The 72,089-nt window shown below is 33.1% G+C and overlaps 5 protein-coding genes across 12 annotated transcripts; 4 read left to right on the top strand and 1 right to left on the bottom strand.

Moving 5' to 3' along the window:
- Nucleotides 1–32,151: 32,151 nt before the first annotated feature.
- LOC112772248 (large ribosomal subunit protein bL19cz) lies at nt 32,152–34,530 on the top strand. The gene is made up of 5 exons (XM_025817148.3): nt 32,152–32,375; nt 32,939–33,190; nt 33,286–33,372; nt 33,475–33,608; nt 34,178–34,530. The coding sequence occupies exons 1-5, from the start codon at nt 32,256–32,258 to the stop codon at nt 34,281–34,283; spliced, it is 699 nt and encodes a 232-aa protein (XP_025672933.1). The 5' UTR covers nt 32,152–32,255; the 3' UTR covers nt 34,284–34,530.
- An 8,179-nt stretch (nt 34,531–42,709) lies between these two features.
- Nucleotides 42,710–46,369, top strand: LOC112769043 (G-type lectin S-receptor-like serine/threonine-protein kinase At4g27290). Of its 2 annotated transcripts, none has more exons than XM_025813439.3 (7): nt 42,710–44,135; nt 44,450–44,590; nt 44,684–44,838; nt 44,923–45,133; nt 45,223–45,460; nt 45,554–45,704; nt 45,865–46,369. In XM_025813439.3, the coding sequence occupies exons 1-7, from the start codon at nt 42,731–42,733 to the stop codon at nt 46,168–46,170; spliced, it is 2,607 nt and encodes an 868-aa protein (XP_025669224.2). In that variant the 5' UTR covers nt 42,710–42,730; the 3' UTR covers nt 46,171–46,369. The 2 variants fall into 2 exon arrangements, with proteins under 2 accessions (XP_025669224.2, XP_025669225.2); XM_025813440.3 differs by having other exon boundaries at nt 42,713–44,135; nt 44,690–44,838.
- A 10,229-nt stretch (nt 46,370–56,598) lies between these two features.
- Nucleotides 56,599–57,171, bottom strand: LOC112769729 (uncharacterized). The gene is made up of 2 exons (XM_025814204.1): nt 56,907–57,171; nt 56,599–56,855 (listed from the first exon to the last, which is right to left on the bottom strand). Exons 1-2 carry the CDS (start codon nt 57,169–57,171, stop codon nt 56,599–56,601), a joined length of 522 nt encoding a protein of 173 aa, XP_025669989.1.
- Nucleotides 57,172–60,578: 3,407 nt separating this feature from the next.
- On the top strand, nt 60,579–65,590 carry LOC140173013 (G-type lectin S-receptor-like serine/threonine-protein kinase At4g27290). 7 transcript variants are annotated; one of them, XM_072226315.1, is made up of 8 exons: nt 60,579–61,981; nt 62,089–62,211; nt 62,300–62,457; nt 62,539–62,749; nt 62,842–63,079; nt 63,169–63,319; nt 63,613–63,962; nt 65,034–65,590. In XM_072226315.1, exons 1-7 carry the CDS (start codon nt 60,724–60,726, stop codon nt 63,931–63,933), a joined length of 2,460 nt encoding a protein of 819 aa, XP_072082416.1. In that variant the 5' UTR covers nt 60,579–60,723; the 3' UTR covers nt 63,934–63,962; nt 65,034–65,590. The 7 variants fall into 7 exon arrangements, 6 of the variants coding, with proteins under 6 accessions (XP_072082416.1, XP_072082419.1, XP_072082415.1 ...); XM_072226318.1 differs by having other exon boundaries at nt 60,583–61,981; nt 62,297–62,457; nt 63,613–63,859; XM_072226314.1 differs by having other exon boundaries at nt 60,583–61,981; nt 62,297–62,457.
- Nucleotides 65,591–65,706: 116 nt separating this feature from the next.
- Nucleotides 65,707–69,116, top strand: LOC112769728 (G-type lectin S-receptor-like serine/threonine-protein kinase At4g27290). Its single transcript, XM_029294893.2, has 7 exons — nt 65,707–67,041; nt 67,173–67,301; nt 67,448–67,596; nt 67,677–67,887; nt 67,984–68,221; nt 68,319–68,469; nt 68,747–69,116. Exons 1-7 carry the CDS (start codon nt 65,772–65,774, stop codon nt 69,041–69,043), a joined length of 2,445 nt encoding a protein of 814 aa, XP_029150726.2. The 5' UTR covers nt 65,707–65,771; the 3' UTR covers nt 69,044–69,116.
- Nucleotides 69,117–72,089: the final 2,973 nt, after the last annotated feature.

Genomic DNA, 72,089 nt, shown 5'->3' with positions numbered 1-72,089 from the left:
CTGAAAACCACAAAATCTGCATGGGTGAGAACCAGAGATTATCAGTATGGTAACAGTACCCACATATCTAACATGTAATGTCCTGGAAAAGTCGAAGGCAATCCTAGAACTTCTACCAGATAAATCAAAGCTTATAAATCGACTAAACCATAAATGGCAACTGACTAAAGATCTTTAGTCTAGCTAACATTCCCCTTTCTAAATCCTGCAGACCTCCCAACCACCAGCAGTAATATAATATGGCAACCACAATTATATCAGACAAAGAGATATACAAATAGAAAGCAGATACGGCATTTAGACAATTAGCAAGTAATATGAAGTCAATTAGGCAATTCCAAATAATTCACATAATATGCATATGATGTATGCATGTTCTAATAAATGATGAGTCTCATCTGTCGGGTATAAAGCCAACCCGATAAGTCCTGGTAGCTAACCATTGGACTGTCCCTCTGTCGTACATTCCCAACTCGAGTTATAGTCAATCATAAATCATAATTCATATCCAACACCCTCACTGGTGTATATTCACGAATGCGAGCTCATCCGGAATTTTTACAGTGTCCGGCCACACTTACGACATAGGGTCAGCAGAATATCGAGTCTCCATCTGGAGAACATGGTGGCTAGCCACTGCTTTCTCTCAAGGAAACTCGTATCCCAGATAGTGGAAGTGCAACATTCACATTTCATTCAATACGCATATATGCAATCATACTCGGCCATAATTCAGAATAGCTCAGCCATAATTTGGAAATATCTCAGCCATTCGACTCATAATACAATCCATAACCAACCAATTCTGTAACAATTATAGCCCTTCGCCTCATGGTATATAATGCACTTCCACAATCATCCTCCGTATCTCATACCATTCTCTTTGATCATCATTGATCATTAATTCACCCCTTTCTTTATTCACAAGTTACCATATTTGCTAGCTTTTCCCATTGCTAGGCATATCACAAGGATTTAAGACATAAGGGGTGAGATCGGAGGCTTAGAAGTCTGAAATTTGGCTTTGAAAACTCAAAAATCAACTTTGGGATGAAAACAGGGTCACGCGTGCGCGTCGCCCACACGCACGCGTGGAAGGCAGCAAGATACAGTGACGCGTACGCGTCCCCACGCGTACGCGTGGATGGGAGAAAAGCCAAGTGACGCTTGCGCGTCAACCACGCGCACGCGTGGGTGCGTTTTGTGACCCAGGCACAAAACCAGCACAACTCCGGCACAACTCTCGGGAATTTTGGCTGGGCAACTGATTTAGCCCATCGACACGTACGCGTTGGCCAGGCACACGCGTGGATGGCAAATACTTAAAAATGATGCGTGCGCGTCGGCTTCGCATGCACGTGGGTGTGCATTCTGCCAAAAATTTTACTAAGTTAAAAAAGCTGCAGAATTCTCAATTTCAAACCCCAATCTTCTGACGGGCATAACTTATCCGTTTTAAATCATTTTTTACCCGTTCTTTGAACGGCATAAACATCCCAGATCTAATTTCATTTCTAAACAAGTTTGGCACAAATCGGGGATCCAGAGCCCAAGTTATGCTCTGTCAAAGTATGCCCAAAAACCACATTTCATACAAAATCACAAAGTGCCATTTCAAAACAAACCAATTCCAACCCTTTTCAAAATCAACCAAAACATACCAAAAATCAACCTCAAGTCTCCTCAACTCATACATTAATATTTTTATCAATTTCACAAACCATCAACCCACCATGTTAACCAATCTCATCAAATAATTCAATTTCAAACACAATATGATGTCATATGTATTTCCCCTCATTCCAATTTCCAATAACACAATTTCCATTCAACCATCAATATATATACAATCATTACCATCCTCACTCTCAACATGATTTCACCCACAGTTCAACCTCAACCAATCATTAATCATATATAAAAATTTGCATATCTCTCATGCATCACACCATCAAAACATCAATATTCATAATCACATATATGACTACACAATTTATTTCAACCATTCAACAACATCAACCATTCAAGTTCTATCTTAGGGCCTCTAGCCTAAGTTTTCATACCACATTACATTTTAGATACAGAAAACCAAGACCATACCTTAGCCGCTTTTCCGCTTAACCCGGAATACCTCCAAATCACTTTTTTCCACAAGCTCTCAAGGCTTCAACACCTCCAAGAACAGATTTTTAGTACCCAAAAGTTTATTCCAAGCTCTCCAAGAACTCAATCAAGCTTCAATATTCACATACACACTACCTAAGCCACAATTATCACATCCAAGCACAACAACTTAATACCCAAACATCATGAACCAACAAATTTCATTAGGGTTGAGAATCTTACCATACCCAAGAATCAAAAAGACAAGGTTACCCTTCTCCTTTAAGCTAGTTGGATCCTATAACATTAAGGAGCCCAAAATCTCAACACTTTTTTCCATTAAATTCGAATTTAAGGGCTGAGGAACTGAACTAAAATCATAGATTACCTCAAGAACAAAATAGTGGGTTTTGTAGGGCTCGTCGCAGTGAACGCGTGGCCGTAAACGGTGCGGCAATCGGAACTCCGGATCAAAAGTTATGGTGGTTTGAAGATCAAACAAGGGTAGAACCTTGGAAGAGTGTTCTTCCCCTTTCTCCTTCCATTTCCAGCGTGTTTGAGGGTTTAGTGAGCAGAGAGAATGCTGTTTTTAGGGTTTTAGGTTTTGTTTGGTTGGGCCAAGGGTCCAATATGTGTCCGATTGGCTCGATTTGGCTCGTTCGGTCAAATCCTGGGCCAATTTCTTTAAAATTGGTATCGGAATTCTCGTTTTAATCTCCTCTATCATATTAAGTCATAAAAATCACGTTTTTGACTTTCTAAAATAAATTCTAATTTATGAATTAATTAGCCGTGAATTAACCGGATTTTACAATTTATATTTGCAAAAAATATTTCACTCTTTAATTATTTATCGCAAAATAATCATGTTAAATTCTATTGAAAATAATGTTATCAATATAATGTTATTTATTTTTTACTATACTTTTATTTTTATTATTTATTTATCTTAAATTCTAGATGCTAAATCATAAATCTTTAATTTTAAACATTAAATATCAAATTTTCCAAACAATAAAAATTTAAAAAGAATAAAAATTTTAATTCATTCTCTTAATTATCCTCTTAATTTTTAAATAACATATATTTCAATTATTTATTATATAAAAGGATGATTAAGACTCCCAACTATTGCTCTTTTTAGAATATATGTGTATGTCTTAACTCGTTTTCTTAATTATTCTCTTAATTTTTAAATAACATATATTTCAATTCTTTATTATATAAAAGAATGATTAAGACTCCAACTATTGCTCTTTTTAGAATATGTGTGTGTGAACAATATAATATAATATAATATAATATAATAATATAATGTGGCATTTATATTGACAATAAATAAAGCTACACAGACAAGTAATTTTATCGACCAAATTCCAACTAAATTAGATGTACGTGTGTTATTTTTTTTTGAATGTAGTCATAGTCTTCTTTTTCTTTTTCTTTTTCAACAACATAATCATCGTCTTTAACCTTTTTTTCTTCTCTTATTTGATTTTGCTCTTCTTTTTTCTTTTTTGTTTCATCCTCTTTCGTTATTATTATCATCGTCTTTTTCATTTTCTTTTTTTTTATATATATATTCAAAAAATTAAAACATAAAAATTTTAATTTACAACACAAAAATTTTGTATATATATAACACAAAATTTTAAAGGACCATATTCTTAAAATATTGACTCTCAAAAACAATAAAATATACAATACAAAAATTTTAATATACAACACAAAAAATTTAATATACAGTACAAAATTTTTTAAAGACTATATATATAAAATATTAACACTTAACCAATAAAATATAAATAAAACATAAATTTTGGTATATATATATTATAAAAATTTTGATACACAATACATAATTTGTTATAGACAATATAAAAAAAATTAAAGGACCATAAAATATATTCACATTAAAAATTTATGTGTTATGTACAAAATTTTTTATAATATAAACAAAAATATCTATGTTATATACAAATTTTTATATTATATTAATAAATTTATGTTATGTGTAAAAATTTAATTTGCATTATATATAAAAATTTATGTGCTGTGTTTATAAATTTTTATAACAAAAATTTTTATGCTAAAAGAATGTAGAAAAAGAAAAATAATAACACATACACATATTTTTTTTGTTGGACTGGTGTTAACATAATTAAATTTAATTTAAAAAATATTTATATATATATATATATAGTATCACTGTTGACAATATACTGCGTGTATGCTATGAAGTATGGACACTTTGCTGAGTTGCCGTGTCTGCGTGTCGGAGACATTTTGAACACGACATTCGCCGTCGACACTCGTCCGACACGCGTGTCTGTTGTGTCCAACCGTATCTTAATAAAAAATAAAAAATTCTTTTCCGGACACGCTTAGATATACCTAAATACCATCACGTGTCAGCGTATCCAATCTTATTCTTAACATATATTCTTAAAATAAATTTAGATATAGTATATATTATTATTTATTAAAACAAAAAAATATTTTAAATACTTGATATAATTAAAATAAGACATTAAAAATAATTAAAAAAATTAATTTATATTTTAATATCAATAAAATATTAAAATATTATTACGATTTATCTAAAAAATACTTTATATTTTATATGTATACGTATTTTCGTGTCATATAAAATTTTAAAATTCGCGTGTCGGCGTATCCCGTATCGTGTCGTGTTCCGTATCCGTATCGGTCGTACATGGTATCTACAATAATTTTAGTAATGGACACCGCCTGTCCGTCAAAAAGTTAGTTAGAAAAATTATGCACAATCAAACAAAGTGAAGAAAAGAAATAATATTACTTTTTACGGATAGTTGTTATTACACTACTCTTAAAAATTAAATGACTTAATTTTTTTATATATTAATAGTATAAAAAACATTTGTAATTTTATTCAATTTGTTTTTTTATTGTTTAGAATAATTAATTTTATTAATATGATAATATTATCTGCATAGTTATATATTTTTATATAAAATTATTTTATATTATTGTATATATCTGACAATTTAATTTTTTAATATGATATTAAAATTTTATAATTAAAAAATTTAAATTTAATTCTAAATGTCAATTTATTATTTTTTAATTTTTTATTAATAATTAACGGTTTGAAAATTAACTATAAAAGATAAATTAAAATTAATTTTTTAACGTTAGAAAAAAAGTTAAGTCAAATTAAAAATATTTTAAAAATATTTTAAAAAATTAAAAATAAAAATATATTTTATCCTAAAATTATATATATAATCATGTATCCCTACTTACCTGAATTATCATTCTCATGTAATCAATTGGAACTTCTTCATGACAATTCATGAATATCGGCGTCTAATAAATTTATTCTTGTTTGATCATAATTAAGTTGTTTGGATTTCAATATTGAAGATGAGTGCGCTAGCTCAAATTATGAATGTATGTGACAGGTTTGAATACATATCCATATTTCGAAATGGTAATGATGAATTTATTGATGAAAATCTATCTCTATCGATGTCAGTGGTCCTGCATCAAATTAAAATATGAGAAAGTATATGGAGTTAATGGAATATCTGTATAATGTGTACAATGAAAGTTTAGGGAAGTATTAGAGATATAACTTTTAGTGTTATCTTTTTTCATCAACTGAAATTTTTGGGATTAGTGGTATCATGACATGATTTTAGAGCTCTAGATCCGAAAGGTCAAAAATTTGATTCTTGATGAATCTCAAAATCAGTTTTAACTTTTGGAAGGATATATTCCTGCTAGGGAGTCAATGGAATATTTATACAATGTGTACAAGGATACTAGAGATAACAATACCATGTCATGATACCACTCATCCCAAAAGTTTATGCTAATGAAAATCTAGTACCTAGATCGTTATTCTATATATTATGAGTGATGTTTATTTTGTAACTCATATAACTCATTGTACACATTGTACAAATATTCTATTGACTTTCTAGCAGGACTCATTGCCAACGGATTATATTTCAAATAGCACAATCTCCTATTCTCTTTATACTCACTTAGAAATCGCAAATTTGAATCTCACCCTAATTTTATGAAAGAAAATTGGAAGATATATATCATCAGATAAAGTTTGCAAGAATGATATGATGAGGGAAGAGTGGTCACTATTCTACAACATAACTGAATCACCCGGAATCCATGGGAAAAGTATAGCTAGTCAAATCATTCATGCATGGACAGCTAAGATCAGAAGCTACTCATCAAAGAATAATCAATGGCGGCTTGATTATTCCGCCGACAGAGACGTATATATATGAACTGATCCATCGTGTGAATTGATCAATACTATTATTACTATACGTGAAATTTTATTTACCTAGTTTATTAATTGCTTAATTATATATTCACATTTTGACTTTATCAATAATAATTCAACACGTTTTACAAATGTGTGAAATAATGGTGGTTGGTTGTAGTTCATCGCATCCGTCCCCATGACATTATATGATGGTCAGTATAAAAATCCGTAGGAGTTGGGAGCAGAAGAGTTGGCGCATTCCTTAATTAATAGAATATCATACATTTAAATTAGAGTAAATTAACAAATAAATTTCTGAGAATTTATATTTTGGATAGGTTAATTCTTAAAAAAAGATACTAATAAAATTTTTTAAAATAATAAATATAGATAAGTTAGTTTAAATTAATACCTTCTATCTTAAAATTATAAAGACTGTTAATTAAAAGTAGTATGTCTACATATATTATTCTAGATGAATTTATTGATATTTTTTTAGGAACTAATATGTTTGAACGGTAAATTTTTAAAAGTTTATTTGTCACTTTAATCTTTAAATTATATTTTTTTACAAATTCTTTTATTTTTAAGTTATAATTCTTTTGTATTTTTACTGTGTTAACTAAAAATAATCAATAAAAATATTGTTTGATAGAACAATACGTGAGCATAAATTAAAATTATTTATGATAAATAAATAATCACTCCTTTGTCTTTTATTTTCTCTCTTGCTTTTCCTTTAATTTCTTTGGATTTTCTCTCTTATATGCTTGTGAGTGAATTAGGGTTCGTGTGTACTCATCTAAAAGTAGTACATGTAACAGGTGTTTTTTTTTTTTTTTTGTAATTTTTTAAGATTTGTATCAATTTATACTTAATTTTAAAAACTTGGGTTATTCAATTTAAAAAATTATGAATATATTTTATAGTACATTATTACGTTTCAAATTTTATGACTTGAATAATGCATTTGAATGCACTTATAATGTTTATATGAAACAAAATGTTATTTTAATTTATCGAATATAAGTTTAAGACTAAAACCTTATTTGTGCTGTTGAGATATTTTTTAGCCAGTTGCGTGTATTTTTCTGGTTAGCAGCAACCTTTACATGGCTTCTATATTGGGTTGTGATGAGGTTCTGTGGCTAAGCTTTGATGTTACTAGGGGTGTACATGGTTCGGTCCAGCCTAAAGATTTGGTCTGGTTTCGAATATTTTAAGGGTTAATTTGGTGTGATTTTATCGAGTCTAGGGCCGGATAAGAGTCTTAAAAATAGACCCGGTCATTATTTTGAGTTGGGTCCAGGTCATAGCTCAGGTCTCCCGAATTCGGCCTGGTAGCCCAGTCATCATACACAATTAATATTTTGTGTTATTAGTAATGCATGATGGCTATTCTTATGTGAAATTTAAATATTGTAAACCTTAATATTTTGTGTTATTAGTATTATAAGATTATAAGTTAATGTTTTATGTTTAAAATGCATAAGACTTTAGACTAATGGCATAATATTGTGTTATTTGTATTGATTTAAATATTTGGTGTTATTAGACAATATTAGTATTGGAGCAATTTACCGAATTAAATAAACTGACCTTCAAATTTACTAGAATACACATTTTGCAAAATGGATACCGAAATGCATTTTTTCCATAAACTATGTAAACCGCTATAGGGGTCTCGCAGTTTATGAATGCACGTAATCTGCTACAGGATGTCGCGGATTACGTTCGAAGAAAATCATCACATAATCCGCGGTAGGGGTGTCGCGGTTTATGTGTGATTTGCAGACGTGCATAAACCGCTACAGGGATCTAGCGGTTTATGCTTTGTCAAATTTGCCTATATATACCACTCAAGATAGGGAGTTGGGCATTTGAGAAGAGTCATTTTCACACTTTCAAAAATGGATAGTGAGGAGAGCTTGTTGGTTCTAGTCCACTACTTTGGTAAAATAAAAAAAGTAATAGGCATGGTATTAAGTTCACTGATAAAGAACCGTTGAGCGTTTTTATCCGTTCGACTGATACTTTGTCGGATCTGAAGAGGAATATATTGCAGAAGGCGGGGTTGTGTGGTGCCAAGTTGGTGAAGAAGGTGTTCTACAATATTCAGATGGCGGTTGTGTCAAGTGGTGTCTAGTATGAAATATTTGTGATAAGGTCGAATGAAGACATGGAGGTCTTGTTTCATTGTCGGTAAAATTTTCCGGAGGTGAGAATACACGAGTTGTTTACCAAGTTGGAAGACCGTGTCGACAGTTTCGGGGCTTCAGCGCCAAATCCTCAGTCGACGATGGTGGGGGTGCTTCTACTTCGATGCCTGTCGTTGCACCTGGTTGTCTCTTAGCTACACCTTCACTTGTTCTAGCACCGGCAACTAGGTCACCTGGTTTGATTACTGGTCTTGTTGGTGGTGGTGAGCCAGATCACGTTGAGGACGCGATGCGGAAAGATGATTCGGACGATGAGTCTGATCACATATCGGGGGATAGTGAGGAGGAGACTCCAGTGGCTCCACCTGCACCTCAGGGGCCATCCAGTTCTGGGTCCCACCAACAACCACCGCATTTCTCGATATTGAACCTGGAAGCAGTGAGTCAACAACCGGATGAGGCACACACCTTCGGAGGCCAAGGATTACACGAGGACAATACTTCTGAGGAATTTCAGATTGGGCAATCTTTCCAGACTAAGGAGGAAGCTGTGATGAGTGTTAAGGATTATAGCATTCGTCGTGGAGTTCAGAATCGGGTTATGGAATCAGATCATCTGAAGTATGTTGGGAGATCCAGGGAGTTTGGAAACGGCTGCACGTGGATGATTCGCGTGGCACTTTGGCACCGCAAGGGTAACTAGGAGGTTAGAAGGTACAACAGAGCCCACACTTGCTTGGCCACTTCGATTTCAAGCGACCACCGACAGCTCGATTACCACGTAATTTGTGCGAGGATCTATCCGTTGGTTAGGGTGGATACAGCGGTTACGATAAAGGTGTTGCAAGAAGCTACTAAGTCAACCTACGGATTCAGGCCTAGTTATAGGAAGGTGTGGAAGGCAAAGCAGAAGGCAGTCGCACAGATTTACGGTGATTGGGAAGAGTCGTATGCGAAGTTGCCCCAGTGGATCCTTGGGATGCAAGCAACGATGGATGGAACCGTAGCTTTGTTGAAGACATCTCTAGTGCGTGTAGGTGATCGGGTTGATGAGTCTACAGAGTACTTTCAGCGACTTTTCTGGACATCCCCTCCATGCGTTAAGGCTTTTAAATATTGCAAGCCACTAATCAGCATTGACGGTACGCATCTATATGGGAAGTATGGCGGGACTTTGCTTCTGGCTATTGCGCAAGACAGAAACTCGAATATATTGCCAGTTGCATTTGCACTTGTTGAGGGGGAGAATGGTGAGTCGTGGGCTTTTATCTTATCCCACTTGCGTCAACATGTGACCCCACAAGAAGGGATTTTGGTGATCTCTAACAGACACAATGACACTAAGGCTGCACTGGAGGCACCAGATAGTGGTTGGCAACCGCCTCATGCATACCGAGCGTATTGCATTCGACACGTTGCAGCTAATTTTGCTCTCAGTTTCAAGGGTCAAGATGCAAGGCAGATGCTCGCAAATGCGGCGTATGCCAAGACTGAGGCCGAGTTTGACTACTGATTTGATATTATTAGGACTAAGAATCTGGCCATGTGTGATTGGGCCAACCGACTGGAGTACGATAAGTGGACCCAACACGAGGATGGAGGCAGACGATTCGGCCATATGACGACGAACATATCCGAGTGTGTTAACTCTGTATTGAAAGGGACACAGAATCTACCGGTTACTGCACTTGTGAAATCCACATATGGGAGGTTAGCAGAGCTTTTTGTTATCCGAGGGTAGACAGCAGAGGCGCAGTTAGGATCAGGCCAACGGTTTTGCTAGGCACTGGTCAAGGCGATAAAGCGCAACTTGAAAGATTTGAGGTGCTTCATGGTTACTCTATTTGACAGACATAAGCCTGAGTATACCGTGGCTGAGACGACTCCTACCGGTAACTTTTCGCCCTTGGGACGTATCGGGTTTCCCTCAGAGATCGCACTTGTGACTGTGGGTACTTTCAAGCTCTCCATTACTCGTGCTGCCATGCGATTGCATGTTGTGCTCAGTCCCAGTTAGACTGGGCTACGTACGTCCATGAAGTTTATACCATCAGTAAGGTGTTCAGTGTTTACCGAATGGGATTTTTGCCCCCTATTCCAGAGGGTCTGTGGCCACCGTACACCGGTTCTACTATCATTCCTGATCCTAACATGAGACGTGCCAAAGAAGGGTGACCAAGGTCAACAAGAATCCGTAACACCATGGATGAGGCCGATACTAGTCAGCCGAAGCGATGTGGGCTATGCAGACAGACAGGACACACTTGCAGGACTTGCCCTCAATGAGGATCCGCCCCCAGTGTCGAGGCATAGGTGTCATTAGGTCGTCATGATTAGCTTTCATTTTTCTTTTCTTATTTGTGTTCATGTCCTGTTTTAGTTGTACTTACTGTTAAGTAAAGTTGTACTTACTGTTTGTTTTACGGTGACGTGGTTATTGTTAGCGATTCTCTATGTAGTTGTGATTCTCTTGAGTAAAGGTGTTCTAATTTTGTTGGTAATTCTATAAGTTCAAGAGACTAATTTCAATTAAATCAAAGCACCAACCTATGTTGCGCCATACATAAAAAATGCAAACCAAAGTTTCATCCAAAAACTCATCCTCCATGAAAAATAAACTAAGTCCACACTAAAGCATAAACCGCTAGACCCCTGTAGCGGTTTATGCACGTTTGCAAATCACACATAAACCGCGACACCCCTACCGCGGATTATATGATGATTTGCTTCGAACGTAATCCGCAACACATCTGTAGCAGATTACGTGCATTCGTAAACCGCGGAACCCCTGTCGCCACATAGTTTATAGAAAAAATGTATTTCAGTATCCATTTTGCAAAATGTGTATTCTGATAAATTTGAAGGCCATTTTATTTAATTCAGTAAATTGCCCTTAGTATTGATTATGGTTATGCTTTAATTTAAGAGAAGGGTTGGTTCTTGTTATATTTTTCTAAGTGGATTTTACCATGTCAAATAATGGTTGGAGTCTTGAAAATTTGGATATTTTCACATGCTAGCTTACAAGAAGGTATCAAGATAATGTAATGTTAACGGCCCGATTTTTACCCAGTTTTTATCCGTTATAATCGTGGCCCGAAAGTGTATAGATTTCATTGGATCTAGGATTGGGTTTGAGTCTAACAAATAAGCCCGATATATATTTTGGATCGGATATGAGTCACATCAAACCCGATTTCACCCGACCCATGAACACCCCTAGATACTACTTTGATTTCTATATGTACTAGACTTCTTATCAGGACTTGTCCCCCTTTGGTTTGGGCATGTCATATTATATGTATAACTAAAACTATATCCTAATCATTCAAAACAATTTTTCATTTTATAATGGAATTAAAAATTGGTGTAATTCAAGTTATTGTAGAAATAATCAAATAATATGATTTTTTTAATAGTGTTAAAAATATAATTATTCATGAGTTTTTTTTATTAGCTTAAATTTTTTAGATATGTAATTTCATGACATATTATCAGAGTTTTTATAACCGAAAAGTCTAGAGTTTAATTTAATCTAAAAAAATTTTTTAACATACAATAAATAAAAAAATCTTTTAAATATTTATATAAATCCAAAAAGAGGTTCTTATATGAAGATACGTGTTAGAAATATATATAATTATTCACGTATCTTTTTCTATTAGCTTACATTTTTTTAAAAAATTATTTTATGATAGAATACCCACATTTTATTGGGGACAAAATGTCTAAACACTAACATGTGTCCAGGATACTAATAAGTGCATATGTTTTTTTTTTCAAAAACACAATGCAAAATGTATTTTAACAATGTATGTCTATTCATGGTTTAGGAGAAAAAGCATAGCACATTAAGGTTATTTGTGCTCCGTTAGGATTTTAGTGCCTACTAGGGTTTCTTCTACTTTTATTTTTAGATCTGAGTATCTCTAATCTATACATTGTGACTAGTAGACGTTGGTAATTTAGCATGGATGAAAGACATGAGAATCACCATGTGTTTGAACAACAACCAGAGGAGCATGATGAGGGAGTTATCTATCTTGGAGAAGAGGATATATTTGAGAAAGTACAATCTTGTGCCAATAGCTTAAGAGGGAGAGTATTTGCAGACAGATCCTTTTCAGTAGGCACCATGGAGAATGCTTTAAGGGCTATATGAAGAAAACCAATTGGGTTTCACGTGATTGGAATTAGCCATAATCAATTTCAGTTCTTTTTTTATTTGAAAGTCGAATTGATGAGAATTGAAAAAGGCTCTCCATGAATATTTAAGAACTATGTTTTACACGTTAAAATGTGGAGATATTCATAGGAATTGAAGGGAGTGATTATCACAAAGTTTTCAGTTTGGACACAATTTTGGGGTTTGCCAGAGAGGTTCAAAACTTTGGAAGTAGGGAGAAAAATTGGTGAACAATTGGGGAGTCTACGACATGGGATGTTTTGAGGTTCGGGGCAAGAAAACAAGGATTTTCAAAGAAAAAATTTTCATTGACGGAGAGAAGGAGATCCAAGATAGTGTTAAAGTTGCTGGCCTTTATAAGAAACTAATTGAAGTATAAATGATTAGGCACTTGTTGCATCTATTGCGCCAGGTTAGGACATGAAGCTAAGACATGCCCAATTTGAATTGTTGATTCGGCAGATAATCAGATACTGCAGAACAAAATTAGAGATTGAGTAAAGGCAGATCAAGTAGGAAAGAAGATTGAAGGAAAATAAAATGTGAATTCCTCCAAATTTAGGTCAGCACATGAGAATGTTCCTCAACCAAAAAAGAAACCTACACCTTCTTGGCTTTTAGATGGCTTTTCAAAACTAAGTATGGGAGATGAGAGAAATTCCAGAGCAAACACAAGGAGCAAAACATATTCCAACATAGAAGGTAATAAGAGTGATGCTACCAAAACTGACTCAGCTACTTCAGAAGCTTCTTTTCCAACTCTCTTGGACAAGTTTAGACTACCATTAAAAGAGATCGCCTCGAAAAATACCATTACTCCTATCACTATAAAACAGACTAGAGCTCCAAACATGAAACATTTAGCGCGACAGGAAAGTTCTTCAGTCAAGAAGTATGTAGGAGATAAATGTGTTGAAGAAAGATGACAAACAAAGAGAATGAAGGTATTCAAAATAAATTATGTCTAGATGAGAAATGTGTTGCTAACTTTGAGGTGAAGGGTGCCATCCGTCAAATGACACCCTAGGAGACATGAAGCTACCGATATGGAACTGTCGGAGTTTGGAGAGACTCCTGATAGCCCGTAATCTTAAAGGGATGATGTGATCCCACTCTCCTAAGCTTGATTTTTTTTGCGAGATAAAAAACCAAGCTCGCCAGATGGAAACTAAAATGCGGTTTGTGGGTTTTAAAAACTGGTTCTTGGTGGACCTGAATGGTATGGCTGGTGGTTGGTATTAGCATGGAAAGAAGACATCAAGATCAAAATTTTACAATCTGACCAGTTTTACACTGTAGCTAGAATAGAGGATCCAATTCTGGCAGAGAGTTGGGAGCTAATAGGAGTTTATTTGAGCACAAATGAGTAGATTTGTTACTCTCAATTCATGCATTTACAAACTATAATTCAGCAATTTAATTCTAAAGTTGTGGTTGCAGGTGACTTCAATGCCATCTTTTCCCAAGCTGAAAAACAGGGTGATAATGATAAATTTGAATCTTCTATCACTAATTTTCAGGATTTCATTAATGATACCTCTCTCTTGAATTTAGGCATGTTGGGGAGGCCATTTACATGATCTAATAAATGTAGAGGGGCCGATCTTAGCCAAGAAAGATTAGACAGGTTCTTGATAATGCTGATTAGATGAATCTTTATCCTTCTTCAGTGACGCTTAGATTATCAGAAACGGATTCGGATCATGTGCCTCTTCTTATGAATTCCAAACCGAATGTTGAAAGATCTAAAAGAAGATTTAAATTCCAAAAAAGATGGTGCTCTATGCTAGACGTTAGGAGGATTGTTTGTGATGTTTGGAGGGAGAGAATAGAAGGATCAGTTATATTTGTTCTAGTGTAGAAGATTAAAGGGTGCAGACATAAATTAGTACAATGGTAATAATCAGGCAACCAGAACTCAAGAAAGGCAATAGAGCAACTCACTAATCGTATAAAGGAACTGAGATCAGCTGGGATTTTTGGTGACACCGAACTGACCAAATTGGAGAGAAAACTTGAGGTAGCTTATCATGATGAAGAAATGTATTGGAAAGCCAAATCCAGAGTCAAGGGGCTCAAAGAGGGGGATCAAAACACAAAATTCTTTCATCAAAAGCTTAAAATCAGAATGAGGGGTAATAAAATTTGGAGGCTTGTGAGTCCTGAAGGCGAGGTAACTACTTCGAATACGGATATTGCAGTAGTGGCTGAAAACTACTTCCGAGGAATTTTCACCTCAACTTCCCAAGCTGATCCAGATTTGTTTTTTACGCACTTCGAACCCAAGGTTACAGCTTCCATGAACCATTGGTTACGAAGGTTGATCTCTTTTGAGGAAGTGAACAGGGCTACTATTAGTATACATCCTTAGAGTGCTCCAGAAGATGACGGCATGACTGCAAAATTCTTTCAGCATTTTTGGAATTTGGTTGGTGGGGATGTATTTCGAGCAGTACGTAGTTTCTATACAGGTGCAAGAATACTGAAAAGTTTCAATCACACACATATATGTTTGATTCCGAAGATCCCAGATGTCTCTAATATGACTTAGGTGAAACCCATTAGTTTATCTTTTGTCATTTAAAAATTATATCTAAAGTTCTTGTCCATAGACTTCAAGGTATAATGAATAAACTAGTGAGTCTTAATCAGAGTACATTTATTAAGGGAAGGCTGATCTTAGATAATATTCTTATAGCTCACGAATATATGCACTACCTCAAGACTAAAAGGCAAGGTTGTGAAACTGAAATGGCTGTGAAGTTAGATACGAGTAAGGCTTCTGATAGAGTAGAATGGCATTTTTTGTGGTTTATCCTAAAAAAGTTGGGATTCGATGATGCTTTTGTTGGTTGGATTCGAGAATTTGTCACTACTGTTTCTTATTCTGTTATTGCAACAAAAGAAAATGTGAAATTGTCTTTGGAAACTCTCAATTCCCCATGAGATCAAGATTTTTTTGTGAAAAGCTCTCTACGAATGACTTTCAGTTCTTCAATTGCTCCACCAGAGATTCCTGTTAACCAGCGACACTTGCCCTTCCTGCCAAAAAAAATCCAGAGACAGTAATTCACTACTTAATATACTGTAAATTTTTCAAGGAGATCTGAGTGCGTTCTCCCCTGAGTATGTTTCTCCCAGCTATTCCCCCAACTTGCTTTCAACAATAGTGCAAGCGATGGTTGGAAAGCTCAAATTTAACCTAAATGGTGAAGAAGATTCTGCTCTCTTGGCGATCCTTCTCTGGTATAACTAGAAAGAACGTAACTCCTGAATTTTTGTGAAAATAAGAAGACCTCCATCAGAAGTGATTTTTGCCTCCACCAAGCTGCTGGTCGAGCTCCAGATGCTACATGCTCCATCAAGTCTTTTTTCTCTATGATTCAAGAATTTTTCTTCTTCTTAAGTTTATTATTTCTTTTTGTTGTAGTGATGTATTTGGCGAGATGCCATTTTTTACTTGGTTGGTCTATTGTTGGACAACTGTACTTTTTTTATTAATTAATGAAGTACTTTTATCTTTGAAAAAAAGATTTAGAAGAAAACATATTAAAGAGTAATATGTTAAATTAATTTCTAAGAATTTTTAATTAGATATGTTAATTTTTAATAAATTTTAATTAAAATCAATTTTTAAATTTTTTATTTTATTGATTGAATTAGTTTTCATATTTTTATTCGTTAAAAAATATTATATCTTTAGTAAATAATAATAATGATTGATTTGGTTATCTTTTTATTAAAATTTAATTTGGATAGTAATTTGTCAAACAAAATAAAATATCTATAATTGATTTAGTAACTAAAGATTATTGAGCATTAAAATATTTGACTAAATTGGTTAGAGACTGATTTGAATATTAGTCCATGATTAAAAATAAATATTTATACACATAAATAGGATGGCTTACTTTTATTTGTATTTAGGATCAGCAAAAGGCCCGAGTCATTTTAGGCCTAATACACCTCTAAGGCATAGGAAATTAAGAGTTTTAATTTATTTTTTAATTTTTAAATAAAAAATTGAATTTTTTAATATTTCAAAAAATATATATTTCAATTTTTACTATATTAGAAAAATAATTATAGAATAAAAAATATAAAAAATCAAATTTTAGTTAGTTAATATTAATTAATTTTAAAATTTAATTTTATAATTTAATATTTAAGACAAAATTTATAATTTAAAATTTAAAATTTAAGATAAATAAAATAATTTTAAAATAATATATAATTTATTTTATTTTAAATATATATTTTATATTGATAATTAATTTTAATAACAAATTTTAATATGCAATAGTTGTTAAAGAATGAATGAGGGCTCTCCGTTTTTACTATTTACTAATTATCTTTTTTTATTTTAATAAATAAAATAAATGTAATAATTATTGAATTAAATAATATTAAAAAGTATTATCAAAATTTGTCAGTCTTTTTTATTTCGTTTATAACGTGAACGAGATAATTTTATATGTATTTTATTTATAATATAAATAAAATAAGACACGTAGAGATATAATACGTGTATATCTCATTTATACTGTAAACAAGATACGTGCAAATGTATTTCGTTTACAGTATAATAAATATGTAGTAACAACCTAACACAAGTGAAATAAAATAAAGTTCCAAATTTCTATCAGTAATCTATTCTTAACTATACAAACTATATTCTAGTTCTTGTCGACTACCCTAACCATGACTACATCACACATATATCTATATGCATTGCATAAAATTCAACACAAGAACTAACCGCAAAATCGACTACCCCGACGTAATGCAAAATCTAGTTCAGCCAGTTGATGTCTCCATCATTATCAGCTGCGCCATCGTCGTATTTATCGATTATATGGTCAAAAGGGGATAAAAGAGAGGAAAAAGTGGTTGAAAAGTTTAAATTGGAGCCCAGTCAAATGCTGTCAACGAGTTATATTTATAGCCGTCGCACAGCCTTATCTCGTTTACATTATAAACGAAATAAACTTCTACGTATCTCATTTACAGTGTAAACGAGATATACACGTATCTTATCTCGTTTACATGGTAAACGAAATACGTATAAAATTATCTTATTCACAATATAAATGGGATAAGAAAGACGGACAGATTTTGACAATAACTTTTAAAATTAGAATAAATTACCATTTGTACCCATAAAAGATACAGACGCTGACAAATGTATCAATATAAGAATAAAACGACAATTGTAACCACGGAAGATAGCCTCCGTGTGTCAAGAGTGCCCAGACGTTGGTTACGTAATTGGTCCGTTAGGGTACTCTTGCACACATAAACCATCTTTCGTGGTTATAATTGTCGTTTTATTCTTATATAAGTACATTTGTCAGCGTCTGTATCTTTCATGAGTACAAATGGTAATTTATTCTTTAAATGTATTTAATTTAATAATTATTACATTTATTTAAGATTGAAGGCATATGGTTATAATATTGTTGGCTTTGTTATAATGTTATCAACTCTCTCCCCATTTCAGCCAGACAACTACCACAAAAATAGATAAGAAAGGATTACAGCTGTGATGATAACATGTAGCTCCTCTTCTCACCAAACAAAAACTTTTGTTTGTTTTTTATCTTTTTTTTAGCAATTCCCTTTCTAGCGAATGGCCTATTACACCTATGCTCATGAATTTTTTTACTTTTGCTTCATTTTGGGAAATTTCACGCACGTCACACCCATAACAAAATTTTGAGCTTGGTTAGAATACATATCAGGGTTATTAATTGATTTTAATACTAAGTGAATAAATTATTTTTATAATTAAGTTTAATTAAGATTTTTTCCCCTCTCATGCCTCTTTTCCTTCTTCTACTTCAGCTATGCTTTTTAATTATCAATTTTTAAACTATTAGATCAATTTGGTAATGTAATATTATCATGGGTTACCTATCAATTTGGTATTCAAAAGATTCTGTCACTGATAAAAAATTCTTAAAAAATATTATCAATAAAATAATCCTTGAATAATTTAAAAATACGATAAAAAAATCAATAAATATTATAATTTTTTAAGTAACAAAAAAAATTTCATATTTAACAAATAACTTATCTATTAGATCTAAATTTTTGTAGCAATAATTGAATAAATATTTAAAAAATGTACAAAAATTCAGAGCAAAATTTGATATTTAAATTTTTCTTTTTATTATTCAAAAAATATAGTCATTCACACTAAAAAATTTTAAAAAAATTCGCTGACAAAAAATTGCCAAATTTTAAAGATAAAAAGATCTTATTTTTCTAATAATGATTACAAAAATTTGCATCAAAATTTAATCTCTAAATTATTTTTTAGAAAATATATTTAATATCTAATTCTTTTTGTTGTGCTTTTAAATTTTTCAGATGCTTATTTGTCATTAGCATCTTTTGGAGTTTGTTTTGTCAATAATGCGAACTTTCGAATATCATTTTGATAGTTTTCTCTATTATCATTTATCAAAAACATGTAAAATTTAAATTTTCAATAAATTTATTATATATTTATTAAAACTAAAATTAAAATTTTTACTAATAATAATCTTAGTAAAACACATCAGCCTGACTCTAATTTTAACCCCCCTTAAAAATGTGCGACATTATTAACTATTCAAAGATTTTGGTTACCAAATATTAGTCTTTGTCATTGAGATTTGAGAATGTGATCAACATGCATGACTGCATGTGTGTCCACTATACAGCACTGCTCCCACCTCACACCTCACAAAACACACTTTTGGAAAGGGACTATGTCTATATTTTGGATTTTTGAGGGTCTATGCATGGTGATAGATGACAACGATATATAGTGACATTTCTATTGAATGTGGTACTTTCAGTTATCAAGAGATTATGTTGATGGCCGGAATTTTCGGATGATTGTCGGAGTAACCATGAAGTAAAATGAGGACTAACTTTAGCCCCTTTTTTATAGGTGCTTAGCGTGGTAGAGTAAAACTCAAACTTCTTTAGAAACTTTTATATAATTTTTCCTTTATTAACTCACTGACTCTAACAAGAAAAACCCTAATTTCTCAAGTTTTTTCACGCATTTGACCAATTTTTTCTTTTGGTCTTGGCATTTGACCAATTCATCTTGGTAAAAATCGGTTTTGGACACAGGTAAAATAATATATCATTGGGCTTAGCCAAAATTCTTATCTTGGGAAACAGCCCAATATGATGATAGCCCAAGCAAAGAGAAGATCAGTGTGCATTGGATGCGTGTTGGTCATGTTTATTATTGAAGCCCAACTTGAACAAAGGTTGAAACATAATGAAGATTCGTTCTCGCACTTGTTCACCGAAGGAAAAAAAAGTTCTCGCACTTGAATTTGAAAGACCAACGTTTATTTTGTGTGTATTTTATTTATGCCTGTTCATATTAGAATTTTTTGGTGATAAAAAGGCTACCACTTCAGCTATTCATATTGGACAAAAATTAAAGAAAAAGCTACAGCTATTTGAACCAATTTCGACAAACAATATAGTTTATTATTGCTACAAATTTCTCCTATATCAGTTCCGGTAAAGCATTTGCAAGAGGGAAGAAAAGTTTCTTTTCATCCATTTGATGGAGAGCAAAGATAAAAATTTAGAGCCAAAGAAAAGATTAAAGATGTTAATTTAACTAGTACAACAAGAATAAGTGTGGCTATCCAAAAAAAGAACAACACACACCCATCACGTTCTTCTGTAATTTTATTCTTCTGCATTTTCACACCTCTACTATCTTGCTGTAACACTCTGATTTGGGAGAAAAATATAATCACAATCCCATCTGCTGTGTTCAAAATTTGTTATCAAGAAAAGCTTTAATTTTTAGAAGCAATATACCTATACAAAAAGAGTATTTTACCAAGTTTTGAGATTAAGGAATAAGCAAAAATTTAGTTTTTTCTAGAGCATATTTGTTTTTTTTTTTTCCTTCGTTATTTACATTGAATATAATATTTTTTTAATTTATCTTTTTTTATTTCAAGAAAAAAGACTAATATGTAAAAAATTTGAAAAAAGGCATTGACAAAAAAGACAAAGAAAAATAAATTTAAAAAAAAAACAATAAATTATATCATATCTTTTTTATGTAATTTCTGTTTTGTGTTGAATTTGAAAAGTTTCGATCTCTTTGTTAAGTTGAAAGAGTATTTAAATTAATTTAGTGGTGACAAATTTAGTTAGAAATTTGTATATTCTTTAATAGTATTAGGAAGAATTCTAAAAAATTAAATGTAATTTTTCTAAAATTATAATAAATATTTTATTATTGTTGTGGTGAATATTAAATATAAGTCACATTATACTAAGTGGTTAAATCAAGATATATGATGGTGCAAGTTGGTCTTCTCTGCCCTATCTTTATTATTGTGGTTATAAGACAAAAATAACTTGTCTTTTGTATATTTGTTTTAACCAACAATGTATTACTTCTATTTCAAATTTGTTTTTAATGATTTGCTTAAAAGAAATTCTAAATTTAATCCCTTATTTAGCTCATTGAAAATTTTTAAAATTAAATAAAAAATAATTAAGATATGGATATTTCAACCAAAAAAAGCTTCACATTTATAGGCTAAAATAAAGTTTTATTTCTAAGCTATTGAATGAGCCTAAGTTTATTTTATTTCTAAGCTATTGACTGAGCCTAAGTTATTTTTCTATTACAATTTTAAGTTGTGTTGGATAAATAAGAAATGTCCTATTACTTTGTTTGGATTAAGTTTATCAGCAACCAAAAGCATAATAAGATGCTATTTAACTGCATGAGTTTAAAAAAAATATATGCAATGAAGTAATACAATTGGACACTGAATCGAAGGTTTGTGAATAATCTAGAGAAGGGGTTAAATCTATAACATTTTTTTTGAATTTTCTTTTTTTTTTATTTTTGTTTTTGACTGGAATAGAAATTTAGTTGCTATTTAATCTGTTAACATAAAATTTTAGGAGATAATTTTATTTTGTCTCTTTACGATACAATTAGAAACAGAGTAATTCTTTGCTTTTGAATAACTGTGACTTCTGATAAATAAACAATGCAAGTGTATGTGGATGTGGGTGTATGCTTGACATTTTGGTAGAGAATTTTTTGGAGCACGATAGACACCAATGCCTCTTCTAGTAGTCACTTTCTTTCTTATCTTTATGAGTGCTCAATGAATGCAGTTTTGAGAATTGATGGAAGTTGGAAGAGAGAAAGTGCAGTTTACAAATAATAACTGCTATAAATGCTTGAGCTTTTGAGAAAACACAATATTATTTAAAGAAAATAAAAATGTATTTTAAAGTAAATAATTTTGAAAAGATATGCAAGCAAGCAGTTGAAAAGACAAGTCAAATAATTTTAAAAAACTGAACTTGATTTGACTTGGTGAAAAACCCTAAAAACAAGTATTTTGAATTTGTGACTAAAAATAATAAGGCCAATTTCATTGAATAGAACTTCTCCTTTTGTGTCCAATGGTGGTGTTAAGAAAATACAATGGACCACCAACAAGATTTAGCTTTGACCTATATTAATTTAAAAGTACCAACACTCAGCCATATATTAAGAAAACCTAGAGGGATTCATCATCTGTCCGATTTTGTCTCCTGTCGACTTGAGAGATAAAAACAGTCAGAGAATATTATCATCAAATTAATTTAGGAATTAAGCACAAACAATACCCAAGGCAGTTCTCAACTTGCAAAATCTATCTTTAGACAGTAATTTTGTAGCAAGTTGATCTTCAGATTTTACAAATTGAATATCAATAGTTCCCTTTTGCACATGTTCTCTAATGGAGTGAAATTCCACTTCAATGTGCTTGGATTTAGAGTGTAGAATAAGACTTTTAGAAATGTTTATTGCACTCATATTATCACACATTAAAGGGATACTATTGACTTGTAATTTGTAATCTGCAAGTTGAATTTTAAGCCACAATAATTGTGAACAACAAGAAAAAACAGCTATGTATTCAGCCTCGACCGTGGACAAGGCAACAATAGCTTGTTTCTTGTTGGACCACACATTTAGTGACTTTTCAAGAAAGCAACAAATCCCTGAAGTGCTTCTTCGATCAATTCGATCACCAGCAAAATCTATATCGTAATAACCTATCATACCAAACTTATCAGATTTAGGATACCAAAAACCAAAATTAGAAGTGCTGTGTGTATATCTAATGATTCTCTTGATGGCTGAAAGATGGGATTCTTTTGAGTGTGATTGGAATCTAAAGCTAATTTCAACACTTTGAACTATATTCGGTCTAGAGGATGTGAGATACATGAGAGATTTGATCATTTCTCTATACCTTGTCTTATTCACATCTTTTGTCGTTTTCATCTTTTTCAAGTTTGGAATTTGGATGCATTGGTGTGCTCATTGGTTTTGAATTTTTTAAACCAAATTTCTTAACCAACTCTTTGGCATATTTACCTTGGTGCACAAAAATGCCACTAGAAATTTATTTGATTTGGAGTCCAAGAAAGAATGTGAGTTCTTCCATCATACTCATATCAAACTCACTAGTCATTAAGTTTTCAAAATCAGCATACAAGACTTCATTTGTCGAGGCAAACACAATATCATCTACATAAATTTGAACTAGAATAAAGTGGTCATTAGATTCTTTAATAAAAAAAGTTGTATCCATGGTACCAATTTGAAAATTATTTTTCAATAAGAAAGAGCTAAGTCTTTCATACCAAACTCTAAGAGCATGTCTCAAACCATAAAAAGCTTTAGAAAGTTTATAAACATGGTTTGAAAAATCTTTGTTTTCAAAATCTGGAGGTTGTGCCATATATACATCTTTATTAATAATACAATTTAAAAAAATACATTTGACATCTATTTGAAAAAGTTTAAACCCTTTGTATGCGATATAAGCAAGTAACAATCTTATTGCTTCTATTCTTACAATCGGAATAAAAGACTCATCTAGTCAATTCCTTCTTCTTGATCATACCCTTGAACCACGAGTCTTGCTTTATTTCTTGCAATGCTACCATCTTCACCCAACTTGTTCCAAAAGATCTATTTAGTTTCCATCATCTTTTTTCCATTGGAGTTTGGCACCAATTGCCAAACTTTATTTTTCTCAAATTAGATGAGCTCCTCTTCCTTAGCTTTCACCCATGATGGATCTTCAAGGATTTTCTTTATATTTTGAGGTTCAATTTAAGATATCAAGGTAATGTCATTTTGTTTCATCTTTCTACTAGAAGATTTTATTATGATGACTCATTATGATAGATTTTCGATTATAAATTCTTATAGATAGTTCTTCAAGAACTTCCATTCTCTATGTTTGGGTGATGCGAGAGCAAATCCGGTCTAATTTGGTTTAAAACTGTTGAGATTTATAGAATCTTCTGCTGTGGTAGGAAACAAAATAGATTTGTCTCCTACAATTTGATTTGCAGAATTAGAGTCAAAGACTTCTTGCAAGAATTCTGATTTGTCTTGAACTTGGGTTCCACTTAGGTTTTATTCAGCTTGATTTTCTCCATCATTATCTTCTATAACACTTGAAATTAAGTTAGATTCACAAAAAGTAATATGTATGGTTTCTTCAATGATCCTATGTTCTTTAAGGTATACTCTATAAGCTTTACTAGTGGTTGAGTAACCTACAAAAGTACATTCATATGACTTTACATCAAATTTTTAAGATTGTCTGTTGTATTTAAAACAAAATATTTATATCTAAGGATATGAAAGTACTTAAGATTTGGAGGAGTTCATTTCCATAGCTCATAGGGGGTTTTTTCTTAAATTTTCGAATGATGGTTCGATTCAAAATATAACAAGTTGTGTTCACAGCTTCAACCCATAGAAATTTGGGTACATCACTTTCACAAAGTATGGCCTGAGCCATTTTTTGAAGGCTTCTATTTCTCCTTTCAATAACCTCATTTTATTAAGGTATTCTAGGACAAGAGAAATTGTGTGATATACCAAATTCATCATAAAATAATTTGAAATCTTAGTTTTCAAACTCTTTTCCATCGTCACTTCTAATAGAAGTAATTTTTAATTTTTTTTAATTTTAAATCTTTTTGCATGAAACATTGAATGCTAAAAAAGCATCATTCTTGTGAGTTAAGAATAAAATCCAACCGAATCTAGTATAGTCATCAACCACAACTAAACCATAGTGTTTACCTCCTAAATTTTGAGTTCTAGTAGGACCAAAAAGATCAATATGTTACAATTTCAATGGTCTCGTAGTAGAAACATCTTCCTTGGGTTTAAAGAGCTTTTAGTTTGTTTACCCATTTGATAAGCATCACAAGTAATGTCTTTGTCGAATTGAATTTTAGGAAGACTTCTAACTAAGTCCTTTTTGACAAGCTTAAAAATATGAAATATGCTACCATGTCTCAATCTCTTTAGCATAACTATTTTTTGGATTCCATGGAGGTAAAGCATCCTACATTTTGTTCTTTAAGTTCCTCCAAAGTAAGACCATACATATTATTACATCTTCTCGCAACAAACAAAAGATCTTTCATTAACAACTAAGCATTTTAATTTTTTGAAAGTAACCTAATATCCAAAATCACAAAGTTGACTAATGCTTAAAAGGTTGTGCTTCAAACCATCAACCAAGAATACATTATCAATGAGTGTAGAAAAATTCTTACCAACTTTATCTATGGCTATGGTTTTTCCCTTTCCATCATCACCAAAAGTCACAAAACCTCCATCATACTTGTTAAATTTGATGAAGAAATTATACTTTTTGATCATGTGCCTTGAGCATTCACTATCGAAGTACCATATGTCTTTCTTCTTGTTAGATGCAAGACAAATCTGCACAACACTTTAAGTGACCTTAGGTATCCAAATCAATTTAGATAATTTGATGTTAAACCATCTTGGTTGTCCAAGAGAATTGAAATCTTTAACAATCTTGTACACTTTATTTCCAATTTTTCTTTCAAAAATAAAACTTTAATGAGATGAATGTCCATGTTTCTTACATGTTTGACAATGATTCTTTTTTGTTGATTTTTCAAAATGATATGAGGTTTGAAATATTTTATTTTTGGAAGTTGGGGCTTCATTTTCAACACTTGATTTCTCAAAAATAATTTTATGTTTATCAAAATACTTCAATCCAAATTTTTCAAATAATGGTCTTTGACTAGCTAGTAAGATGTCTAAATTACTGAAAATTTGAACAAATTTAGCTATGTCTTGATTTAGACCTCTAATCACTTTGTACAACTTTTCATTTTTCTCAATTCTGTCCATTAAAAAAAATAAATGAATGATTCAATTTAATTGTTTCATTTTCAGATTTAAGCCGTTTATTTTCTTCCATTAAATCAACTGTATTTTTGGCTTTACTCAATTTTTCTTTAAGGTATGCATTTTCTGCTTTTAAAGAATTATTTTTAGCCTCAAGTTCATGGTATTTATCCAAAATTTTTCTAACATGACCAATTAAATCATCAATCATTTAGTGGAGTTCTTCATTAGTTAAGATGGGATAACTTACCTCACTACAACATTTTGGGTCTATGGCCACGATTTTTTTTGTCACGGTAAAAAACCGTGACCATATACCCTCTATGGTCACGGTTTTTTAGGGTGACAAAAAAAAAGCTATGGTCACGATTTTTTAGAAAGGGTGACCATAGAGTACCTATGGTCATGGTTTTCTAAAAAAGGGTGGCCTAAAAGGATCTATGGTCACGGTTTTGAGGGGTGACCTAAAGGGGTCTATGGTCACGGTTTTTTACAGTGACCAAAAAGGGTCTATGGTCACAGTTTTTCAAAAAAGAGTGACCTAAAAGGGTCTATAGTCACGGTTTTGGGGGGTGGCTTAAAAGGGTCTATGGTCACGGTTTTGGGGGTAGCCTGAAAGGGTCTATGGTCACGGTTTTTAGGTGGGGTACCATAGAGGCTATAGTCACGGTTTAACCGTGACCATAGGTACCTCTATGGTCACGGTTTTTGGTGGGGTGACCATAGAGGCTATGGTCACGGTTTTGGGAAAGGGTGACCATAGAGGCTATGGTTACGGTCAAAACCGTGACCATAGATATGGCTATGGTCACGGTTTTAGGTGGAGTAACCATAGATAAGGCTATGGTCACGGTTTTGGGAAAGGGTAACTATAGAGGCTAAAACCGTGACCATAGATATGGCTATGGTCACGGTTTTTGGTGGAGTGACCATAGAGGCTAAAACCGTGACCATAGATAAGGCTATGGTCACGGTTTTGGGAAGGGATGACCATAGAGGCTATGGTCACGGCCAAAACCGTGACCATAGCCTTATCTATGGTCACGGTTTTGGGAAGGGGTGACTTTAGAGGCTATGGTCACGGCCAAAACCGTGACCATAGATAGGCTATGGTCACGGTTTTATCGCGTGACCATAAATTAACCTATGGTCATGGTAAAAAAACGTGGCCTAAAGTGCCAGAATTTGAACATTACAACCGTGACCATAGATAAAAAAACCATGACCATAGGTCTATGGCCACGAGAGAATAGGCCACGGCGGAAAAATCGTGACCATAGGTCAAAAACCATGACCATAGACCTATAGTCACCCTTTTCACTAGCTATGGTCACGGTTTTTCACTGTGACCATAGACCTTTTTTTTGTAGTGCCTTTTCAACTTGATCTTGATCAGCCATGAATCAAGCATGAGCTTCATGTTCAAATTTTTCTTCTTCTTTTGATTCATTTTTCAAATCTTTTCAAGAAGCCATCAGAACCTTTTTTTTGTTTTTTCTCATCTTGTCTTCTTGAAGTGGTCGGCCTCCTTATAGTGATGATAGATTATCTTGCTAAGGTTTATCTTCTGTTCCTTAGAGTAATCCTTTGTTCCTTTCCTTGTTTCTCATGAGCCTCCTTAGTCTCTTAGCAAAAAATATAATTTCTTCATCTGATAAACTATCATTGGAATCATCTTTCAATGACTCAACAGTAGATTTCAAGGCCACTCCTTTCTTTTTTGTGTCTCGGTTCAAGTGGGTGATTTCATAGGTAAGTAATTTTTCTCTCATCTTATTATATAGCATCTGTTTCAGGTTACCACTCTCAGCAATGACAGTTTCTTTTATTTCTCACTCTTTTATAAGACTTCTCAGTATTTTTCTCACTAGCACTTTTTCGGTGTGAGTCATCCCCATAGCATCCAAGCTATTTATGATGACAGATAACCTTTTGAACATTTCATCAATTGTTTCTCCTTCTTTCATGGCAAGCATCTCATACTCTTTTTTCAACATGTCGATCCTTGTTTCGTTCACTTGTTCTGTACCCTCATGTGTGACTTAGAGTTTATCCCAAATCTATTTTGTTGTTTTGTACCTTGATACCTTCTGGTACTACTCAAAACTAATTGAGCAGTGCATCATGTTGATTGTTTTAGTGTTCAGCTCTACCTTTTTCTTATCTTTATCATTCCATTCATCTTATTTTTTGAGTGTCACAACTCCTTTTGCATTTGTTTTGGTTGGAATTTGCGGATCGTTCATGATGATTTTTCAGATATTGTAATCAACAGATTGGACAAATCACATCATTTTCTTCTAGTAGTTGTAGTTCTTGCAATTAAAGAAGAGAGGTCTGTTATTGGATTGACTTTCAGTGAGTGTGTAAGACACGGTATTCGAACTCATGTTGTTGGCCATTGGATCTTTTCTCCAAGTTGTGAAGTTTAATTTCTTTGAGACCAAAGTTCTTATACCAATTGAAGGTTTGTGAGTGACTTAGAGAAAAGGAGTTTGAATCTATGACCTCCTTTTTGAACTTCTTTTTGCTTTTGCTTCTAACTGGAATAGAAACTTAGTTGCTGTTTAGTCTGTCAACATGAAATTTCAGAAGATAATTTTATTTTGTCTCTTCACGATGCAATCAAGAACATAGCAAATCTTTGCTTTTAAATAGTTATGACTTCTGATAAATAAACAATGTAGGAGACACTTTTATTTTCTCTCATATCAAAGAAAAATAGTAGAAGAGTAGAGAAGAGAGAATCACATAGCCGTGTATCCTGGTTCAGCTACCATGTGCAATGTGATCTACATCCAGTCTCTCCCACAACAATGGAGAAATTTTTACTATCTTTTCACAAGATTACAAATACCAATTTTTCTAGGATTAAACTCAATCCTATTTGGGACAAACTCAGCTTCTACCCAAGTTCAATTTGGATAGGTTCATTCCTTAGACTTTCAACCACTAAGTGCTTACCCAATTTAGCAAGAAAATTCCCTCAGAATTATGTGTACAAAACAGAAAAACATACAAAAGAGTTTTAACATAATTTTCTGGCTTTTTTTATGACTCTTTTTGCCTTTTCTCTCAATGAATTTTATTGATTCCTCATTTAATGTCTTTTTTCATTGAAAAGAAACAAAGAAAGATGAATACTCAAGAACAAAAAATTTAATGTAAACTCATGAAGGAGAAAAATGGTTAGCTTGAAAGTTATGAAGACCCAAACTTATATGTTTACTCCTTACTCCAATCTCTGGCCATTTACCCCTTTAATAGAAGAGTAAAACTTCCAAAGTTTGAAACTTGATTTGAACAGCTTTGACTTCTTCTTCCTCAAATAACATAATAGTAGCAACAATGCAGAAGAGAGATTTGATAGCAGCAGTGAATAAAGCAAACATGCATTCTTACCTATCTGTTTCTCTTTCTTCCTTTTTCAAATTTCTTCAATGATTTGAGCCATTCATCAATACTTCGGCTCCAAGTTTAGTTTTTGACCCTTTATTTATAACAGAGTTTCATAACCTCAATTTTTTTCAAGTTTTTTGTTTGGTGCATGAAGGAGGAAAACATCTTCAACAAACTAAAAATGAAACACAAAGAAAAAAATTATTTTCTGATTCACTTTTAGATTTGACCTTTGGTTTTGAACTCTAGTTTTTTATTTTTCTTTTTCTTTTTCTTTTTCTTTTTGTTTTTTGATTTTGATAATTCATTTTTTTCTTTTTGATTTGAGCTCTAATAAAAATGACATTTTTCTTGCTTATTTTTTGGAAATAATTACGTGAGTAGAGAAGAGAGAAGAGAGAAGAGAGACAGAATGAGTTCGATTGCTTTGTTTTTGGTTAAGCGGAGAATGAATTTGCTTCTCTTCATTTTGAATATTAATATGTAACTATTTCTTGGGTCAATAGTCAGCGAATGAATTGAATACTTTTTTTCTTTTGGTCAGGAATTGAATACTTTGAACATGAACCTCAACCACTATTTGGACCTTATAATATTGCTCTTCTTTTGGAATGCTTTATGCACACTAAGTCAAACAAAATTATTCACACCACTTTAGACTTTTTGACCCTTTATCGTAATCTTTAGTCATCATCAATATTGTTGTTTTGTTTTAAACTCAACAGGTATAACATTTTTGTGAGGGATGATTTAACATATTTATTTTAATTAAATTATATAGTTCTATCGAATATAAAACAACTTAGTTAAGAGAAATGCTAAGGGATAATTTTAAAGTTTAATTAATCCTAAACCTCTCAAATTTTTCTTTAGCTATATAAAAATAAAGTTGGAGTAACTTAGTTGGTTAGAGTACGTGGTTGCTTAACTAAAAATTTAATGGCTCAAATTCTAATATTTTTTATTATTTTTTGATTCTCAAATATTATCGTCTTTTGAAATATAGAAGAAAAATATTAAATAGAAAAAAAAAAAACAGAAATAAAGATATAACTTTTTTATTAATACAAATTCCTAAATCAGATTTATTGACAAAAAGATTATTATTATTGACTCAATAGTCTTTCTTTCAAACATTACCTCATTTCTTTTTTACACAAAAGACAACGAAATCGCCATTTCACCATTATTAGCTCAATAATTTTTTTTAAAAATATGAACTCCTTTCTTGAAGAAGAAATTTACCGTAGAGTTATGTAACATAGGTCTAAGGTACGATTACAATCTGAGTGGGTGATTAGTGTGTGGTTCCTAATTAATGTAGAGAAACATTAGATAGAAAGAGGAAGTAAAAACTAGAATTAAGAGGTATAATTTTATATTATTAACCTCAGTTTTAAAATTAGACTTATCGACAACGAAAATACGAAATCAGTATTATTGACTCGATAATCATTCTTTCGAATATGAACTTGATGGCAACCTGAATTCGTTAGAATTATGCAACATAGGTCAACGTTGTGATCACAATTTGGGAAAAATGATCTTCTTAATTTTTTTTCAATTGTTTGATAGAATGTGATTTTTTATCTTACACTCTTTAAATAAAATAAAAAAAATGTAAAAGAAGATATTGAATAATAAAAAAGTATATTTTATTAAATAATTAAAAAATTAAAAAAATTCACTCTCGAATTTGAATAGTTGATATATCATCAATAAAATTATCCATCATTCTTTTATTGTTGATTCTAGAGGAATTAATGTGTAATTATTTAATATATTTTTATTTAACTTGAAAAAAAAAGTATGTGATAATACAGCTTAGTATATGAAAATTATTGAAGTAGAATTGACAATTCTAGTTTTGTTGTATCTAATTTGACCCAATTCATTCGTATAAAGTTGATAATTCGACCTACGAAGGAATTGACAATTTGACCCGAACGAATCGAGTTAAGAGTGGAGCGAATTGAGATACAGATAGAATTGAGTGTGAATTTAGGCCTAATCTTATCTGATCTATCCAAACTTTTGGTATATATTATAATATGTAGTTAAAATAATAAAAAATATTATTTATACATATGTAGTTAAAATAATTAAAAATATTATTTATACACTAAAATCAATTATCTAATTTTAGTATACATTTAATATTATTGAATTATTATACATATATAATGAAGTTGACAGAAATCAAATTTATATTTTTTTTTCTTTTGTAATTTTAACATAAAGTTCATTTTTTATTATTTTTAATTTTAATATAGACTTAATTTTATGTTTTTATTTTATTAATATACTTATAAAATATGAATATGAAAATACATGTTTATTATATTTTCATGTCTGTTGAAAATATGATCACAATAATATATGTTTATTATTTGTTTAAAAATATATTATTACAAAATAATACACAAAATATACCTATTCAGTATTTTTGTCAAAAAATAAAGTATAAGTATTAAATATAAGGCATATATTTTCTTACAATTTTATATTTCAAAATTTTTAGTTTCTATTCTCATCAATTTCCTAACCAATATCAATAGAAGTAAAATTGTGTAAACTATTAGTTTTTATCATAAAATATTTAAATGCTGATAACTATAGTAATAAAATATATAAATTAACAAGAAACAAATTAAAAGTCATGCTCTTTTATATCTTTCAAACTAAAATCGTGAGTAATCAAATTATCAAATATTTCATAATCTGAAATAATAGTTAGTTAATTAGTTAATTTGAGGGACACAATGGTCATTAACCACAGATGTTCAAATGCTAAGCGTGTGAACCCGAAAATGGCACACGTGCGCAGGCCATAAACCCTAATCCTTTGTGGGCTTTCTCCTTCGATCACTCTGGATCGACATGGCTTCCCGCAGGCTCTTCTCCTCTCTGCTCCGATCAACCCTCCTTCGTTCTCCGCAGGAATTTCATCCTCCCACCACTTCTCGCCCATTCTCTTCTTCTCCTCTTTCTCCCATCGCTGTAACTACCTCTTCATTTTACTCATTTTCCTTTCGCTTTTCGTGCTTGAATTTTATTATCATGCTTTTTAATTTACCTTTTTGTATGTAACATTAGACTTATAATGGTTTCGGTGATGAACGTGTAGGTTGAGCTAAGCTTCGTAATGTGATTTCAGCTTTTATATGTTCGAATCATTATAGATTTAGAATTATATGATATAACATAAAGTTAGCACTATAAATACCATTTGATTTAGTATAATCCTGAAATGTGATTAAACTCGGTTATGCTAATATGCTCTGTTAAATCCTGCTTTTTTTACTTATGGCTGATTGAATAACAAAACAGTTCTTTGAACTTGGAATTAGCTTCTTTGGTGTTTTAGTCAGCTTATAATCTTAACGAGCGAGTTTTGTTTCCTTTTTTTTTCTTTTTAAATGTTCCCCCTACCTGAAGTGTTATGATGTTTCATGCTTCTGTTATTCCGTCTTTCGCATTGGAAGTGTGTTCTTGGATTTTAGGCGTTGTCCTTATGGGATATGAGCTCATATGGCTGAATGCTCATGTGATTTCCTGCGCAGACTAGGGGATTATCTCGGTCTGAGGCATTAACAAGTTTCGAGTCCAATAATGGTTTAGTGTCTGAACTCCGGAGTTCTGGACTGGCTTCGTTTCAGCAGACTGCTATGTTTCGACCTTCTTTTTCCAGCAGGTTTATGTCAACAGCGACAGATTCTATTGGTTTTTCTGAAGATATTCCCAATCCTGTGCCAGATGTGCCTCCTCGCATCAAATTTAAGAGATTAGATAAAACTGGCAGGCACATTATGCAGGCATGTGACTACTTTGTATTATTTTAAGCAAGAAGAATTTAATTTCTATTTTTCTCATTGTGAAATTTGTTGGTTTTATCTTTTATGTTACATAGATTTTAAACAAGGAGGCAGTAGAGGAGGTGAGAGCGCAGAGAGAGATCCCTGACATAAAGCCTGGTTATATTGTGGAGCTCAAAGTGGTATGATAGGTTTGTTTGAAGAATTATTTATATTTGTGCAGTGCTTGTATTTTGTTCATTGTTTAACATGATTTGTATGTACTTCTACATTTGATATAACAGGAAGTACCTGAGAACAAGAGGCGAGTTTCTATCATTAAAGGCATTGTTATTGCAAGGCGTAATGCTGGTCTTAACACTACATTCAGAATTAGAAGGCTGGTGGCTGGTGTTGGGATCGAATCTCTATTCCCGCTGTAAGTATGAATTTCCCAATTTATAAATAGATCTCATTGCAGACAAGCTCTTTTGACTTGGTAAATTGCTTTGTGCTTCGTCATAAAAAATGAAAGATAACAAAAACATGGCTCCACTAAGAACTGACCATAGGTTGATGAACCATCAGTGTTATTTGATATTCTAGTTATATCACTTTATGAAAAAGGTTTGTGATTGTCATATAAACTTTCTGTGTTCCTTGTGTGCTCTTGCGTAGATTTTGGAATTGCATGTAACCCTGTTATAGAGTGCGTAGATTTTGGAATTGCATGTAACCAAAGCAGTTATAGAGTATAGAGTGCTATAGTAGCACTAAAGAACCATGGTGTTGAGTGGACAGTGACAGTTAAGAGCATGATGTAAATTGTATTCTACTATTAGTGATATTTAGTAATCCTCCTTTTGGGTTTCGAGAATATCCCCAAGGAGGCCGTAGGGGGAGGAGGACTGTTGTTTGCTATCTTCTACTTCTTTATTGGTTGTGCTTGTTTTAATGGCAAATAGTCATATTAATAGTCAGTTCCTAATACATATCCAATATGTGTAGGTATTCACCAAATATAAAGGAGATAAAGGTGCTAGACAAGAAGAGAGTCAGGAGGGCCAAACTCTACTACCTGAGGGAGAAAATGAATGCACTTAAAAACCAATAGCAATCTTCATCCTGATTGAAATTCTTTACAATTCATAATTTTGTTATACTTACCATGTGCATTAATATGCTTGCGGCTGTTTTCTCATGAATTAGATGTTTGTTTTAATGTAGCTTTGTTCCACCCAACTTTATGTAGTTGTGATTTCAGTCTGCAGGGGATGCCATGTTTTGAAAAGGCAATGTTTAGGAAATTGTAATAAGATGCTTTTATATTTAAATTTTCTCAAGGGCATGTTTGATCTTTACCGATGCTGTATTGAATCAGTAAAAATAGGATGCCATTTTTGCTGCAGTTTGCAACTATGATAGAAATGACACAGCAATGGCTTATTGGCTTATATGTTTTATCAGTATCTGATAGGTAAATTGCAAATTTTAACTCGAAAATATATTCCTTGTTGAATTAACTACACGCAGTAATTCCTCTTATGTATAAGAGAGTTATCTGCACAACCAAGTTAAACTCTAACTGCACATACGAGTTTACAAATAGAAGTTTCTGTTGTAGAATAAATAAGAATAAATAAATAAAGAAGATATAATATAAAATAAAATATAAATAGAAGACTCTAATTTTGATATTCACCAATATAATTATTTCACTATAATAACAGAAGTAACTTATATATTTATTACTATTATATATTAGCAATGTATGAAAGAGAGAGAGAGGAGAAAAGTTTTGTATATAGATAATATATAGAGAGAAAATTATTGTTATTGATTGTTCGTATATATATGGCCTCAGATCATGTCCTATTTATACATGCATGAAGTGTTTATTTTTCAACCTTCATTTAATGTGATTCTCTTGAAAATGGGCATCCACATCCTTCATTCTTATAACAACACTCCCCTTTGAATGAGGATTATGCCTCGTTAAAACCTTACTTAAAAAAAAAAACCCAATAGGAAAAAACTTTAGTGAAGGAAAAAGAGTACAATATCCTTTATGATGGGGACTGTCTCATTAAAAACCTTGTCAAGAAAAACCCAATGGGAAAAAACCTGACCAAGGAAAGAGTACAGTCTCTCCCTCTTGTCGACGTCATTTAATGTCTCGAAATCGGTACATCCCAATCTGATGTACCAATCTTTTAAAAGAGAATTTATGGAGTGACTTTATAAATAAATCTATCAGATTATCACTTGAGCGGATCTGTTGGACATCAATTGTCCCTTGATTTTGAAGATCATGAGTGAAGAAGAATTTGGGAGAAATATGCTTTATTCTATCGCCTTTGATATATTTGCTCTTAAGTTGAGCAATGTATGCTGTATTATCTTCAAATAGGACAGTTGAAGCTATCTTCTGATTAATCAGTCCACATGATGACAGAATATATTGGATCAAACTCCTCAGCCAAAAACACGCGTGACTTGCTTCATGAATCGCTAGTATTTCGGCATGATTAGAGGATGTTGCAGCAATTGTCTGTTTCGTGGACCTCCATGATATAGCTATTCCACCATATGTAAACATGTATCTTGTTTGAGATCTCCCTTTATGTGGATTAGACAAGTATCCAGCATATGCATAGCTAACTAGTTGTGACTTGGATCCATAGGATAAAACAATCCTATATCAACCGTTCCATGAAGATATCGAAAGATTTGTTTGATTCCATGTCAATGTCTTCTGGTTGGATAGGAACTATATCTTGCTAGTAAATTCATAGCAAATAATATATCCGGTCTTGTATTATTAGCAAGGCACATTAGAGTTCCAATGACACTAAGATATGGTACTTCAGGACCAAGAATATCTTCATTTTCTTTTTTAGGACGGAATTGATCCTTTTCCACATCCAAAGATCTTACGATCATTGGGGTACTCAAGGGATGTGACTTATCCATATAAAATCTTTTCAAGATCTTCTCTGTGTATGTTGTTTGATGAATAAAGATCCCATTTTTTATATGCTCGGTCTACAAGCCGAGACAAAATTTAATCCTTCCAAGATCTTTCATCTCAAACTCTTCTTTTAGAGTTTTTATAATTGTTGGAATCTCTTCAGGAGTTCCAATAATATTTAAATCATCAACGTACATAGCAATTATAATGAATCTAAATGCAGATTTCTTTATGAAAACACATGGACAGATATTATCATTCTTGAATCCATTTTTTGCCAGATACTCAGTAAGACGATTATACCACATTCGTCCAGATTGCTTTAGACCATATAAAGATGTTTGCAATTTGACTGAGTATAACCTTTGCGAATATTCATTGGATGGTTTAAATATCTTTAGTCCTTCAGGGACTTTCATATAGATATCCCGATCTAATGAGTCGTATAAATAGGCTGTTATCACATCCATTAAATGCATATGCAGTTTATGATATGCAGATAAACTGACCAAATAACGAAATGTTATTGCATCCACTACAGGGGAATACGTTTCTTCATAATTTATACCGGGTCTCTGTGAAAAACCTTGTGCTACAAGTCGAGATTTGTGGCGTACAACTTCATTTTTCTCATTTCGTTTTCTCACAAATACCTATCGGTATCGAACATGTTTTACATCTTTTGGTGTACGGACTACAGATCCAAAGACATCACGTTTTGTAAGTGAGTCTAACTCAGCCTTCATGGCTTCTTTCTATTTTGGTCAATCATTCCTTTGTCGACATTCTTCGACTGATCTTGGTTCAAGATCTTTACTTTCATGCATGATATTTAATGCCACATTATATGCAAATATTTCATTGACAATTGTGCTATTTCGGTCCCATTTCTCTCCTGTAAAAACATAATTTATCGAGATCTCATCATTTTCATAATTTTCAAGTACCTAAACGTCTTCTAGCGTTAAAACTATATCAGAATTCTGGACAACTGCAGGTGTCTTTACTATGTCTTTTTCAACAGGAATAGTATTTATCTCTTTTTTCTTTCGAGAATTTTTGTCTTTGGAACTGACAGGCCTGCTACGCTTCTGGCGTGTATTTGCTTCGGTGTTAATTTGTCCAACTGAGACATCAATTCGAATTAGGGCATTTTTCGCTGGTATATAAGATTTGGTTATCCTCTTTCTATCAGAAAATGCATCACGCAATTCATTTGCTATTCTTTACAAATGTATAATCTTTTGAACTTCTAGTTCACATTACCCTGATTGAGGATCTAAATGCATCAATGATAATGCATTCCAATTAAGTTCCTTTTCAGGAAGCTTATTCTCTCCCCCTAATGTTGGAAATTTTGATTAATCAAAATGACAATCCGCAAACCGGGTTTTAAATACATCTCCAGTTTGTATCTCAAGATACCTCACTATAGAGGGAGAATCATATCCAATATATATCCCCAATTTTCTTTGGGCTCCCATTTTGGTGCGACAAGGTGGTGCAATGGGAACATATATCGCACATCCGAATATTCTTAAATGGGAAACATTTGTCTGCTGGCCAAAAGCTAATTGTATAGGAGAGAATTGATAGTAACTCGTTGGCCTCAAACGAATAAGTGCTGCGACATGTAAAATAGCATGCCCCCAAATCGAGGTTGGAAGATTTGTTCTCATAAGTAAGGGTCTAGCAATTAATTGGAGGCGCTTAATAAGTGATTCTGCTAACCTATTTTGTGTGTGAACATGAGCTACTGGATGTTCAACACTTATTCCATTAGCCATACAATAAGCATCAAAAGTTTAGGGAGTAAATTCACCAGCATTATCAAGACGAATTGCTTTGATTGGGTTTTCTGAAAATTATGCTTTTAATCGAATAATTTGAGCAAATAATCTCGCAAACCCCAAGTTGCGAGAAGATAATAAGCACACATATGACCATCTCGAAGATGCGTCTATCAGGACCATAAAATATCTAAAAGATTCACAGAGTGGATGAATAGGTCCACATATATCACCTTGAATCCTTTCTAGGAATTCAGGGGACTCAAATCCAATCTTTACTAGTGATGGCCTTAAAATTAACTTCCGTTGAGAACATGCAGCACAACAAAATTCACTAGATTTAAGAATCTTCTGGTTCTTTAGTAAATGTCCATGGGAGTTTTCAATAATTCTCCGCATCATGGTTGTTCCTGGATGACCCAATCGGTCGTGCCAAGTTATAAATTCATTTGGGCTAGTAAACTTTTGGTTTATAGTGGCATGTGATTCAATTGCACTAATCTTGGTATAATATAACCCAGATGAAAGTGAGGGGAACTTTTCTAATATAACCTTTTTATTTGAATCATGAGTTGAGATACATAAGTACTCATGACTTTCCTCATTCATAATCTTAATATGATATCCATTTCGGCGAATATCTTTAAAACTCAACAAGTTTTTTAGAGACTTGGTAGATAATAGTGCATTATTTATTATGAATTTTGTTCCTTCGAAAAAGAAAATTATAGCTCTTCTGGAGCCTTCAATCACATTGTCTGAGCCAATAATAGTATTAACATATTCTTCTTTTGGCACAAGATGGGTAAAATATATATCACTTTTGAGAATGGTGTGCGAACTTGCACTATCCGCAAGGCAAACATCTTCACTATATGTCCTTGCTATTCTCTTCAAAGACAAATAATAATAGAATAAGTAGAAATATTTGTTCAGTAAAATTATTTCCTTGATTGAAAATATTTTTCTAAAAAATATAGTATATACTAAAAATTTTATTATTATTAGCACATTCAATAATTTTGAAATTCAAATGTATAAAACTTAATAAGAAGTTTTTTACATTATTTATTCACATGAATACTTAACAAATACATATATTAAACCATTCCATCATTGATCAAATAGCCAATATTTTCTTCAGGATCCTCAAAGAAATTAGATACATCATAATGAGTGGTATCATTTGAAACAAAATTTATTTTCTTTTCTTTGTTGTCTTTTTTCAAAGATGTTTAATAAAGATTGTCTAGGTGCCTTGGTGTACGACAGGTACGCGACCAATGACCCTTTCCACCACAATGGAAACATTTATCCTCAATTGATTTATTTTGCCCATTGTTTCTTTCTTTATCCCACTTCTGGTGAGATTCTTTGTGAACATAATTCATTTTCCTTCCATAATTTTTCTCGTTACTAAAACCTTGTCATTTACCTCTTTTGGGGTAATGATTTGCCGCATTTACTTCAGAAAATGGGGCGGCACCAGCTGGGCGCCCTTCATGATTCCTTAGAAGTAATTCATTGTTGCGTTCAGTAACAAAAAGGCAAGAAATTAACTCAGAATATTTTTTAAATTCTTTTTCTCGATACTGTTGTTGCAGGAGCACATTCGAGGCATGGAAGGTCAAAAAAATTTTCTCTAACATATTGCGCTTGATGAAGTATTACCGTCTTCTGATGATTGTACCTTTCTTCAGGGTCTTTCCACAGATCTACCGGATCTTTTAATGTGAGATATTCATTTTTCAATCATACGTCAAGATGACGCCGAAGGAAAATCATGACTTTGGCTTTATCCTTCTGTGATACATTATTTTCAGTCTTAATCGTATCTCCAAGATCCATTGAATCAAGATGGATTTTAGCATCACGTATCCATGATAAATAATTATTTTTAGATATATCAAGAGCATTAAATTCAAGATGAGAGAGTTTCGACATAATAAAAATTTGTTACCTGGAATCTTCTAAAATTTGGTTAGAGTCTCGTGTTGATAACGTATTGTAGAATAAATAAATAAGGAAGATATAATATAAAATAAAATATAAATAGAAGACTCTAATTTTGATATTCACCAATATAATTATCTCACTATAATAATAGAAGTAACTTATATATTTATTACTATATTATATATTAGCAAGCGTATGAAAGAGAAGAGAGAGGAAAAAAGTTTTTTATATAAACAATATAGGGAGAGAAAATTATTGTTATTGATTATTCGTGTATATCTGGCCTCAGATTAGGGGTGGCAATATGTACCCTACCTGCGGGTACCCAACTCGATCCCACCCGTTCGGGTAGGGTTGCCAACCCAATCCGCAGCGGGTAGGATAGGGTGCGGGTAGGGTTCTCGTGCGGGTCGGGTAGGGTGCGGGTTGAGCTTCAACCATACCCGACCAACCCGCACTCTATATATGTTTATATTATATACTTATATAAAAATATGTTTTAAGTGGATGTTGAATCAAAGACCTCTCACTAAATGCAAAAAATCCTTAGCCACTAAAAGAAAATCATTAATTGATAATTTAATATTTTTTTTAAATAAAAATCAGTTCTATTTTAAATTATCATCAAGTTATATAATAATTTTGTGTAACCCGCGGGTAGAATCGAGTACCCGCGGGTTAAAAGCGGGTAGGGTTAGGGTTGGAATATTCTCAACCCGCGGGTAGGATTAGGGTTGGATCCAAACCCTACCCTATCCTACCCATTGCCACCCCTACCTCAAATCATGTCCTATTTATACATACATAAAATGTTGATTTTTCAACCTTCATTTAATATGATTCTCTTAAAAATGGACATTCACATTCTTCATTCTTATCACAACAGTTTCCACAATTTTTATTTTTTATTTATCATCGTTACTTGGTTTGCATTCTACGGTATCAAAGCATTACTGATACGTGCTTCAAATGTTCGTGATATGAAGAGTTCAAGAGTTATTTAGAAGATATTTTAGTTTATATTTTTAGAATATTTTATTTAATATATTTTGATTTTGTTTATTTAATTACTAGATTGGGCCGTATGTTTATGGGCTTTAGGGTTTTCTTTGTTTTAACTTAATAAGAGGTCCTTAGCTATTGTAGTCACAGCATAGAATGATTTAGAGGTTTTAAACCTTTTTTGGTTTCGTGATGAAACCATGGTGTGGACAATTGAGGTTGAAGAGTCCCTCTCTTGTTACATCGGGGAATTGAATAGAAGGTTGAGGAGTCCATTCGATTCAATTTCCAAACTATGGCGTTGACAAGTTAGGTTGAGGAGTCCCTTTCTTGTTGCGTCAATAAATTGGGTAGAAAGTAGAGTGATTCTCTTTGTACTCAATTTCAACTTATCTTTTTTGTTTCTATTTTAATTTCAATGTATCTTTTTATTCAGTTTGAATCCTTATTTTCTTATTTATCTTTTATTTCCGTATCATTTGGTATCAGAGCTCAGGTATTAGATTAATTCTTATTAATCTATATTTGTTCTTCTTTTATCATAAAAAAAAGAGTCCAGTATTTGTCGCGTCTTTCTTTTTGTTCTTGTGTTATTGTTTTCGTTTGCGTTTCATTATTGTAAAAAAAAAAAGCATAAAGTAAAAAAAAAAAAAAAAGAAGAAAAAAAAAACAAAAAAAAAAGAAATTATCTTCCTTATAATTATTGTCCTTTCATATATTATTTTTTTCCACCTACAAGATTCGAGGACGAATCTTTTTGAAGAGGAGGAGAATGATACGTGCTTCAAATGTTCGTGATATGAAGAGTTCAAGAGTTATTTAGAAGATATTTTAGTTTATATTTTTAGAATATTTTATTTAATATATTTTGATTTTGTTTATTTAATTACTAGATTGGGCCGTATGTTTATGGGCTTTAGGGTTTTCTTTGTTTTAACTTAATAAGAGGTCCTTAGCTATTGTAGTCACAGCATAGAATGATTTAGAGGTTTTAAACCTTTTTTGGTTTCGTGATGAAACCATGTGTGGACAATTGAGGTTGAGGAGTCCCTCTCTTGTTACATCGGGGAATTGAATAGAAGGTTGAGGAGTCCCTTCGATTCAATTTCCAAACTATGGCGTTGACAAGTTAGGTTGAGGAGTCCCTTTCTTGTTGCGTCAATAAATTGGGTAGAAAGTAGAGTGATTCTCTTTGTACTCAATTTCAACTTATCTTTTTTGTTTCTATTTTAATTTCAATGTATCTTTTTATTCAGTTTGAATCCTTATTTTCTTATTTATCTTTTATTTCCGTATCAATTACGCTTGATAGTTGATAGCTTTGGAAATTTCTTGTTGACGGAATCATTAGCAATTGGCACATGATACTTCGGCGGCGGTCATGCTCTCCTACTAACAAAACATGGGGACTTTTCAGAGTAAAACTATAGCTTACATTCTTTTATTAATACTGACCCTTTGGAAAAGAAAGTGTGCATTTGAATTCAACACTAAATAGTAAATACTAAATACCGTGTCCTTCTTTCCCTTTTCTTTTGGTTTATTCAAATCACTGGTTGGAAACTTAACGTTACGTGTATGCTTGATTGATTATGTTCTTTTTAGCAATTTATTTTCATTATAAAATATTAAAATGAGCTTATCAACCTTTTTAATTCAGAACAAGACACCAGTGGATAATGTTATGTTAAATTGTTACTTTCATGAGTCATAACAACATTGAATTTGCCACAAGCATGTGTTTTACTTTTCGGCTTTGGGATGTCACGTGTCAGAGCCAAATATGAAAGTTCAAAGTTAGAGTCAGTTTGTTTGATTGCGATTGCATCTGTGACCAAGCAAATGATGTCCCGAGAAAGAGACAAATTCCTCAATAGCGCTTCCAGACTTAATGAATCGTTTTATGGTATCACCGTTTATATTATTAACTATGATTTTTCAATCAAATTTACACTACCCAGTACCTGCCCTTTAAGCAAAAACATGAGAAGCCTTGTGTCACTTTTTATGACTTCTCTTTTCGCTTCATTCTTATCAAGCTTCTCAGCTCTAGACATTCTTACTACACATAAACTCATCAAAGATGGTGACAAGTTAGTTTCCGCAAGAGGGACCTTTGAACTGGGATTCTTCAGCCCTGGTAACTCCAGAAACCGATATTTGGGAATATGGTACGTGGCTTCACCTAGAACTCCTATATGGGTAGCAAATAGAGAAGCTCCTATTAGAGATGGTTCAGGAATTCTCAGGATCACTGAGGGGGGTATCCTTAACCTTATTAATATCACAGGTAATATTGTTTGGTCTTCAAATGCATATGCAACTGCAGAAGATGCATTTGCACAGCTTCTGGAATCAGGGAATCTTGTGGTGAGAGCCTCTAATGGTAGAACCACAGAATCCTATTTGTGGCAGAGTTTTGATTATCCTTCTGACACATATATGCCTGGAATGAAGATTGGGAAGAACCTAGTTACTGGTTTGGAGACATTCTTAACATCTTGGAAGAGTAAAGATGACCCTGCCCCTGGTAAGTACTCAATTCATCTTGACACTCATGGTTGGCCACAGGTGGTTATCAGAAAAGGAACCACTATAGTGTCACGATTTGGATCGTGGAATGGTCTTGAGTTGACAGGAAATCCAGCAAGGTCAGAAGCATCATTGGTCTTTCAATTCACATATAGTGAAAGTGAAGTTTATGTGGGTTACCAACTCAGGAAGAGTTCTGAGTTGTCTATGTTGTCAAGAGATGTACTGCATCCATCAGGCAACATGCAGCGATTCGTATGGATCAATCGGATCCAGAATTGGGCACTCTCCTCAACGTCTCTGTCAAATCAGTGCCAACATTATGCATGGTGTGGTGCTAATGCCGTCTGCAATAGCAATAACTTCCCTGTTTGTGGATGCTTGACCGGGTTCAGTCCTAAGTCTCCAAAAGATTGGAATAATGGGAACTGGTTTACTGGATGTGAACGCAGGACGAACTTGAATTGCCATGATGATGGCTTCTTGAGGTACACAGGAGTTAAATTGCCTAATACGTCCTCATCATTTTTCAGTGAAACCTTGAATCTTAAAGAATGTGCTCAATTGTGCTTAAGTAAATGTTCCTGTACTGCATATGCAAACTTATATGTTGATGGAAGTGGTTGCTTGCTTTGGTTTGTCGAACTGGTGGATATAATCCAATATAGCCAGCGCGGTCAAGACCTTTATGTAAGGCTAGCTGCTTCAGACATTGGTAATTTTTATTTAGTTTCTGTTGGTTGTCATTTAATTAGATATCTTTGGTAGTTCTTAAGTTCAAAACAATTCAAACATCACCCGGCTTCATTTTCTGCCTTATGTATTTTGTGTTGAAGGAATGGTGAAATAGAAATCCTATGTTTATCAGCATATGCATCCAAGATTCCAACAAATTAAAAAATCAATTATCTAGTCATAAAGTTATCTTAGAATTTTTATTTGTATTGAAGTAATATTGAAATGTCTAGATAATTATAGTGTCATCAAAGTTCCTCAAAATCCCTTCTGATTATGTTCAAAATTTCACAGATAGTGTAAAGAAAATGGAGCGATCCAACAAAGACAAAAGACTAGTGGGTATCATAATTGTATGTGGTGTTTTGGTCATGATTATCTTCCTCTTTCTGGGACACTTAACCTATAAACAAAGTGACAGCAGAAGAAAGAGAGGTAAATTAGAATAAGTTGATAACTGATTACGTTTATAGTATCAGTCTGAGGCCATTTTGTTCCTTTCTTTACTTCTATCCTCTGAATTTGGAGTGGCAGAGAAAATTCACAACCAGGATTACAGATGTGGACAAAGAAAGGAAGAGGTGGACTGGCCAACATTTGATTTTCAAACTATAGCTAATGCAACAGCCAACTTTTCTAGTGATAACAAGGTGGGAGAAGGTGGATTTGGCCCTGTTTACAAGGTAATATAATAATGTTAAGATGATCAACTATCCCATTTCACAAAGTACAAATTCAATATGGATGTTATTGTTTTCACTTTTCAGGGCACATTAATTGATGGACAAGAGATAGCTGTGAAGAGGCTCTCCATAAATTCTGGCCAAGGACTAAATGAATTGAGAAATGAAGTCAATACAATTGCTAAGCTTCAGCACCGTAATCTTGTTAAGCTTTTTGGTTGTTGTCTTGAGGAGGAAGAGAAAATGTTAGTATATGAATATGTGCCTAACAAAAGCTTGGACTCCTTTATATTTGGTATGAGCCATCTTTCATTTATAGTTTCCATTTGAGTTTATAGCCTGTTATGGTCTGCACTGACTTTGAAAATGAATTGAACCATTTAGACCAAACAAGGAGAAAATTACTAGATTGGCCAACACGCATGCATATTATTGTTGGCATTGCTCGTGGGCTTCTTTATCTTCATCAAGACTCTAGAATGAGGATTATTCACAGGGACCTCAAAGCTAGCAATATTCTTCTAGATGCCAATATGAATCCAAAAATCTCTGACTTTGGGCTTGCGAAGGCCATTGGGGGAGATCAAACTGAGGCGAAAACTCATCGGATAGTTGGGACATAGTAAGAGTGCTGTTTGCATATACCTTACATCCTTGTTGGTGCTTTCTGATGTTTGAGAGGTTATTGATTCTATATTAAAATAATGTTTTGCAGTGGTTATATGCCTCCTGAGTATGCAGTTCATGGGAAATTTTCTGTGAAGTCAGATGTCTTTAGCTTTGGAGTTTTGGCACTGGAGATACTAAGCGGCAAGAAGAATAGAGATTTCAGCGACCCGAATCATAGCCTTAATCTTCTTGGACATGTAAGTATAATAAACGAAAAATAAATAATGAGAGTAATGATACTGTGATACGATATGGATTGACATGTTTTTATTACAACAAAGTTTCTTCAACATGAGGTCCATGACACACTAATGAACATGTACTTAGATATTCGTTCTGACTTTTGTATTTCTTCAGAGCTGGAGATTGTGGGTTGAGCAGAGACACTTACAACTGATTGATGATTCATTAAGCAACGCTTCTGATGCAACTGAAATACTTAGATGCATACATATTGCTCTATTATGTGTGCAACAAAGTCCGGAAGACAGGCCAGACATGCTTTCTGTGGTTGTAATGTTAACTAGTGATAGCAATCTCCCTAAGCCAAAACAGCCTGCATTTTATGTGGAAAGGAATTGTCACAATAAAGGCTTTCTAGCAAGTAATCAGAACACATGTTCTGAAAATGAAGTTACAATCTCAGTGGTAGAGGCAAGGTAGCATGTTGAAAATTGGAGGTAGCTGTTTGATTAGATAGGTGTCAGATCAAAATGAAAATCTCTATGAACAACAACTAAAAGTTGTCTATATACCGAACTAAGTTTTAGTTAGTAACTTGTAAAAGTAGTTTGTAACACATGAAAATGTTTGCAACGTTTATAAAGCAGAAAGATATGGATCCTCTAAATTTTGAATTTTATTTTAGAGGATAAAATCACCATTGATTTCATAGGTGGAACTAAGAGAAAATATGACAGAAAAACGATTCAAGAGTGAAAATTCAAAATTTAAAAAATACAAATTCACGCGGAGTACAACAAAAGTTAAAACATGAAAGAGAGAATGTGTGAAAGTCACACTTTGATTGTTCTCAATAGAGTTGTTGGAGAACTTTGAGTAGTCCAAAATTACAAAAAAAAAAAAAGGTAAAATATGATAGAATAATTGAAAAATGGTGCTGAGTAAAAGAATTTGGATCTAATTCTTGATGATTTATTCACCTTATTTCTTTGTTCTGTTATGTTCAACTAGATTTAACCGCTACACGGAATTTAGATGGATATATAAATTAGAAAAAAATAATATCAAACCTATTCTTGATAATGTTATTCGTTACATAGTTTTTTTTTTTGCATTGTATTTTGTATGAATTTGGAGAATAATACTTTTAGATACCATGCAAATGAGTGTATAATGTTTTAATAACTGAACATAACATTTAATTTTTTAATTTTATTTTTCATAAATTATGACACCATGTATTTTTAACATTATTATTATAATTAAATAATATTTAAAAATATAAAATGTGAAATGGTAAAAAATAATATATGTGACAAAGATTTTTTTTTTTTTTTGGTTTCCCACGGTATCCCCCAACCCGGCAGGTCAAGGACTAATCCGTCGCGGTACTGAGCTCCATTTAAGGGTTTGCCGCTGGCCAATGGGTTGCTGCATGCACAAGGCGGGATTCGAACCCCCGACACTTGCTTAAGCGGACTAGTGAGCTAACCACTAGACCAACCCAACTTGGTTAGTATATATGTGACAAAGATAATACATAATCAATGAACACAATTAGATAAAAATAAAAAACTCGTAAAAATATACATTTTAGTATTTTAGAATTCATCTTCTAATACATAATGAGTCAATTATTTAGTAAAATAAAAAATATTTTAATTATAAAAATAATTGTGCAAAATATTGGCAAAAATGAAAGAAAGATAGAATAAAAGACATTAAATTATGTGAAAAAAAATGTAAAATGGATCAGATGTTGATTTATATAGTAAATATGAGTAGAAGTGAGTATGAGAGAATGAATTCTCTGACCATGATCTAAAAATGAGTGAATGAGAGAGAATATATTGTATGTAATTAATGATGGTAATGAGTGAGAGTTAATGATTGTAATTAGTGAGTAAAACTAAAATGAATGTAATTATAACGATTTTTTTTTTGACATTGTAACGGTTTTTAGAAACATTATAGATAGAAAAACTGAAAAAGATAGACACTTATATAATAATGCTGTTATGACTTATGATAAAAGAGGTAATGACCAATTCGGTATCCGAAAGATTCAAACGCTGACATTTTAGTACCCAACTATTGTTATTGACAAAAAAGTACCTGAATGATTAAAAAATTTTGCCAAGTGTATCCAAGTGCTTGCCGGAACATAGCTCCGGTGAGTACGATACTTACGTGGACGCCGGGATTTTGCTGACAAGTTTAGTCTTATATTAGATGGAATTTCTAATTAAATTAATGCTTATCCTACCTGGAAATTAACTTAACCTAATTGAAGAATGGTTTAGCCCCAAATTAATTTTGCCCTAAAACCCAATTAGCATATGTTGTTACTAGTTACTGTGGTTAGTGTGTCACTACTAGCGAAACTCAAAGGTCACGTAGAGAGGGAGAGACGTTGCTCTGGAAGCTTGGCGCGAAGAAGAACGATACAAGGTGAGAGACATTGTGGAATCAAGGGTAACGGTTCTCAAGTGGCATCGTGGGATCACCATTCTTCACAAGGAGCAACCCTACGAAGAGGTACGTTCTGCTTCATGTTCTTGGTTTAAGTTCTAGTTTTTTGCGTTTGCTGGTGACATCCTGTTTATTCATTGTATCTTCTCTCTACTATTTCTTAGATGGATCCTGTAGTTACGTTTGTGTATCATCACATGGGTTGCTTGAAAAGGGTTAGAGATGGGAATGTGATATACGAAGGGGGTTTAGTCACTGAGATACATAGGGTGAATGTGGAGACATGTAATTTATTTTTTGTTGAGGGGTTGTTTTTAGACCTGGGTTACCCTGGATATAATGAGGCGTGTTGGCTAGAACCTGGTTTCGAATTAGGTCAGGGTCTTAGAGTGCTTAGGACAGATGCTGAAGTGATGAGGATGTGTGAGAGTGCAATTAAAAATGACAATACTGTCCATCTCTATTTTGATCACCCTATTGATGCCAACTCTGAAATCATTGATGACGATGTGGTGGTTTCTGGTAGCAGTGAGAGTGTGGTTGAGGTCAATCCACCTGGTGATGAGAGGGAAACTGAAGTTGTGAGTGAGGAAACTGGCGAGGTTAATCAGTTGAATAAGGCTTTGACAGTTGTTGGGAAGGAGACTTTGAATGAAGTTGTGATTGAGAAGGGTGTTGATGTTAATGACTCGGATAAATGTGAGGGTGGTGTTATGGATGAAGATGTGAATCACGGGAATGGGGGATAAAGAGACTGAACAACCTGCAGCTCCAGAGAAAGTTGTTAAGAGGGTGAGAAAGAGGCATCCAAGACCACCACCCAGTGGTTTATCACAAGAAAGAAAAGCTGCTGAATCTGAACAGCCTGAGGGTGATCCTCTAGAAGCTGATACAGTAAATGAACAAACACATGAGAGGAATGATGATGATGCACATGTTGCCAACGAAGGTGCTAATATTGAAGAACCATTGGTGGATGAGTTTGGGGCAGAGGAAGCAGCTACTCAGAATGCAGCAGGTAAAACTATTATTTCTATTTTGTTATAGCATTTTGGATAAGTATTGGGTTTATGAATCCAATGATTATGATGCACATTTTGCCAATGAAGGTGCTAACATTGAAGAACTAGTGGTGGATGATTTGAGGGCAGAGGAAACAGCTACAGAAAATGCAGCAGGTAAAACTAGTATTTCTGTTTTGTTACAGCATTTTTTGATAAATATTGCATGATGGCTGAAATATATCACCTAATGTATTAACAGATACAGAAACACAAAAAAAGGAGAGGACAAATACAAGGAGAAATCATCCTAGGCCTCAACCATCTGGGCAGAGGATTGTACCTGGAAAGGATGATGAAGCACCAAGGGTAGAGGTGCCTAACCCGAACAGAGCAGATGGAGACATGGGACCTGAGATGTACCAATATGAATCTGATGAACTGTATAGCCCTTCTGAACCACCATCAACGTCGAAGGCTTGAATGGATGAGTGCTTTCTCATGATTCCACCTTTTCTACGACTCTTATCTGCTTGCATCTTCCAGATTGGGATCGTGCTCTACGAGAGAGCGAAGAGAGCACAATTGGGCTTTAAGGCAAAATTAATTTGGGGCTAAACCAACCTTCAATTAGGTTAAGTTAATTTCCAGGTAGGATAAGCATTAATTTAATTAGAAATTCCATCTAATATAAGACTAAACTTGTCAGCAAAAACCGGCGTCCACGTAAGCATTGTACTCACCGGAACTATGTTCCGGCAAGCACTTGGACACGCTTGGCAAAATTTTTAATCATTCAGGTACCTTTTTGTCAATAACAATAGTTGGGTACTAAAATGTCAGCGTTTGAATCTTTCGGGTACCGAATTGGTCATTACCTCTATGATAAAATTATAAAGGTGCTGTTATAGTGTCTAAAAATGTTTGCCTAGCTTATAAAAAAAAATAAAAAATAAAATTTAATTTTAAAAATATAAAAGTGAATAATTATTAAATATTTAAAAGTTTTTATAAAAAATAAGTTAAACAAAAGTTAGATATCAAATTATAGACAACATAAAATTTACTAATTATAAAATAGTAGAATGCTATAAAGCATAGACATTTTGCTGAGTTACCGTGTTTGCATGTCGGATACATTTCGGACACTACACTCACCGACACTCGTCCAACACCCGTGTCTGCTATGTCCAACCGTGTCTTAATAAAAAATAAAAAATTCTTCTCCGGACACACCTAAATACCATCACGTGTCAGCAGAGAGATGACAAAGTAGAAAACCTCACAATTCTGACAGGTTAGAGTCGAAGCAAGTCAAGAGAAAAGTATAAGCCAAAAAAAGAGTTCATTTGTCACCATTGTCGCAAGTTGGGGCATATCAAGAGGTATTGTAGGTTCTTGAAAAGAGAATAATTAAGAGAAAGAAACGAAGACAAAGGTAAAGATAGTGATAAAGAAACTGCTACTATTGTTTATGAAGATGTTCTTATTACCTATAATAAAAACTATGTTAATATTGTCTGTGATGATTTCGCTTGGATTATGAACTTTGGTACTTCATATCATGTCACTTCAAGGTATAAATTTTTTACTTCCTATACTACTGAAAATTTTGGCAAGATCAAATTGGGAGATAAAGGGGTGTGTGACATCATTGGTATGGGTGATGTGTGGCTTGAAACCAATATGGAATACAAGTTACAGTTGAAGAATATTAGACATGCGCCAGATATGCGGTTTAATTTGATTTTAGTGAAGGCATTGGATCAAGAGGGGTATTACACTTCTTTTGGTAGTAAAAAATGCAAGATTACCAAAAGTGCTCTCTTTGTTGCTAAAGAAGACAATAGTCTCACTACTCTCTACCAGTTGCAAGCAAAGTTAGACAAAGAAGAGGTGAATATAGCTGATAATTCCTCTTCTGATTTGTGGTACATGCGTCTTGGTCATTTGAGCGAAAAAAGACTTAGTGTCTTAACCAAAAAACACTCACTTCTAGTGAAATGTACAAATTTAAATACTTGTACTCATTATTTTGTTAGAAATCATGCTAGAGCATCATTTCATAATTTTGGACGTCATATGAGATCACATGTTTTAGATTAGTTCACATTGATGTTTGAACTATGGATGCTAAGACACTAGGTAGTGCATCATACTTTGTTACTTTTATTGATGATTATTCTCAGAAAGTGTGGCCTTTTATATTGAAATCTAAAGACCAGGTGTTCGGTATCTTCAAGCACTTTTATGCAAGTGTTGAAAGAAAAACAGAAAGAAAATTAAAATGTGTTCGAGTAGATAATGGTGGTGAATACAGGAGTCCATTTGAAGAGTATTGTAAAGGACATGTGATCAAACTTGAGAAGACAGTTCCTAAGACTCCTCAACATAATGAAGTTGTAGAAAAAATGAATCGCACTATCAATGATAGAGTCAGGTGTATGCTCTCTCATGCAAAGTTGCCTAAATCTTTTTGGGTGAAGCGATTAGAACTGCAGTAGATTTGATCAACTTTTCTCCTTCAGTTTCACTAAATGGTAATGTTCCAAAGAAAGTTTAGAGAGAAAAAAATGTCTCCTATAGTCACTTGCGAGTGTTTGACTGCAGAGCTTTTGTTCACATTCCAAGAGATGAGAAGTTCAAACTTGATGGGAAGTCAAAGTAGTGTATCTTCATGGATTATGGTCATGAATACTTTGGTTATAGATTATAGGGTCTAGTGAGCAAGAAAATAATCAGAAGTCGAGATGTGATTTTTCTTGAAGACCAAACTATTGAATATCTTAAGAAGACAGATAAGCCAACAACAACTATTAGATGTTCTGCTAGTGATGAACCTAATCCTTCCACTAGACCTCTTGTTGATGGGGGAGATGAACAAGTTGATAATAATGGTAATGATTTGCATGATGAACCTACACCTCAACCTGAGGTGCTAAATGAAAAGTTTCACCAGATGTTAAAGTTTCACCTGAACTACCAGTTGAGCCTGAATTGAGAAGATCTACTAGAGAGCATCATCCTTCTTAGAGATACTCTTCTCATGAGTATGTGATGAATACTGAGACTGAAAAGCCAGACAGCTACCAGAAAGCTCTGTTTGATGAGTATAAGAAAGATTGGTTGAAAGCCATGCAAGAAAAAATGAAATTCTTGCATGAGAATTATACATTTGAATTAGTGATGCTGGTAAACGGTAAGAGAGTATTTAAGAATAAATGGGTATAGTAAGACTTCTTCCGATCATTGTGTGTATGTCAAAAAATTCTCTGATGGTGACTTTATAGTTCTCTTGCTATATGTTGATGACATGTTGATTGTTGGTCATGACACTAAGAAGATTGAAAGTCTTTAGAAAGACTTAAACAAATTCTTTGCTCTGAAAGATTTGAGTCTTACAAAGAAAATCCTTGGCATGAGTATTGCTCGTAACAGGAAGAATGAAAAACTGTGGTTGTCGCAGCAGAAGTATATTGAGAAGGTTTTAGAGAGGTTTAGCATAAGTAATTCCAAACCCATTAATACTCTACTTACCAATCATTTCAAACTGAGTTCACGATAATGTACTACAAGTGAGAAAGTAAAAGAAGAAATGAAAAAGACTCCATATGGATTTGTAGTTGGCAGTTTGATGTACGCTATGGTTTATATCAGCCGGATATTGCTCATACTGTTGGAGTTGTTAGTCAGTTTCTCTCTAATCCTGGCTAAGAACAATGGCGAACAGGGAAGTGGATTCTCAAATATCTTAATGGTACGTCTAGAGTTTATTTTTTCTTTGGAAGTGGCCAACCTATGTTGGATGGTTAACAGATGCAGATATGACTGGGATCTTAATTCAAGGAAGTCTACTTTTAGTTATATGATGACTTTTGCAGGGGGAGTTGTGTCGTGAGAATTTTGACTTCAGAAATGTGTTGCTTTATCTACTACAGAGGCATAATACATTATTGTTGTTAAGCTTCTACAGAACTCTTGTGGATGCAGAAATTTCTACAAGAGTTAGGCATCAATCAAGAGAAGTTTGTGTTATTTTATGACAGCCAAAGTGCTATCCATCTCAGCAAGAATCTAGCGTTTCATTCTAGATTGAAGCACATAGCTAGAGGTATGGTATCGTTGGATACGTCAAGCGGTTGAGATGAAGTCGTATGCACTTGAGAAGATCCACACTAATGATAATAGTTCAGATATGATGACTAAGAGTCTACCTATAGTGAAGTTTGATTCTTGCAAAGAGAAGACGAACTTGGTAGAGTAACCTATCCTCACTTGAGTCAGTAAGAGAAAATTTGTTGGGGGTCTCAACTCAAGTGGACCCACGTTTCTAAATAAAAAAAGAAAAGAAAGTCATGGCTTATAGCCATGAGTAATAAAAGGAAAAATAGAAGAGAGAGAGTGTGTGAATAATTTTTTACACACAAGAGAAAAAGAAACAGAGAGTGAGAGAGAGCTCGTCGACTAAGAGAAGAAGAAATTGAGGGAAAAAAGCAGTGCCATTTTAGTCTCATTGAACTGGTTATGAAAAAAATTGTTCTTGGTTCTTCCGTTGTCAAATAAGTTGTTGTTTGAACCACAACTTTTTTCTAATACTATCTTCATCAAAACTCTAGAATGAGAATTGTCCATAGAGATCTCAAAACTAGCAACATTTTACTAAATGATAATATGAATAAAAAATGTCAAACTTTGGACTTTCAAAGGCCTTTTGGGAAGATCAAATTGAGGCCAAACGAATCGGATAGTTAGAAGTTAGTAAGTATGCCGGACACAGCTAACTTTCAACCTTAAATGCTACCTGATGTTTCTTCATGTCATTAATTGCAGGTGAAAAATTGATGTTTCTCCAGAGTTATATGCCTCCTGAGTATGCAATGCATAAAAAAGTATCCACCAAGTCAGATATCTTTAGTTTTGGAGTTTTTATACTATAGAATGATTTAATTTTATTACAACCATACTTCATTAGAAGGAAAGTCATTCTAGATTGATGAATATTGAATATCTACTCATATAAGTTACTGATTTCTTGTATCAAGGGTGAAAACAGATGCCTGAAATTGATTAATGATTCATTAGGCAACGCAGTTGATTTATGCAAAGTACTGCGATGCTTACATATCGGACTACTACGTATGCAACAGAGATAGGCCAGATATGTCATCTATGACTCTAATATTAACTAGTGATAGCAATCTGTCTAAACTGAAACGGCCTGCATTCTGATAGTCTGATAAATTGTGACCATGACTTGATCTCTCCGACTACAGATAGAAAATTCAATAGCATCATTCATCTTTGGAATATTCTATCTTAATGTTGATGACATCAAAAGACCTAAAATTCAAAGAGACTTTGTGCTCCTTTTTTCAAATTTACCATTTCCAAGCATCACATCTGTTATGAGTTTATATTTTCTTAATTCAAATTTGCTTTTACTGTCCAACGATATTCATAATTAGATTAGTTTTAATTGTATTAAAATATTCAATTGAAGGTGTTTCCTGTCATGACCCAATCTGGCCGTGACTGGCGCTTAGGAAAATCTTCCCAAGCAAGCCTCAAAAATTGATATTACAGAAAACAGAAAAAATAGAATTTTCAAATTTACGAAAAAGGCAACACATTCTCAGCCTTATATTTAAAACATACTCAGCATATTTATAAAAAATTCGACTCAAATATTCACATTAAAGTATAGTTTATTAGTTTTATCTACTAGGATATTTACAAGCAACATACTCAAGTCACCAATGTCGGATCCTACCTGTGTCACATGGAGAAGTTTAACAGGTCTAAAGAGCTTTAAAGCTATTTACACAAAACATCAAGCCCTTAAACAGTAAAGGGATATCCAATACAAAAAAAACTAGAGCGGAACTGATAAAATTGGATTAGGATCAAGGCCTATATCTGAAAAAAATGAAAGAACAACAGAGTGAGCAGAGCATCTATAGCCCCACAAGAGACAGTTGTATAATTAGTAAACTCTTAGTTAAAATAAACCCACCTTAATAATAGTGACAAAATTATACTCAAACACAATGATAATTAATTATAAATATCAAGTATTCAAACTTCTTTATTTATAACAATATACACAGAAGGTTATCTAATCCAAAAAAGTCAAAATAACAGACAGAAATTACACTTAGGTTGTTTTTCTTCGTGTGAGTTCTGAAACAGATATGTTCTACTAGTTTTGTGGACATGAAACAGATAGGAACCATTTTATCTCATATGGTCCTGAAAATGCAATTATATATTGACAAGGTGCACCAAGTTTAGTGCTTACTACCGCTAGCTGCAGTTTCTGTCATAGAACCTTCCAAAATATTTTGACATAAAAATTATTATCAAGCTAAAAGTTGTCAAACAAATCAATAAATACACCATCAATTCAATAGAAATAATTCATGTAATAACTTTAACCAAATTCAATACTAAATTTACATTCAAAGTGTATATGCAAGATAATATTTATATTGTAGTTTAATTTTTTAAATAACCACTTCATTTATTTCAGCGTAAAATATTATGTCTCAAGTGAAGTTTTCTTTGTAAAATATTTAACATAAACATCATATTGACAAATAATTTAGTAAATAACTAAATAAAAATTATAAAATTATTTTCAATAATTATAAAAATAATACAAATGCTAAAATTCAACCATAGATACAAAGTTTATTCACAGACTAAAATTCAAGAGAGAGATTTCTACTGCACAGGTTCCAACAAGCAAGGAGAGTGGTTCCTTTGAGTATCTAATACCACAAACATAACAATAATAACTCTAATAAGTTAATCTTAACATCAATTGATATAATAGAACCTATATACCAAAAAGTTTCAAAGTCTATCTTACCTTAACCCTAAATTTTGGGATTTATTAATACCCATAATAATAAGCATGACAAAAATTAAAGATATAGGTAATTATCAAGCTAAAAAATCACCTTAATGTCTTAATAATTGGTAATGCTTGAATTAATGGTGATTTTTCTCTTCTTCAGGCTTAGACTACTTCAATGAAATTTTGGAATAAAAGCCAACATAAGAGAACACAATAGATAGAGCATAATAGAGCTGGAATAGAAGAAGAGTAGTGAAATTAATTGAAATAAAAGTGTATAAAATTATTGTTGAAGAAGTGACATGAGAAAGGGAGATCAGAGAGTAGCATTGGCAGTGAGGGATACTGTGATATAATAATATGTGTATTACTGCATTGAAATGTTTGCGTGTGCCGTTGGAGTAGAAAGAAAAGAAGGAAAGGTTATGGGCTTGGCTCATCGTTGTTGTTTGTTTTTTTTTATTAGGCCCTACAATCTTCCCACCTTAAAAAATTCGGTCTTCGAATTTCAAATATGAAAATACCTTAAGTTTCGAACAAATACGGATATTTGTCACGCATTATATTCTCAGGTTCCTAGGTTACTTCTTTCTCCGAATGGTTCTTCCAGACTACTTTTACAGAGGCTACTTCTTTAGAATGTAACTTCCTTACTTGTCGATCAATTATAGCAATAAGTTCTTCTTCAAATGATAAATCCTCTTTCAATTTCACTGATTGGGGAGTAAGTACATGAGATGGATCATGAAGATATTTACATAACATAGACACGTGGAATACTGGATGAATCATAGCCAAATCAGGTGGTAGTGCCAAGCGATACGCCACTGTGCCTATTCATTCCAAGATCTCAAAAGAACCAATATAGCGAGGACTAAGCTTACCTTTTTTGCCAAACCTCATCACACCCTTCATAGGTGACACTCGAAGAAAAACTTGATCACCCACCGAGAATTCTAAGTTACGTCTCCTATGATCAGCATAGGCCTTCTGTCTACTTTGAGCTGCTAATAAATGTTTCTTGATCAAGCGAACTTTTTCAATCGCATCTTGTACCAAATCGGGTTCCAACAGTTTGGTTTCACCAACTTCAAACCATCCGACTGGTGATCTACATCGCCTTCCATAAAGAGCTTCAAATGGTGCCATTTAGATACTGACTTGGTAACTATTATTATAAGAAAACTCAATCAAAGGTAGTTCCAATTTTCACCAAAATTCAAAACATAACATCTCAACATATCTTCCAAAATTTGAATTATTCTCTCTGTCTGTGGATGGAAGGCTGTACTCAGATATACTCTTGTTCCAAGTGCATTCTGAATGGATTTCCAAAAATGAGATTTAAATTGTGGCCCACGATTTGAGATAATGGACATTGGGGCTCCATGAAGCTTAGATATCTCATCAACATAAAGCTTAGTATATCGGGCTGCGGTATAAGTAATTTTCACAGGAAGAAAGTGAGATGACTTCGTCATTCCATCTACTATTACCCAAACTGAATCGTAGCCCTTAAAACTACGAGGTAAACCTGTTACAAAGTCTATGGTAATTCTCTCCCATTTCCATTCAGGTATCTCAATATGTTGTAGCAACCCTCCAGGCCTTTGATGTTCAGTTTTAACTTGTTGACAAGTCAAACAATGAGAAATAAAAGTACTTACATCTTTTTTCATGCATTCCCACCAAAATAATTGCTTCAAATCTTAGTACATCTTATTAGTGTCCGGATGAACGGCATATTTAGAATTGTGAACCTCCTCCATAATAGTTTTCTTTAAGTCATTATTATTTGGCACAATAAACGGTTACCAAAACGTAAAATACCTTGATCAAGAGAAAAATATGAGTTCTTCCTATTGTGAACATCTTTCATTAGCTTTCTTAACTTTGGATCATCACCTTGCGCAAACTTGATTTGTTCTATTAGAGAGGACTAAGATCGTACATAAGCTAAGAGTGGTCCTGACCCTTCAAACTTAAAGTATACATCCTCAGATTTCAACTTGTGAATCTCTTGCACTAAAGGTCTCCTTGATAAAATAATGTGATTCAAACTACACATAGATTTTCTACTCAATGCATCAGCAACTACATTAGCCTTACCTGGATGGTATAAAATGGTACAATCGTAATCCTTAAGCAACTCCATCCATCTATGTTGTCTGATATTAAGATCTTTTTGTTGAAAGATGTACCTTAAACGTCCCAAACTACTGCAAGAAATCCTTGATTCCTTTTATCCATCAAGTGTAAAGCACTTGTAGAAGAGATAAGATTAGTCAAGATAGAACAACCCCCACCAAAGAAAACAAAGGGTGAAATGCCTGGAATATCAAATTTCACTATTTTGGAGTAGCAACTTACATCGGCATGATAAGAGGATAACCAATCCATATCCAAAATGACATCAAATTCATCCATCATTTCAAGAAGGATCAAATCAAGCTAAAATATTTTGACATACAAATTATTATCAAGCTAAAAGTTGTCAAACAAATCAATAAATACACCATCAATTCAATAGTAATAATTCATGTAATAACTTTATCCAAATTCAATACTAAATTTACATTCAAAGTGTATATGCAAGATAATATTTACATTGTAGTTTAATTTCTCAAATAACCACTTCATTCATTTCAACGTAAAATATTATGTCTCAAGTGGGATTTTCTTTGTAAAATATTTACATAAACATCATATTGACAAATAAGTTAGTAAATAACTAAATAATAAATTATAAAATTATTTTCAATAATTATAAAAATGATGCAAATACTAAAATTTAACTATAGATACAAAGTTTATTCACATACTAAATTTTAAGAGAGAAATTTCTACTCCAGAGGTTCTAACAAGTAAGGAGAGTGGTTCCTTTGAGTATCTAACACCACAAACATAACAATAACAACTCTAATAAGTTAATCTTAACATCAATTGATATAATAGAACCTATATACTAAAATGTCTCAAATTCTATCTTATCTTAATCCTAAATTTTTGGATATATTGATACTCATAATTATAAACATGACAAAAATTAAAGATATAAATAATTATCAAGTTAAAGAATCACCTTAATGTCTTAATAATTGGTAATGCTTAAATTAAAGGTGATTTTTTTTCTTCTTTAAATTTAGACTACTTCAATAGAGTTTTGAAATAAAAGTCAATATAAGAGAACACAATAAATAGAGCATAATAGAGTTGGAATAGAAGAAGAGTAGAAAAATTAATTGAAATAAAAGTGTATGAAATTATTGTTGAAGAAGTGACATGAAAAGAGAAGATCAGAGAGTAGCATTGGTGGTGAGGAGTTCTGTAATGTAATAATATGTGTATTGCTGCATTGAAATGTTTGTGTGCCGTTGGAGTAGAAAGAAAAGAAAGAAATGTTATGGGCTTGGCCCATCGTTGTTTTTTTTTTATTAGGTCCTACATTTCCTATAGCATTTTATTGTCTCTTTTTTATTAGGAAAAAAATAAAAAATAAAGGTCAATTAAAAAGTATATAATTCAATTTGCTTTTCTTATACTTTTGTTCGAGACTTCGAGCAAATTCAACAGTAATAAGGAAGGATACTAAAAATGTCGGCATCATTCTGTTTCAGATCATAGTTGAAATTGGGATCTTTAAAAGTCAGAATTGAAGGCTTGAGTGAGCTATTTTAATGCAGCACGCCAACAACATATCAAAAAACTTGAGTAGACAATCAAACTCCGTTGTCCATGCAAAATTACTTGTTATAAGAGCCATCCATAATCCATTAAGATTTATATTTTGAAAAATGTTTCTTGTAGCGTATTTATTAGAGATAATATTTAACTTGGTCCTTAAACTTGCGTAAAATAATTTAGTCTTTAAAATTTTAATTATTTCTATTTAGTATCTAAATTTTGCGAATGTCCCATAACAATGCACAGACGTGACATGGATAGTTAGATGGCTGGATTCTATAAAATGACATTGTTTTTGTTTTGACATTCAAATAGTACAAAACAATATTGTATTTGTTAAAACTTTTCTTCCAAAAACAAGTAATACGACGTCGTTTTACATATTTCAGTGTGGTATCTGACTATGTCAACGCTCCATTGACGTCTGGGTACTCGAAATTGTCCCAAGGACTATTGTAAGTCACGTTTTACCAAATTTAAGGACTAAGTAAAAGCTATTAAAAATTCAAGGATTAAATTAAAATTTTATGCATATTCAAAAATCAAATTGAGTATTAACTTATATTTACTGCCACGAGAAAGTTATACTACATGACGAAATATGTCTATAACCCAATGAAAACGTGAGTGGTGGGTTAATTTTTTAACGAATGCTAAATAAGGTAACTTCTGTCTGTTTTTTTTGTCTCCCTAGCATTACCCATTTTTTAATTGGTCAAACTCTATTTAAATTAGATTTTGACTCGCACCATAAGTGAAAAATTAATTCTATAAGTTTTATTTTTGTACAAAATCTTCTAATTCCATTCCCTAAACTAAAAAATCCTTAAAATTGTAATATATAGATTATTATTTGATCTATAACATAAAAGATATAAGAATAGAATAATATTTTCATCCCAACTTCACTTTGCTCCCTTTCTGTTGCATTCAATACTGTTCAAAGATCTTTTAGTTTTTGATAACATAAATTCTGTGTTCGTGAAACATCCTCCTTTCTGTTTTCCAATAAAAAACATGATGAGAACTAGAGCTATTTGCTTCTTATTATTGGTGTTTATAACAAAATCCTTTTCACTAGACATGATTACACCAAGTCAATCCATGAAAGATGGTGATACTTTGGTTTCAGCTGGTGGAACTTTTGAACTTGGATTCTTCAGGCCCGGAGACTCAAGTGGTCGATACCTGGGAATATGGTACAAGCAATCTCCTTCAACACTGACATGGGTTGCCAACCGGAACAAACGAATCAACAGCAACTCATCAGTGTTGGAAATCAACAACCAAGGAGTTCTTGTACTGCACAATGGCTCAAACAAGACATTCTGGTCCTCCAAAGTGTCGAAAGCAGCAGAGAATCCGGTTGCACAGCTCTTGGACTCAGGAAATCTTGTTGTGAGAGATGGAAATGGTGGTAAAATGGAGAATCTCTTATGGCAAAGTTTTGATTATCCTTGTGATACTTTGTTGCCAGGAATGAAACTTGGATGGAATCTAGAGACAGGACTAAATAGGTTCCTAACTTGTTGGAAAAGTACAGACGATCCTGATTCCGGAGACTACTCGTTTAAAATAGATCTTAGAGGTTATCCACAAGCAGTTCAATTGAAGGGAGATTCTATAATGAGCAGGGCAGGTTCATGGAATGGACTTAGCTTCACAGCACTTCCATATCATAAGCAAAGTCCAGTATTTAAATCTGAGTTTGTTTTGAATGAAAAGGAAATATTCTATGAGTTCCAAGTCCTTGACAATTCTACTTTTTTTAGATACATCATGACATCTTCGGGGAATCGGCAGCTTTTGCATTGGACAAGTGAAACCAATGTCTGGGAGACTCTCATAACTATACCATCAGCTCGGTGCGACAATTATGCATTGTGTGGCGAGAATTCTGTTTGCAATTCAGTGAAGACTCCAGATTGTGCTTGCCTGGAAGGATTTGCACCAAAGGTTCAAAGAGAGTGGGATATGTCATATTGGTCTAATGGTTGTGTTAGGATCACTCCATTAAGTTGTAGCAAAGATGGGTTCATGAAGTACACGGGGATTATTCTTCCTGACACGTCTTCATCTAGGTATAATAAGACCATTGACCTTCAAGAATGTGAGAGTTTATGTCTGCAAAACTGTTCCTGTACAGCATATGCAAATTTGGATAAGCGCGACGGAGGAAGTGGCTGCTTACTTTGGTTCGGTGATCTGATTGATATGAGACAATCATATGAAGGTGGCCAAGATATTTATATTCGAGTTCCTTCTTCGGAGCTAGGTAGCCTCTTTGATTTATGGTTTCTGATTGACTAGAAGATATTTTTGGTAATCTATCAGTGTAAAAGGTATGCTAATTTAGAGTGCTCTTTAATATTGATATCTCAGAACATAACAAGAAGATTTACAAAAAGAAGCTTGTAGGCATCATTACTGGCTCTGCTGTATTCATGATATGCTTAATACTTGGACTTGCCATATGTTTATGGAAAAATAAATTTGAGAAGCCAGGTCAGTGTGCGATTTTCAAGCCTGACCCTACTTTAATTTTAGAAACCTCTGATATATTGTTAATCTTTGCCAACAAAATTTCCAGCAGGGATGTCGAAAGTGGGTTTCTGGAAAGAATTATTATGCAGAAGGGTGGAGGAGGACAGTGATATTCCAACATTTGATTTATCAACCATATTTTATGCCACAAATTGCTTTTCTAGCTACAACAAATTAGGAGCAGGTGGCTTCGGACTTGTGTACAAGGTATATAAATTTGGTTATGTACATCATAATATTATATTCTTCGGTCTTTGCAAATTATATGATACAAATAATTGTTATCAGGGTGTGCTTGCTGATGGCACTGAGATCGCTGTCAAGAGGCTTTCGAAGAATTCTGAGCAAGGACAGCAAGAGTTCAAAACTGAAGTGCAGTTAATTGCTAAACTTCAGCATCGCAATCTTGTAAAGCTTCTCGGTTGTTGCATTAAACAAAAAGAGAAACTCTTGATTTACGAGTTCATGCCAAACAGAAGTTTGGACCACTTTATTTTTGGTTCATTTCTTAACCATCCCAAATTTATTGTTCTGGTTTGCAATACCCCCAGGTTGATGTCAAGCTGACTTTGGATTTAATTTACATGTTAGATGATGGTAGAAGAAAATTATTAGATTGGACTAAGCGCTTCCAAATTATTAGTGGGATAGCTCGAGGCCTACTTTATCTACATCATGACTCAAGGCTAAGAATCATCCACAGAGATCTTAAAACAAGTAACATTCTTCTTGACAATGATATGAATCCAAAAATATCAGACTTTGGTCTCGCAAGGACATTTGGTGGAGATCAAACCGAGGCCTGTACAAGGAGAGTGATGGGAACTCAGTAAGTAGGCTAACATGTGTTACTTGATGGTGCAACTGTTTTCTGTGCTATGATTTTTATTGTTTGACATAAAAGCTAAAATAATGCAGTGGTTATATCTCTCCTGAGTACGCAATGCATGGCTCTTTCTCGATGAAATCTGATGTGTTTAGCTTTGGCGTAATTATGCTTGAGGTCGTTAGTGGGATGAAGAACAAGGAACTCTCTATCCCGCACCAATTTGTTAACCTTCTTGGACATGTAAGTAATGATCATTAGGCCCTATTTGGTAACTATCATAGGATAGATATATAACATGACTCAAGAAGGAGATACATACAGAAATTGGTAGACATATAAAAATGTCTCTATCATGGGACAAAATTTGCCAACTCTCTATCCTTTCAAAAACCAGGGATAGGGAAAGAGATTCAACTCTTTTTGTCTTATCTCTGTCTCAAAACACTAACCAAACAAGGCCTAATAACTAAATCAAAAGTGGTTCCTAAAAATTTAGAGCTACTGATAGATAAATTAATGTGATGCCAAAATAGGCAAATTTTAATGTATTTTTCCAGGCATGGGAATTGTGGACTAAGGAGAGGGCTATGGAGCTTGTAGATAAATCGCTTGGTGATTCAGTTGTTGAAGCTCAAGTATTGAGATGCATTCACATAGGGCTTTTGTGTGTGCAAGAGAGACCAGAACACAGGCCTAACATGTCATCAGTAATCCATATGCTCAATGATGATAAGCCGCTTGCTCGGCCAAAGCAGCCAGCATTTTATCCTCACCAAGAAAGTAATTCTTCAACTAAAACTAGTGAAATGTGTTCAAATAATGATATTTCCATCACACTGTTGGAGGCCAGATAGTCTTTTTAGTCTCAATGCAAATTAGCTCTGTAAGTAACTTGTTTCATGAAGTTCTTGCTCGAAAATTCATTTGTCTATGTGTGTATGGCGTTATTAACAATGTGGTTCATGATGGCATTAGCATCATTCATTTTTCAAATAGATATAATTGGAGCCATGTTGATCAGCAAAGTCTTATTATCTCAATTCTGAATAGTGCATTTCTGTCCTGAAATTCTAATAGCCATGGCATCATGAGATGTAAACAGTTTGGTAAATTCATGCTTTTTCAAACAACATGCTTCTAAAGAATTTTGAGGAGAAAGTATTTCCCTTATATTAAAATCACAAACAAATAGAAGAGGAAATGGTAGCAAGCAACACTAAACATTTCTTATGCCACAGTTTTTAGTATCTGAGACATGTTTTTTTGCAAGCAGTTTTAATAAAACCAGTTAGGGAGAGTATATAATAAAGAGAAATGTTCCATATACTTATTTTGCCTCGTATATCGAACTAAACACACTCTTCCACCATTAGAATTTAGAAGCGTGTAATGGCTCGGTGTACAAATAACTCAGCTCTATATTGTAACTATACCAAGACTGGAGAAGATCCAAAAGCAGTTCTAATGAAGTACAATGCTTATAATGAAGGTTACAGCAGGTCCATGGAATTCTCTTATTCTCAAAAAAACATAAAATGATATTTCCCTGATATTACTACTACTAACATGGGATAGTTGAAGAGTGAAATGGAAAGACAAGTAATTCTTCATTGTGGGACCTAAGCGTAGATTGTGCTACTTAATTTAGATATGAGTATGACTTCTAAACTGTGTTCTGAATCGTAGTCAATTTTTTTAGAATAATTCTCCAGGTACAAGCGTTTTTTTATACAAGTCATTTATATTAACGCGTTTCGAACCGTACTGCACGTTTTCACCGCACCTTCTTCTTCTTTTTGTTGCACGTTCTTCTTCCTCTTTCTCTTCTTTTTTTCTTTCGTTTCTTGCCTTCTCTTTCTCCTTCTTCATTTACGTGTTTTTCTCTCTGTTTTCTTTCTTCGTTATTCTCGATTTCCATTGTTTTTGACATCAAGCTCTGAAATTGTTTTTGAAGAAGAAGAAGCAGCAGAAGATCAGGAGGAGAAAGAGAAAGAGTTCTGAATTATGCATAAGATGTATTTCAACAAATTTTGGGTGTATTTCTTAAATCCTTTGGGTGTAGTTTTGTAATCCTTTGGTGTATTTCTGTAATCCTTTGGGTGTATTTCTATAATCGTTTGGGTGAATTCCTGTAAGTGTTTGGGTGTATTTCTGTAATCCTTTGAGTGTATTTCTGTAATCGTTTAGGTGTATTTTTGAAGTTCCATTATCTTCAAATTTGACAAGAAACTCGTTTTCATGGAGGAAGAAGAAGAAGAGTCGTTCATAATGCATGATGAATAGTGTGCTTTGGAAACAGAAAGTGGTTGAATAACGTGCATTTATTTACTCTTGAATGTGGGAGTGTAATGCGTGTATTTTGTTGGATTTGTGCCAACTTATAAGACTTGTAATCATAAAGACTTGTATGTGTAGCAGCCCTCATTTTTTTATTCAAACATAATTTGTAAATACTTTGACCATATGGTCAAGTAATAATTTATTATCTCTTACACACAGATTTGACCAAAACATATTCCACAATAGTGGCTCTATTATTGCTCTTCCTCTGGTACTAACACAGTAACACTCACGTTTACATAAAAAATAAAATATATTTTTCCTTAAAAATTACCAATCCAGGAAAATCAGCTCCATAATTCATACCACTTTTCCCTGTTTTTGTCTGAGAAACAAGTTCCTTAATACAACAATGCAGAACTTGAAGGTTCTGCTATGGTTTTGGTCTTTCCTATTCTCACTTATATTAAGAACCTCCACTTCAATGGACAGTATAGCCCTGAGTCAGTCCATCAGTGATGGAGAGACATTAATTTCGCGCGGAGGAACCTTTGAAGTTGGCTTCTTTAAACCAGGAAACTCAAATAGCCAATACTTCGGCATCTGGTATTATAATGTGTCCCCTTTAACAGTAGTATGGGTGGCCAATAGAGAAAAACCACTCAACAACACATCTGGAATTCTAAAAGTCACTGATCAAGGACTTGTTCTTGTTGATGGCAGCACCAACAGCACTGTGTGGTCCTCCAACATGTCAAGAAAATCAGAGAATCGGAATCTAGTTGCGCAGATCTTGGACTCAGGAAACCTTGTTGTTAAAGATGGACATGATGAGAAGCAAATTCTGTGGCAGAGCTTTGATTATCCCAGTGACACATTCTTGCCAGGAATGAAGCTTGGATTGGATCTTGTGACAGGCCTAGAGAGATCTGTATCGTCGTGGAAGAGCACCGATGATCCTAGCCGTGGATACTACGAAGCTAAAATAGACCGTAGAGGCTATCCACAAGTAGTTATAACAAATGGAACCGTTATAATGGTTAGATTAGGACCATGGACTGGTCTTACTTTCTCAGGGGCTACACTTTACTTGCGCTATACTCAACTGTCAAATGAATTTGTATTCAATGAGAAAGAGATATTTTATGAGTACAATCTTTTGAATATATCTAATTTTGTGAGAATTGTGGTGACAACTTGGGGAAATCTTCAGTCTTTTCATTGGTTAAGACAAACCGGCAGCTGGGAGACTCTTCTTTCAATGCCGGCGACACAATGTGACAAGTATGCAGTGTGTGGTGCAAATTCTATCTGTAGTGTCTTTAACACTGCATTTCCAACCTGTGCATGCCTGAACGGATTTGAACCAAATTATCCTGAAAAATGGAAGGAATCACATTGGTCTGATGGTTGTGTTAGGATCACTCCATTGAGCTGCAGCAAAGATGGATTTAAGAAGCTCACAAACATGGTGCTGCCTGACACATCTTCTTCCTGGTACAACAAGACCATGAACTTGCAAGAATGTGAGGATTTGTGTCTGAAAAATTGTTCTTGCACAGCATATGCTAATTTGGATATCCGCGGCCAAGGAAGTGGGTGCTTAATTTGGTTTCATGATCTCATTGACATGAAAGAAGGGGTAAATGAACTTTATATCCGAACAACTATTTCAGATCTAGGTATAAACTTTGGTTTCTTGTTCCTTTCCCTCATCAAGCTTTTTCCATTTATGATTGACTACATTATTTTTTCAAAATACACTAATGTAAGAATTATTAAGGAACAATGCTCTTGAATTTTGATATCTCAGAAGATAATCAGAACAATGATTCCAGCAAGAAGAAGCTAGCAGGAATCATCGTTGGATCCGCATTGTTAGTCATGTGCTTAGTACTTGGACTGGCAATCTATGTATGGAGAAACAAACCTAAGAAGCCAGGTGAATACATGATACATTAATTAGTGACTGCAACTACCATATGAATTTGCAATATTACAAATCATTCACTCCAACAAATCAAACCAATACTTCTATTAAAGAACATATGATATATTTCTGCTTGATAATCATTCCTGTTTTGCTAGAAATATTCTGCTGGAAGCAACATGCTTGCAAAATAGAAAATGAGGATGTTGATCTTCCAAGCTTTGAGTTATCAACCATAGCTTCTGCCACTAATCACTTCTCTAATGGCAACAAATTAGGTGAAGGTGGATTTGGACCTGTGTACAAGGTGCTAAACTAGTAACTAACATGAATATGTCTGGGATGCTGTTATATGCTATATGGTCCTAACAATTGTTATCACTTTAGGGTGTACTCGCAAATGGGGTAGAGATTGCTGTCAAGAGGCTTTCCAAGAATTCTCAGCAAGGACTTCAGGAGTTCAAAACTGAAGTTCAGTTAATTGCTAAACTTCAGCATCGCAATCTTGTAAAACTTCTTGGTTGTTGCATTCAACAAAAAGAGAAGCTCTTGATTTATGAGTTCATGCCCAATAGGAGTTTGGACTACTTCATTTTTGGTTCATTTCTAAACCATTCTGAATTTCTCATTATATTTCACAATTACCACAATATAGTAGATGTCAAGTTAACCTTGAATGCACTCGACATACCAGATGATTCTAGAAGAAAATTATTGGATTGGGGCAAGCGATTTCAAATTATTGGCGGGACAGCTCGAGGACTAGTCTATCTACATCAAGACTCTAGGCTAAGAGTCATTCATAGAGACTTGAAAACGAGCAATATCCTTCTTGATAAGGGTATAGATCCTAAAATATCAGACTTTGGCCTTGCTAGGACGTTTGGAGGAGATCAAACTGTGGCAAATACAAAGAGAGTCATGGGAACTCAGTAAGTAGGCTAAAATATGGCTAATTGTAGCTGCAGCCTTCTTTATTTTCTTTTCCCCCCTTGATTTTCAGTATGTGATAAACGTAATACAATGCAGTGGTTATATCTCTCCGGAGTATGCAGTGCGTGGTTCTTTCTCAATGAAATCCGATGTGTTCAGCTTTGGTGTAATCGTACTTGAGGTAGTGAGTGCGAAGAGGAACAGGGAATTCTCAATTCCACACCAAGATCTGAACCTTCTTGGATATGTAAGTAAATAATCAATAATAATTAGTTTTTGTTGAATGTGATTTTAGCTTGCTTCTTGTACATTGCCAATCCTTTAAAGCTATCAATTCCTAAGTTGTGTTTGATAAGTGTCTTGGAACTACAGCATGAATTTACCGATTAGGTGACATATCGCTTAACCAATTCATAATTCACCTAGGTATCAAAACGCCATGAGTATATTTCTTATATAATATATTTTACACTCTCTGTTTTCATACCGAAATATATTGCATTCCATGTTAAAATTTATTTCAGGCATGGAAATTGTGGAGTGAAGGAAGGTCTCTGGAGCTGGTAGATGAATCACTTGGTGATTCAGTTGATGAAGCTCAAGTGTTGAGATGCATTCACATAGGGCTTTTGTGTGTGCAAGAGAGACCAGAACAAAGGCCTAACATGTCATCAGTAATCCATATGCTCAATGATGATAAGCCGCTTGCTCCGCCAAAGCAGCCCGCATTTTATCCTCACCAAGAAAGTAGTTCTTCACCCATAAACAATGAAACCTGTTCAAAAAATGATGTTTCCATCACATTGTTAGAGGCAAGATAGTAATGTTTTTTAGTTTCAATGCAAATGAGTTGTGTAATCAACTCATATATCTATTAGTAATATATTAAAATAAGTTACCTTTAGATTTATTATTAGCCTTCTAAATTTATTGTCACTAGAGTGAGACCGCGCAATGCGCGGAGAGATAAATTATTTATACTATATAGTATATTTTAATTAATGTTATATTAAAAATATTTTAAAGAACATATTATAAATAGATTTTGAATTTATTTATTTTTAAAAAAGATATAGGTTATTTATATTAGAGTTATACAAAATTGCATTTTTTTTTCATTTTTCGATTTACATTAATGGCTATACTTTGTCTTTTCTTGTAGCTTTTTTGTTTGTAAATAATTAAAAAAATAAATGAATGAGAATGAAAAACATAAAAATGTTATATTAAATTTAAGAAATTTTTGACAATTAGTATGAGAAATTAAGAAATGAAGAGTAGTAAGAGTGTTAATATGTATAAGTTGTAGAATTGAATATTTGTAATTGAAATTTTTTATAATAATTATTATTATGACACTTTTAATGTATGCATGTTTATTGCATTTAATTAATACTTGATGTTTCAATTGAATAATAATAAATAAGAGTTTTTTGTTTTAATTTTTTTAAAACATTTTACTAAATAGTGATTGGTTGATTTTCATCTTTTGCCAAGTCATTAGAATTGCTGATGTGGCATCATTAGCAAAGGAAAGACTGCTTAAACTCATTGTGGATATTATATTAAATTTAAGAAATTTTTGACAATTTGTATGAGAGATTAAGAAATGAAGAGTAGTAAGAGTCTTAATATGTATAAGTTGTAAAATTTGAATATTTGTAACTGAAATTTTTTATAACTATTATTATTATTATGACACTTTTAATCCATGTTTATTGCATTTAATTAGTACTTGATGTTTCAATTGAATAATAATATATAAGAGTTTTTTGTTTTAATTTTTTTAAAACATTTTACTAAATAGTGATTGGTTGATTTTCATCTTTTGCCAAGTCATTAGAATTGCTGATGTGGCATCATTAGTAAAAAAAAGATGGCTTAAACTCATTATGGAGAGAGTTGGTATCAGGTTTTAAATAGATAGATAGATAGATAGATGCAAAATATTTCATTTTCATCCTACATAGCAAACAACTACAACAAATTATATGGATTTTTTCCTATTAATTAGCTATGAGTAGCAACAATTAGAATAAAACATGTTATAAAATAATTTGTACTCACCTAAAGTGAAAGCTGAATTGGCAATACTTCTTAATCTAAGACATAGCTTTTTCTTCAAGGGTTGTAAAATTATTATTGAAGTAATTTTTTTTTTTAAAATTATCCTATGAAGTATTAAAAATACAAATAGGCTTCTCAATTTCTTTCTCAACAATTTGATTTAACTAATGGATTGGACAATCTTATTACACAATAAAATTGAAAAGATATCCATATTTTTCTACGAATTACAAAATTAGTATTCATGTGATTTTTTGACCTAAAAATTATCCTTTTTTTCATTGATTTTTATGAGTTTTAATAAAATACAAAATATTTTATTTAAATCCTACGTAATGATTCATAAACAATTACAAAAGAATTTTTTTTCCATTCGTACCAAAAATCAATACAAAAAATAGAACAGAATATGTTATAAGACTCTTTTGTACTAACCTAAACTGGAAGCTAAATTGGCACTCCTCTACGACCGGAGATATTACTTTCTCCTCATTCTTGTTTGTCTAAATTGGATAGATCTAAGTGTTTCAAATAATTGTGTTTCTACATTTTCAAAATAGGCATCAAAATCACCTTATGAATCAATTTACAATAAAATAAGGAAAGAGCAATAAAAATTATGTTAAACAAACCAAGCTGCAGAATCATATGTTGGAGGCACATATCTTCTTGTCTTCTTTTTTTTTTTTTTTAAAGGATTGTTCTCCGCCTCTTTAATCTAGCAATTTTGGGTATTAACTCTTCGAGTCTGTCATTACCATTGCAAATCCTTCTACAACAAAGAGAATAAGACATGGTCAAAGAATGATAATCCATTCCAAGTAAATTGTGGAAGCAATATTGCACATGTGAAATAACAATTTGAAAAAGAAGAACACATAAATGTAGATTGTGGAATAATTTTAAATGCACATTAATTTTAGTTGACAGAACCCGTTAAAAAAAGAGGAATACATAAACCTGTGCTACTTGCAATGATTTCACAATTAAAATATTATTTATAACAATAGAATGAGAAGAGTAAACGACAAATTTGAAAATCTTTAGAAAAATACATGGAAAGAATGGTGACGTTGGCCTGAGATCCAAAATCGAGCTCCGTCAGGAAACCGCAATAGGAGGAATGGAGTTTGGCTTGGTTTCTGCAATTTATGCAATGCAGCTCCACCGAAGATGGACATCGCGATGGACAATTTATTTCGAGGAAAAAACAATGGCTCATGGGACCGGAAGAGGATGTAGGTAGGAAAAAATAATGGCTCATGAGATGGTATGGAGAGGTGCAAGAGGAAGAGGGTTTCTAGAAGTATGAGAAAGGTAAGGGTTTTTTTTGGGTAAATGTTAATTTGTGTTTTTGTTGTTTTAGAAATAAGGATTGATTTGGAAAAAGTTAAGTTGTTCGTTTTTATTGTGTTTTTTTAGTTTTTTTTGTTTGAAAATAAGAGTTGATTTGGCAAGATTTGATTTGTTGATTCTAACATTTTGCCAAGTAAGCAATGTTGCTGACATGGCGTTCATAGAAAAAGAAGAATAACTTCAAAGTAATGTGGGTAAACTTGTGTATCTACTTTTATATATTAAGAATAGATGGCCCAAAATGAACCATGATCGGCGCTCAAGAAAATAATCCCCAAGCAAGTCTAACCGACTCAAATATAAGCTAAATAAAAAAATTACAAATATTTTAAATGAATTTACAATGTATGAAATGAATAATTACATATTTTTAACAAACAAAAAAATAAAATAAATATGAGTGGATCCTGCCTGTGACATATGGAGCAGATGACGTCTAAGAAC

This window comes from Arachis hypogaea, chromosome 18, assembly GCF_003086295.3.
Source record: "Arachis hypogaea cultivar Tifrunner chromosome 18, arahy.Tifrunner.gnm2.J5K5, whole genome shotgun sequence".
Classification (NCBI taxonomy): domain Eukaryota; kingdom Viridiplantae; phylum Streptophyta; class Magnoliopsida; order Fabales; family Fabaceae; genus Arachis; species Arachis hypogaea.
Note: the sequence above shows the minus strand (reverse complement) of the source record. Positions and strands in the feature narration are given on the sequence as shown.

Coding starts and splice junctions, on each gene's coding strand:
- LOC112772248 (XM_025817148.3), top strand. CDS start 32,256: ATGGCTTCCCGCAGGCTCTTCTCCTCTCTGCTCCGATCAACCCTCCTT. Junction 32,376..32,938: donor CTCCTCTTTCTCCCATCGCT/GTAACTACCTCT, acceptor TTTCCTGCGCAG/ACTAGGGGATTATCTCGGTC. Junction 33,609..34,177: donor ATCGAATCTCTATTCCCGCT/GTAAGTATGAAT, acceptor CAATATGTGTAG/GTATTCACCAAATATAAAGG.
- LOC112769729 (XM_025814204.1), bottom strand. CDS start 57,171: ATGGCACCATTTGAAGCTCTTTATGGAAGGCGATGTAGATCACCAGTC. Junction 56,856..56,906: donor GATGAGGTTTGGCAAAAAAG/GTAAGCTTAGTC, acceptor TGGAATGAATAG/GCACAGTGGCGTATCGCTTG.
- LOC112769043 (XM_025813439.3), top strand. CDS start 42,731: ATGATGTCCCGAGAAAGAGACAAATTCCTCAATAGCGCTTCCAGACTT. Junction 44,591..44,683: donor TGACAGCAGAAGAAAGAGAG/GTAAATTAGAAT, acceptor CTGAATTTGGAG/TGGCAGAGAAAATTCACAAC. Junction 44,839..44,922: donor GATTTGGCCCTGTTTACAAG/GTAATATAATAA, acceptor TTCACTTTTCAG/GGCACATTAATTGATGGACA.
- LOC112769728 (XM_029294893.2), top strand. CDS start 65,772: ATGCAGAACTTGAAGGTTCTGCTATGGTTTTGGTCTTTCCTATTCTCA. Junction 67,042..67,172: donor AACAACTATTTCAGATCTAG/GTATAAACTTTG, acceptor TTGATATCTCAG/AAGATAATCAGAACAATGAT. Junction 67,302..67,447: donor AAACAAACCTAAGAAGCCAG/GTGAATACATGA, acceptor CTGTTTTGCTAG/AAATATTCTGCTGGAAGCAA.
- LOC140173013 (XM_072226314.1), top strand. CDS start 60,724: ATGATGAGAACTAGAGCTATTTGCTTCTTATTATTGGTGTTTATAACA. Junction 61,982..62,088: donor AGTTCCTTCTTCGGAGCTAG/GTAGCCTCTTTG, acceptor TTGATATCTCAG/AACATAACAAGAAGATTTAC. Junction 62,750..62,841: donor TTTGGACCACTTTATTTTTG/GTTCATTTCTTA, acceptor TTTACATGTTAG/ATGATGGTAGAAGAAAATTA.